The sequence below is a fragment of the Homo sapiens genome, chromosome 11 (assembly GCF_000001405.40).
Source record: "Homo sapiens chromosome 11, GRCh38.p14 Primary Assembly".
Taxonomy (NCBI): Eukaryota; Metazoa; Chordata; class Mammalia; order Primates; family Hominidae; genus Homo; species Homo sapiens.
This window is the reverse complement of record NC_000011.10, coordinates 48,457,345-48,529,433: the sequence shown is the minus strand read 5'-3', so window position 1 is coordinate 48,529,433 and position 72,089 is coordinate 48,457,345. Positions and strand designations below refer to the sequence as shown.

Genomic DNA, 72,089 nt, shown 5'->3' with positions numbered 1-72,089 from the left:
TTAAAGTTCATATGGAACCAAAAAAGAGCCCGCATTGCCAAGTCAATCCTAAGCCAAAAGAACAAAGCCGGAGGCATCACACTACCTGACTTCAAACTATACTACAAGGCTACAGTAACCAAAACAGCATGGTACAGGTACCAAAACAGAGATATAGATCAATGGAACAGAACAGAGCACCCAGAAATAATGCCGCATATCTACAACTATCTGATCTTTGACAAACCTGACAAAAACAAGCAATGGGGAAAGGATTCCCTATTTAATAAATGGTGTTGGGAAAACTGGCTAGCCATATGGAGAAAGCTGAAACTGGATCCCTTCCTTACACCTTATACAAAAATCAATTCAAGATGGATTAAAGACTTAAACATTAGACCTAAAACCATCAAAACCCTAGAAGAAAACCTAGGCATTACCATTGAGGACATAGGCATGGGCAAGGATTTCATGTCTGAAAACACCAAAAGCAATGGCAACAAAAGCCAAAATTGACAAATGGGATCTAATTAAACTAAAGAGCTTCTGCACAGCAAAAGAAACTACCCTCAGAGTGAACAGGCAACTTACAAAATGGGAGAACATTTTTGCAACCTACTCATCTGACAAAGGGCTAGTATCCAGAATCTACAATGAACTCAAACAAATTTACAAGAAAAATCAAACAACCCCATCAAAAAGTGGGTGAAGGATATGAACAGACACTTCTCAAAAGAAGACATTTTTGCAGCCAAAAGACACATGAAAAAATGCTCACCATCACTGGCCATCAGAGAAATGCAAATCAAAACCACAATGAGATACCATCTCACACCAGTTAGAATGGCGATCATTAAAAAGTCAAAAACAACAGGCGCTGGAGAGGATGTGGAGAAATAGGAACACTTTTACACTGTTGGTGGGACTGTAAACTAGTCCAACCATTGTGGAAGTCAGGGTGGCGATTCCTTAGGGATCTAGAACTAGAAATACCATTTGATTCAGCCATCCCATTACTGGGTATATACCCAAAGGACTATAAATCATGCTGCTATAAAGACACATGCACACATATGTTTATTGTGGCACTATTCACAATAGCAAAGACTTGGAACCAACCCAAATGTCCAACAACGATAGACTGGATTAAGAAAATGTGGCACATATACACCATGGAATACTATGCAGCCATAAAAAATGATGAGTTCATGTCCTTTGTAGGGACATGGATGAAACTGGAAGCCATCATTCTCAGCAAACTATCACAAGGAGAAAAAACCAAACACTGCATGTTCTCATTCATAGGTGAGAATTGAACAATGAGAACACAAGGACACAGGAAGGGGAACATCACACACTGGGGACTGTTGTGAGGTGGGGGGAGGGGGGAGGTATAGCATTAGGTGATATACCTAATGCTAAATGATGAGTTAATGGGTGCAACACACCAACATGGCGCATGCATACTTATGTAACAAACCTACACATTGTGCACATGTACCCTAAAACTTAAAGTATAATAAAAAAATTTAAAAAAAACAAAAACAAAACAAAAGAATGTACAGAATCTTAATAATTTCTATATTGAATACATATTGAAATCAAAATATTTAGGATATATTGGGTTAAATAAAATGTACTACTAAAATTAAAAAAAGAAGAAGAAAGAAAAGAAAACAGCCCAAACTTGCTGGTTCCAAAAATAAAACTGGTTTCCCTTTCCAGTCTCTCCAAAGATCTAAAGACTCTCAATGTTAATAATGTCACCTAGCTTCTAATATTAAAGACAATGCCACATGCTTTAAGTGTCTGAAAAAAAAAGTCATATCAAAGTTGTCAATGGAAGATTCTTTGAGAAGACTTCAGAAAGATTTTAAAGTGTGTTTCATAAACCCTACCAATGAAACAAAAATAATTCTAAGACTCCTATGGGAATTATCCCACTTCACACACACAGACTCTCAGCTCAAACCCAAGAAGAGTCAGTTCCAAAGATATTTGTGAGTGTGGCTCTTGTATAATGTTTTAAATGACAATTTAAAAAACACAGAAATATTACAGTGTTTTTAAGGAAATTGCATTGAAGGAAGCACCTTAGCATTTTCTTGTAAACAGTAGTGTCTATTTTTGGTTATTTATTCCTCTCTTCCTCCATTGTATGCTGAGAATGAGAAAGAAAAACCCTGTCTCTAGTTCATAGACCTGAAAATAGAGAACCAATATAAAAGAGCTGTGCATTGGAAATTGTACCCCAAGAGGTTTGTCCACACTCACTCTGGATATAGAATTTGACATCCTGGATGTCAAATTGAGCTCATGATGGGACAAGATGTTAACTGACCTGGGAGCTCCTGAATCCCGCTTTCCCAATCTAGGATCCCTGAATTGCCATTACAAGTCTAACAAACTCGCTGGAAAGGCTTTACCTACATAACCCTGTAACTACATGAAAATGTACACTCTTATTCTATCTAGAGTTAATATTTACACCAGAGGTTTTCTATAGCATTTTTCATCTCTCAGTTTCTCAATGTGTATATTAATGGATTCAACATGGGTGTGATAACTGTATAAAACACAGTAATTAATTTATTAATAGGAAAGTTTGAAACAGGTCTAACATACATGAAACTACAGGGAACAAAAAACAGGACAGTCACGGTAATGTGGGAGCTGCAGGTAGACAGGGCTTTATGCCTCCCTTCCTGACTATAAGTTTTAAGGGAGATTAGGATGACCCCATAGGAGATTAGTAGAAGGATGAACACGACCATACAGATTCCTCCACCATTGGCAACCTCAGTGAGGCCTATAAAGTAGGTGTCAGTGTGTGCCAGTTCCAATAATGGGTACATGTCACAGAAAAAGTGGTCAATGATATTGGGACCACAGAAAAGGAGACTGTACGCAACTAAAATTTGAAACACAGAATGCACAAAACCTGCAGTGACAGCCACCACCAACAGAAGGATGCAAACCTGTCAATTCATGATGGTGAAATAGTGCAGTGGCTTACAGATGGCTACATAGCGATTATAGGCCATCACCAACAGAAGGAAGACCTCAGCACCGCCAACTAAGTGGTCTATAAAATGGCTGACCCATGCAAGCTTGGAAGGAAACAGTCTTTTTATCATGGAGATAGCCTACAATCAATTTGGGAGAAATGGTGGTGGAATACACAGCATCTATAAATGACAAGCAGGCAAGGAAGAAGTACACTGGGGAGCCTAAGGTGGGGTTGGCAATAATAGTCACCACAATGAGCAGGTTCCCCACCATAGTCATAAAGTATGTGAGTAAACCGTATGACAAATAATGCATTTTACACATCAGGATCCTGAGTAAGGCCTAGGAGGACAAATGCTGTAACATTGATACTCAGTCTCATTTTCTATTCTCTGAGGCTTGTATCAGAGTAAAGAGCTCAGGAGAACAGGACCTGTAACGAAATACTGAACAGGAATATGAATACATCCATGATGTCACAGAGCACATCTTCATCATTGTATCTTCAATAGTGACTTACACACATGATAAACATTTTGTAAGTCTCTATTGAGTTCCTCATCTCCTCAAAGGTTTTCATTTCAGCCTACAGGTAACAGCTTCTGCCTCTCAGTTTTAGTGAATATTCTGTACAGAAGAAGAGTTAAAGTCCCAACAGCCATTCATATATTTCATAGCTCCTTATTTAAAATATATTTCTTGGCACAGAAGTCAGCTATGATGAATAGGCAACAGATTATTGGTGTCAATAATGTTACTTTCTCATGGTGGTAATAGACTCTAAATAAATAAATTCGTGTATATTCAGTGCTTTGAGTTTGTAGTTGTAGTATCTTTATGATCTGTGTAGCATCAAAAGTAATATCTTCTGAAATATCTCACTCAGTACTGTGGCCTTCCACAGTTACACATTCAGTCCTTCATGCCTTGAAAGATGTTCAGTCTTTATGAATACCTCATTAAATGTCAAGAGACTGGACATTAACCTGAATAAATAGTAAAATATTATTTATCACATTATTCCCTGCAGCAATTACTTGGTCTGACCCTCTGTTGCCTTATAAGGAGCTGCACATCTCTGCATCTTATTCATGCCTATTCCACAATTTTTTAATCATATTTACATACAGTATCCTGATTTTCACCAACAAATTTTGAACTCAAGAAAACTAACTGATGGCTATCACCAACTGCCACGTTAGATGTGAGTTTTTTTTCTGATTTCTTAGGGTGAACTACATAGTGAGAGAGGAGAAAACAGACACCTTACAAAAAGGTACAGAACAGAGGACACTGTTTTATTTTTAACACTATTTAGATACTGAGAGTATTCAAAAATAGAATCTTAGTGTCCTGATTCCAAAAAAGCATACTCAAAGAGAAATTCCAAGTTCACTGTAAGATGACATCAATTTGAGTCATTTTCTGAATGAATTTACATGTCTGTCTCAGTTTGCTCACTGGAAAACAATGTGATTGAATTAGATGAACTGAGAATCCTTTCCAGTCAACCACCTACAAAACCATTAGTGCACCCCTCCCTTATTATATTCTGCTGACTTTTTCATTTTTCATATATTTATAATTAAATAGCAATTTCCAAGCTCATAACTGTTACATGAATAACGGTAGTCAGTGGTAGATGTTTCATGATTACAGTGAGTAAATTATGACTACAAGTTTCCTACTCAATATGTGCCTATTTAAGATCCAAGAAATCCTTGGAAAGAAAGTGTAGCATGTGGTGAATAATGGGGACAAAGGAGCCACACTGCCTCAGCTACAAGCCCAGTTTCACCACTTACTATATGATTTTGGGCCACTTACTAAACTGCTCTATGTCTCATTTTCATTTGAAACCTCTAGAGTTCTTTTATTACAACAAAGTAAAGTTTCCTAGAACACTGGCTGGCACCTGGTAAAGGCCCAGTAAAAGACAGCTAATACTTGTGTTCCTGAATGCTTCACTGTGAACACTGGATCAAAACAAATCATGCTGCTATAAAGACACATACACACGTATGTTTATTGTGGCACTATTCACTATAGCAAAGATTTGGAACCAACCCAAATGTCCAACAATGATAGACTGGATTAAAAAAAATGTGGCACATATACACCATTGAATACTATGCAGCCATAAAAAATGATGAGTTCATGTCTTTTGTAGGGACATGGATGAAACTGGAAGCCATCATTCTCAGCAAACTATCGCAAGGACAAAAAACCAAACACTGCATGTTCTCACTCATAGGTGGGAATTGAACAATGAGAACACACGGACACAGGAAGGGGAACATCACACAGTGGGGCCTGTTGTGGGGTGGGGGGAGGGGGGAAGGATAGCATTAGGAGATATACCTAATGTTGAATGACAAGTTAATGGGTGTGGCACACCAACATGGCACATGTATACATATGTAACAAACCTGCACGTTGTGCACATGTACCCTAAAACTTAAAGTATAATTAAAAAAAACAAATCATCTGCATCTTTGTCAATTTGAAAAGATTTATAGACACAGTCCAGAGGAAAAAAAAATAGAAGACACATATAATTCAGGAAAAGCTTTTGGGGACACAATATAATTTTATCTCTTGTATGTCTTAGGTATTATCCATTTAATTATGTATGAGTAGTGATTTTATCTGTGGTGGAAAGTATCTTGACAATATCAGGCAGAATTATAGTAGAAAAGTTGGACCCATCATCAGACAGAGAGCTAAATGGTTAAAAAAAAATGAAAGAAAAAGGGATCAAATCAGAAAAGAGTAATTACAATAAATAACTTAATGTCCATGGGTAATAAGAAGATAAAGATTAATGTGATAACTGAGTCTAGTATTCTTCTAAAAATCTTCAGAGAGTGAGGAAATACTGGAAGCACAACCCGCTGTGGTCCCTGAGGAGACTCAGGAGGCTTCTTGGGGTAGCCAAACAAACACAGAGCAAATCCTAATAAACAACAAAAAGAAAAGAAAAGAAAACTCAGAAGAAAAACAAAACACATTGATTTATCAAAATCTCTCCATCTGATGGTTAAAGACAAACTTAAATTATAGAGAACAATGGGACAAGTTGAGATAAAAACCCAGACTTTGTGATTATTCACTGCTGAGGAAAACTGCAGAATTACTAAACCTCAAATGTAGACAGGATGATTCCATTTATATAAATCTGGCAGTGGAAGAGGACGTATGCAGAGACAGTCTGAGCTGTCTCTAGAAGCCAGCTGTGATGCACTTTCCACATGTCTCATTCATGTTACCACTTACAGCTGATAAAGAGTTCTGGCACTGTTGAAGCTATAGACTTATAGAGATGCACGTGCTGGAGAACACAAGAGAATAATGTAGCCTATAGCCAATTCCGTTATTTTTTTTACATCTTGCTTGCTGCAAAGTTTAGTGTGTTTTCCCCCTTTCATCATCAAAACTACATTCAACAAGAAAATTCTATTTGGGAATTTAAATGTTTACTTGTAAAACTAGGGTATAAAATTATCCTTTATAGTTTAAATAATTAAAAACATAATACTTTAAAAGCTGAAACATAGCATTACTAGGCTTTCAATGTAAACTGCTGTTAACAATTTTCTAGAAAAAAATGATTTAATATAGTTTCCTAAGTTCATGTCATTTTCAAAAGATAAAATTCTATAATAACACAAAAACATCTATAATAGTATGTTTCACAGTCACTGTTTTATAAATCTATTTAAATGACAGCTGACTAGGTACCTTCCTGACCGTACGTATCTATTAGTATGTTTGCTGAAATAATTTTTAGATTCATAAGTAAAATCCTGTATCATGTTTCCAGAACATAACAGGCATTTGTTCATTTACACTTCAACAAACTTGACATGATCCAGAATTTTAAATTCTCTAATCAATTATATCTGAAAGTAATTGTACACATTTATTAATATATCATATAAAATATAATATCCCAAACACTAAGATTACACATCTATTGATTCATTTATTATTAAGTGTAATATGGAACATGTTTTTCTTCTTATTTGACAAATGGAAAAAGACAATTAGGCTGTATATTAAAACCAAATATACATTGTATATGCTGATAAATTTCCATGTGTGCTAGCTTAATTTTTCCAATTAGAATTTATCAAATAAAACCATTGGTTTTTAAGATATTAGCTACATTTCAACATATCACAGGAATTTTTAATGAATTATCTCTTGTCAATGGTTTCAAATACTCACATCTTGGTCCAGAAAAGCAATGCTTCTTTCACTGAGGATTGCCATAGATACCTCATGCCTCTATGTGTCCTCATAAAACACAGGAATATACATGGCTGATCCATGGATATAGAACTAGTTCCTAGTGGCTACAGTTTCCACAGTTCCACACAGGCTTCTCATTATCTTAGTCTTTAGAGAAGTATAGCACTATCCAAAGCAGATGACCAAACTATAATAATGCTTTAAGATAACGACAATATTTACTGTGAAAGGTAATTGAATATTCTCACCTGCTGGAAAATGCCTTCGAAGAAAAACAGAGACCGTCTCTGCTTGACTATGTAAAAGTGGAACTAATTAGTGGAAATTAACCTGGAAAACACCCTTATTATATGACACAAGTAGCAACACTTAAATTTGTTACTTGAATATTTTCTCAATTATGGTGAAGCAACCATAAGTACTTTACTGTGATTGAGGATTTATAACATTCATGTGCCCAGCTATTAAGCTTGGTACCTAACAAGGACAATGCTGAGATTTAACTTCATGGAGAATCCAGTGACAGAGCTTTCCCACAGGCAGAAGCCAAACTCTTCAGTCTTTCAGTCTTTCAACTAGCATATCCCTAAGACCAATTCTTTCCTAAGTAAAAGCATGTCCTTATATCTCCCCAATCTCATCCCAGGAAATTGAGAACTTTCACTCATTTTTATAAGCAATGGTAGACATTTCAAGAAAATATTACACCTAGAGGACGAGATACCAACTGAAGACATACGCTACCTTGGGCAGAAATTTAACTTTTTTGATATCTCCTGGGCTGCTCTATCAGAAAAATAATTCTTCCATTTGTGTCTGTAGACACAGTCTATAACCTTTACATCAACAATATTTTAGAAAGAGAGAGTAACTTCACTATAGATTAGTTAATTAGAATATTTGGAACAACTTCAAATGAAAGAACCTCTCTGTATAATTTTTTCTTACAAAATCCCTAGAGGAAAAAGATTTGGTTCTTGCTAAGGAAGAGTAGGTAAATGACAAGTAATGTGAAATGCCTACAATATGAAAAGAATAATTTTAAAGTGAATTGAATAATAAGTTATGAGATGCATGTTATGAAATATTTAGGTAAGGCAAGTAATATTTCAGCCAGAATTAAAGGAGAACCAGCTCCAGGTTCTCTTTGCTAAAAATGCTCCCAGTAAGTAGGGCCTTACCCTTCCTGTTAGAAAGTCTGTGCCCAAGAAGCCCTGAGGCTCAGAGGCAGAGAGCCTAAGAACGGAAGTTGACATTCTGATTCATGGAAAAATAGGTAATCATAGTGCTGCAGTTTTAGTTAGAGTACAGGCTTTTGAGGCTTTTGATCAAGACCTGTATCTAAGTCAGATATAACCATAATGATCAGTAGTCCATTGATACGGTGTGGCTGTGTCCCCACCCAAATCTCAACTTGAATTGTATCTTCCTCATTTTTCTCTTGCCACTGCCATGTAAGAAGTGACTTGCACCTCCCAACATGACTCTGAGGCCTTTCAAGCCCTGTGGAACTGTAAGTCTAATTAAACCTCTATTTCTTCCCAGTCTTGGGCATGTCATTATCAGCAGTGTGAAAACGGACTAATACATCCATTAACTCAATATTTTAATTATATTCTAATATCAATCCAATAACTGTTTCTACAATAAAGAAATTTTTATTTCCAACAAGGAAGAAGTATTTAAGGGCTTCCACTGTTATTTCCATGACTTGGCTTACCATTGGATCTATTGAACACCTTCATCTCATCATACGTTGAGCTAAATGTTTGATCTTTGTGTCATAAGAGTCTTAAAGAGTCCCATAAATACCTATCTGAGATAGCTAAAGTCTTTATCACATAACAGGCTACACTAAAAGTTAGTCATTTTCAACTTAGCTAGTAAATGGATTAAACACATCACCCCAAATGTAATATGTATTACTGCTAAAATTCAAAGAGCACGTCTATATGTGCTGTGCTGTCTTACTGGTAAGTGCTAAAACATGCACACAAATATTTTTAATTCTGAAGAACTATCAGATATGATCAAGCATACTGTGGTCTAAATTATAATTCCAAGATGAAGAACTAACATAAAAATAGGACCTATATCCCAATACCAGAGTGGAAGTGGATCCTTCCTCAGCTAAGCTTTCATATGAGATGGTAGCCCCAACCATCATCTTGATTACAGTTTTTGTGAGAGACCTTGAAGCATGGGAACCTAAGCCATCCTTAGTATCCTGACCTACAGAAATTGAGAATGAGTACATATTGTTTGAATCACTAAATTTTGAAATAATTTCCTTTGTATAAATAAATAACTCATAAATATATCTAGAGTATGCTTCAAATATTAGGAAGCATGCCAATAAATATTTAGTGAACCTATGAATCAAAGAAAAAAGTATAATGTAAATAAGCAAATATTTAGAACTCAGCAATAACAAAAACATCAAAATGTTTGAGGTGTGATCAAAACAGTACTTAAAGTAACATGTATAGCTATAAAAGCTTACATTTAAAATAAATATTTACAAGCAGGCATCTGAGCCTTCACCTTAAGAAGCTAGAACAAGAACAGTAAATAAAAGCCAAGGTAAGTAAATGAAAGGACATAAATATAAGATCAAAAGCAATAAAATGGAAAACATAAAATAGAGAAAATGAAAATAGCCACAAGTTGGTACTTTCATAATGAAATTGATAAATTGCCAGGAAGAGTTATCAAAGGAAAGACAAATTCAAATTACCAATACCAGGAATCATAAAACAAATAATCACCCCATAGATTCTTTAGACTTAAAAGGTTAGAAAAGGATTGTTCTGAAATACATTATTTCAATTAGTTTGACAGCTTAGATGAATTAGGTAAAATGTAGGGAAAGAACAATCTTCCAAACATGACACAAAAAGAAACTGAAACACCCCATCTCTTTCCAAGTAATGAGCTATACTTACTTGCAGATAACATGATAGTGTTAGAGAAAACCCTAAAGAATAACTTTGTAGGAATAAGAAGTAAATTTACAAGTTTATAGGACTAAAATGTCAAATAAAAACTTCAATTTCCTTTACATACATACTAGCAACAATGACAAATGGATTTTTTAATTAAAAATCTGTGATGAAATCTGAAAACATAAATACTTATGAATAGATAAGGAAGATCCCTACATGAATAACAACTGCAAAACTCTTCAAAAATAAACATTTTAAATACCTAACAGATATACTGTATTCAGGAATTAGAAAACCCAATGTTGCTCAGATATTGTTAGTTCAAGATGATTTATGGATCTAACTTAAAATGAATAAAACTACAATATGCTCTTTTTGAGATGTGGACGATTTTCCTGCATGCTGATCTGCAAGGTGACTTTGAAACTTCCGCATCAAAGGTTATCTACTATTTCTGTAAAACCTCAAATCTGGGTGGTCATGTGATCACTACGACAAATAGAATATGATGCAAGTGACATTGTGTCAGTTCCGGACACAGCCCTTAGCTGGCTGGACCCATCCACTTTCTACCACTGGGATCTCTGAGCACGATGTAAAAACCTAGACTATTCTCTGGAGTGATCTTGTGTTCCTTCATCTAAAGGGATAGGAAGAGGACCCAATGCATCTCTTAATGTCATCCCTTACAATATGCTTTAAATGTGCATTAAGTTATCCGGCGTTTACATAAAACTCAATTATCAGCTGAATAAGACAGTGACTTCAGTCCTTGCCACACAAAACAGAAGAAACACCCAGCCAACAACTGCCTGAATTCCTGACTCACAAAATTTTGAGATAAAATAAAATGAAGGTTGTTTGAAATCATAAAAACTGTGGAGCTCTGCACCATACAAGAAGACAGGAGAATAATAAAAAGTGGCACCTTGGCCGGGCGCGGTGGCTCACGCCTGTAATCCCAGCACTTTGGGAGGCCGAGGCGGGCGGATCACGAGGTCAGGAGATCGAGACCATCCCGACTAAAACGGTGAAACCCCGTTTCTACTAAAAATACAAAAAATTAGCCGGGCGTAGTGGCGGGCGCCTGTAGTCCCAGCTACTTGGGAGGCTGAGGCAGGAGAATGGCCTGAACCCCAGAGGCGGAGCTTGCAGTGAGCCGAGATCCCGCCACTGCACTCCAGCCTGGGCGACAGAGCGAGACTCCGTCTCAAAAAAAAAAAAAAAAAAAAAAAAAAAGTGGCACCTTAAAGTGTGGTGTTTCCCCCATCTCACGTGCAGAGACACACATAGGCTCAAAATGAAAGGATGGAGGAAGATCTACCAAGCAAATGAAAAACAAAAAAAGGCAGGGGTTGCAATCCCAGTCTCTGATAAAACAGATTTTAAACCAACAAATATCATAAGAGACAAAGAAGGCCATTAAATAATGGTAAAGGGATCAATTCAACAAGAAGAGCTAACTATCCTAAATATATATGCACCCAATACAGGAGCACCCAGATTTATAAAGCAAGTCCTGAGTGACCTACAAAGAGACTTAGACTCCCACACATTAATAATGGGAGACTTTAACACCCGCTGTCAACATTAGACAGATCAACGAGACAGAAAGTCAAAAAGGATACCCAGGAATTGAACTCAGCTTTGCACCAAGCAGACCTAATAGACATCTACAGAACTCTCCACCCCAAATCAACAGAATATACATTTTTTTCAGCACCACACCACACCTATTCCAAAATTGACCACATAGTTGGAAGTAAAGCTCTCCTCAGCAAATGTAAAAGAACAGAAATTATAACAAACTATCTCTCAGACCACAGTGCAATCAAACTAGAACTCAGCATTAAGAATCTCACTCAAAACCGCTCAACTACATGTAAACTGAACAACCTGCTTCTGAATGACTACTGGGTACATAACTAAATGAAGGCAGAAATAAAGATGTTCTTTGAAACCAACGAGAACAAAGACACCCTAACATCACAATTAAAGGAACTAGAAAAGCAAGAGCAAACACATTCAAAAGCTAGCAGAAGGCAAGAAATAACTAAAATCAGAGCAGAACTGAAGTAAATAGAGACACAAAAAAACCTTCAAAAAATTAATGAATCCAGGAGCTGGTTTTTTGAAAGGATCAACAAAATTGATAGACTGCTAGCAAGACTAATAAAGAAAAAAAGAGAGAAGAATCAAATAGACGCAATAAAAAATGATAAAGGGGATATCACCACTGATCCTACAGAAATACAAACTACCATCAGAGAATACTACAAACACCTCTACGCAAATAAACTAGAAAATCTAGAAGAAATGGATAAATTTCTGGACACATACACTCTCCCAAGACTAAACCAGGAAGAAGTTGAATCTCTGAATAGACCAATAACACGATCTGAAATTGTGGCAATGATCAATAGCGTACCAACCAAAAAGAGTCCAGGACCAGATGGATACACAGCCGAATTCTACCAGAGGTACAAGGAGGAACTTGTACCATTCCTTCGGAAACTATTCCAATCAATAGAAAAAGAGGGAATCCTCCCTAACTCATTTTATGAGGCCAGCATCATCCTGATACCAAAGCCGGGCAGAGACACAACCAAAAAAGAGAATTTTAGACCAATATCTTTGATGAACATTGATGCAAAAATCCTCAATAAAATACTGGCAAACCGAATCCAGCAGCACATCAAAAAGCTTATCCACCATGATCAAGTGGGCTTCATCCCTGGGATGCAAGGCTTCTTCAATATATGCAAATCAATAAATGTAATCCAGCATATAAACAGAACCAAAGACAAAAACCACATGATTATCTCAATAGATGCAGAAAAGGCCTTTGACAAAATTCAACAACCTTCATGCTAAAAACTCTCCATAAATTAGGTATTGATGGAACGTATTTCAAAATAATAAGGACTATCTATGACAAAACCACAGCCAATATCATAATGAATGGGCAAAAACTGGAAGCATTCCCTTTGAAAACTGGCACAAGACAGGGATGCCCTCTCTCACCACTCCTATTCAACATAGTGTTGGAAGTTCTGGCCAGGGCAATTAGGCAGGAGAAGGAAATAAAGGGTATTCAATTAGGAAAACAGGAAGTCAAATTGTCCCTGTTTGCAGATGACATGATTGTATATCTAGAAAACCCCATTGCCTCAGCCCAAAATCTCCTTAAGCTGATAAGCAACTTCAGCAAAGTCTCAGGATACAAAATCAATGTACAAAAATCACAAGCATTCTTGTACACCAACAACAGACAAACAGAGAGCCAAATCATGAGAGAACTCCCATTCATAATTGCTTCAAAGAGAATAAAATACCTAGGAATCCAACTCACAAGGGATGTGAAGGACCTCTTCAAGGAGAACTACAAACCACTGCTCAATGAAATAAAAGAGTATACAAACAAATGGAATAACATTCCATGCTCATGGGTAGGAAGAATCAATATCATGAAAATGGCCATACTGACCAAGGTAATTTACAGATTCAATGCCATCCCCATCAAGCTACCAATGACTTTCTTCACAGAATTGGAAAAAACTACTTTAAAGTTCATATGGAACCAAAAAAGAGCCCTCATCGCCAAGTCAATCCTAAGCCAAAAGAACAAAGCTGGAGGCATCACACTACCAGTCTTCAAACTATGCCACAAGGCTACAGTAACCAAAACAGCATGGTACTGGTACCAAAACAGAGATATAGATCAATGGAACAGAACAGAGCCCTCAGAAATAATGCCGCATATCTACAACTATCTGATCTTTGACAAACCTGAGAAAAACAAGCAATGGGGAAAGGATTCCCTATTTAATAAATGGTGCTGGGAAAACTGGCTAGCTATATGCAGAAAGCTGAAACTGGATCCCTTCCTTACACCTTATACAAAAATCAATTCAAGATGGATTAAAGACTTAAACATTAGACCTAAAACCATCAAAACCCTAGAAGAAAACCTAGGCATTACCATTCAGGACATAGGCATGGGCAAGGACTTCATGTCTAAAACACCAAAAGCAATGGCAACAAAAGCCAAAATTGACAAATGGAATCTAATTAAACTAAAGAGCTTCTGCACAGCAAAAAAAACTACCCTCAGAATGAACAGGCAACCTACAAAATGGGAGAAAATTTTCACAACCTACTCATCGGACAAAGGGCTAATATCCAGAATCTACAATGAACTCAAACAAATTTACAAGAAAAAAAACAACCCCATCAAAAAGTGGGCGAAGGACATGAATAGACACTTCTCAAAAGAAGACATTTATGCAGCCAAAAAACACATGAAAAAATGCTCACCATCACTGGCCATCAGAGAAATGCTAATCAAAACCACAATGAGATACCATCTCACACCAGTTAGAATGGCGATCATTAAAAAGTCAGGAAACAACAGGTGCTAGAGAGGATGTGGAGAAATAGGAACACTTTTACACTGTTGGTGGGACTGTAAACTAGTTCAACCATTGTGGAAGTCAGTGTGGCGATTCCTCAGGGATCTAGAACTAGAAATACCATTTGACCCAGCCATCCCATTACTGATTATATACCCAAAGGACTATAAATCATGCTGCTATAAAGACACATGCACACATATGTTTATTGCAGCATTATTCACAATAGCAAAGACTTGGAACGAACCCAAATGTCCAATAATGATAGACTGGATTAAGGAAATGTGGCACATATACACCATGGAATACTATGCAGCCAGAAAAAATGATGAGTTCATGTCCTTTGTAGGGACATGGATGAAATTGGAAATCATCATTCTCAGTAAACTATCACAAGAACAAAAAACCAAACACCGCATATTCTCACTCATAGTTGGGAATTGAACAATGAGATCACATGGACACAGGGAGGGGAATATCACACTCTGGGGACTGTTGTGGGGTGGGGGAAGGGGGGAGGGATAGCATTGGGAGATATACCTAATGCTAGATGATGAGTTAGTGGGTGCAGTGCACCAGCATGGCACATGTATACATATGTAACTAACCTGCACATTGTGCCCATGTACCCTAAAACTTAAAGTATAATAATAATAAATAAATAAATTTTTTTTAAAAAGTGTGGTGTTTCCATAACAGCAATTTAAAGTGTTTGGCACTGGCTGTAGTATATAAAACCAAGGGCCTCCATGATATTGTAAGTAAAGGCTGAAAATACACATAACTGTTTAGTAATTCTGTCACCTATAAGAAGGTAGAAAATAAAAAATGTATTTAAATGAATAGGTGGATACAACTAAAATTTCCTAATAGAATATTGAAAGTTACAGCTGTTTATTATAGCATTGTATGTTATAATAAGTCAGATTTTTAAAATAATATTACTTAAAAGATTAACTGTTACATTTTCAGACAGAATTTACAAGAAACATAAAAGAGTCAGAACTTGTGGGTGTCAAAGATGAAAATGGTTTCCCTTTCCAGTCTCTGCAAAGAGCTAAGTACTCTAAAAGTAAGAGGGGTCATCCAAATAAAAGTCATTCCGAACTTGTGGATGTAAAGACACTATGAATAGACTTCAGACAAATTTAATGGTGGGTCACGTAAGTACCTTAAACTAGGCAAACATAATTCCAAGGTTCTTAAGAGTATTATCTGACTGCACATAGAGTTTCAGCTCAAGTCTGAGAAGGGGCAGTTTCAAAGATATTTGTGAATATGGTGCTTGTATATTCCACAAAGTCTTTAAATAAATTACACAGAAGGAAGCACCATAGCCTTCCCTTTTGAACAGGAGCATCTATTTTAATTACCTATTCCTTCCCTTCTCCACTCTGTGCTGGGAATACAGGAGAAATGTCCTGTCTCAGTAGATGTGTAATAGAGAAAATACATAATTTAAAACGTACACAATAGGACCTGCACCCAAGCAGCCCCATCTGCTCTCAGTTCTGGATATAGACGTTGAGATCTTGAACTTCAAACAGATGCCATGATGGGATGACTTCTTAATTGAGCTTGGAGCATCTAAATCCTGTCTTCCTACTTTGGTATCACAAGAGTTTTTCTATAGCATTTCTCATCTCTGAATTTCTCAACGTGTATATAAAAGGATTCAACATGGGTGTGATAACTGAATAAAACACAGTCAGGAATTTATCAATAGGAAAGTTTGAAACGGGTCTAACATATATGAAAATACAGGGAACAAAAAACAAGATAACCATGGCAATGTGGGAGCTGCAGGTAGACAGAGCTTTATGCCTCCCTTCCTGACTATAAGTTTTAAGGGAGTTTAGGATGACCCCATAGGAGATTAGTAGAAGGGTGAAGATGACCATACAGATTGCTCCACCATTGAAAACAACAGCAAGGCCTATAAAGTAGGTGTCAATGCACCCCAGTTCCAATAAAGGGTATAAGTCACAGAAAAAGTGGTCAATGACATTGGGGCCACAGAAAGGGAGACTGTACACAACTAAAATTTGAAACACAGAATACAGAAAACCTCCAGTCACAGCCACCACCAACAGAAGGATGTAAACCTGTCAATTCATGATGGTCAAATAGTGCAGTGGCTTACAGATGGCCATGTGGCAATCATAGGCCATCACCACCAGAAGGAAGACGTCAGTACCACCTAACAAGTGGTCTATAAATAGCTGACCCATGCAAGCTGGGAAGGAAATAGTCTTTTTATCACAGAGTAAGTATACAATCAATAAGGGAGGAATGGTGGTGGAATACACAGCATCTATAAATGACGGGCAGGCAAGGAAGAAGTACATTGGGGAGCCCAAAGAGGGACTGGCAATAATAGTCACCACAATGAGCAGGTTCCCCACCATAGTCACAATGTATATGAGTAAAAACATGACAAATAATGCATTTTGCACATCAGGATCCTGGAGAAGCCCAGGAGGACAATTTCTGTAATATTGTTATTCTGTCTCATTTACTCTTCTTTCAGGCTTGTATCAGAGGTGAGAGCTCAGGAGAACAAGACCTGTAATGAAATAGTGAACGGGAACATGATTACATCCATTGTGTCACAGAGCATATTTTCATTGTTGTATCCTCAATAGTGATTTACACACAATAAACATGCAGTAAGTCTCTATTGTGTTTCTCATCCAGAGTCCATCTTCCCTTGACAATTCTATTTCTCCACAAAGATTTTCATTTCTGCGACAGGTAAAGGCTTCTACCTCTAAGTTTTAGTGAATATTCTATACAGAAGAAGTGTTAAAGTCCCAAAAGCCATTCATACATTTTATAACTTCTTATTTAAAACATTTTTCTTGGCACAGAATTCAGCTATGATGAATAGGCGACAGGTTCTTGGTCTCAAATGACTTACTCTCTGATGGTGGTAACAAATTCTAAATAAATAATTGACATAGATATAGTCCTTTGTGTTTGTATGTGTGGTATCTTTATAATATGATCTGTGCAGCACCAAGAATAACATCTTCTGAAATATGTCACTCAGTACTCTGGCCTTCTACTATTAGACCTTCATTCCTTCATGCCTCAAAGTATGTTCAGTCTTTATTTGTCTTTCATTAAATGTCAGAAGACATGACTCTGAAATGTATAAATAGCTATATTATTTATCACATTGTTCCCTGTAGTGATTACTTGGTCTGACTCCTTGTCCAACTTATAAGGAGCTGTGATTCTCTCCATTTTATCCTTGCCTATACCCCAATTTTTTCAACACTTACATACAATATCTTAATTTTAATTAATTTGAACTCAAGTGAACTAACTCATGACTATCACCAAATATGCCATGTTTATTTTTTAATGAATTCTTGAGATGAGCTAGGTAGTGAGAGAGGAGAAAATAGACACTATAGAAAGAGGTACAGAACAGTAGGACATGGTTTTATTCATAACACTATTTAGATACCAAAAGAACTCAAAAATAGAATCTTAGCTACCAGATTCCAAGAAGAAGCATACTCTAAGAGAAATTCCAAATTCCATGTAAGAAGACAAGGATTTGAGTCACTTTTTGAATGCAATTACAAGTCTGTCTCAGTTTACTCACTGGAAAACAATGGGATTAAATTTGAGAAATTCAGAATCCTTTCTAGTGAACTATCTACAGAACTATTAGTGCATCTCTCGTTTATGGTATTCTGCTGACAATTTTCTTTTTTTATAAATATATAATTAAATAAAAATTTTCCAAGCTCATGACTGTTACATGAAAAATGGTAGTCTGCGGGACAATGGGTTTTATTATTACAGTGAGTAGTGACTCTAAGCTTCTCACTGAGTATGCACCTATTTAAGATCCAAGACATCCTCAAAGGGAAAGTGTAGCATGTTGTGAATAATGTGGACACTGGAGCCACATTTCTTCAGCTACAACCTCATGTTCACCATTTTTTATGAGACTTTGGGCCATTTACTAAAGCTCTCTGACCCTTACTTTCATCATTTGTAGAATGGGGATCCCAATAGTCATTAATTCTTAATTGCTTAATTTTCAGCAATTAATTTTGAACTCAAGTGAACTGTTGATTTATAAAAGAAAGTAAAGTGCCTAGAACACTGGCTGGCACCTAGTAAGGACTCAATAAATTACAGTTATTATCAATGTTCTTGAATGCTTCACTTTGAAGATAGAACAAATCATGTGAATCTTTGTCAACTTGAAAAGATTTATAGACATAGTCTAGGTTAAAAAGAATTAAACACTTATAATTCAGGAAAACCTTTTGGGGCACACAATAAAATTGTATGTCTTAGGAATTACGTATTTAATTATGTAGGAGTAGTGATCTTACCTGTAATGAAATGTACCTTAATGAGAAGCAAGCAGAATTGTAGTTAAAAAAAAAGTTGAACTGATCATCGGCAGGAGAGCTAAATGGTAGAAAATGAAAGAAAAAGGGGTCAAATCAGAAAAAAAGAGAAATTATAGTAAATACATTAATATTCACAGGAAATAAGATGATTAATTTCATAATTAAGTGAGACAAATTAGCTAGGCATGGTGGTACACACCTGCTATCCCAGCTACTCAAGATGCTGAGACATGAGAATCACTTGAACCCAGGAGGCAGAGGTTGCAGTGAGCCAGGATCATGCTACTGTACTGCAGCTTGGGTGACCGAGTGAGACTATCTCAAAAAAAAAAAAAAAGTGAGGCTAGTTTTCTGCTAAAAATTTTCTTCAGAAAAATTTATTTTAGTGAGGAAATACTGGAAGCACAACCTCCTGTGGGTCCCTGCGTGACTCAGGAGGCTTTGGTAATAGCCATAACAAATAGACATTGACCAGATCCCAGTTAAAAAAAAAAAAAGAAAAGAAAAGACAATTCAAAAAGAAAAATAAAAACAACATTGATCTCTTAGCGTTTCTAGATCTGACAGTTAAGGACAAACTTAAAGAAAAAAAAATGGGACAAGTAGAGATACAAACCCAAACTTTGTGATATTCACTGCTGAGGAAAACTACAGAATTACTAAATCTCAAACGTAGACAAGATGATTCCATTTACATAGATCTGACAGTGAAGGAGGATGTGTGCAGAGAGAGTTTGAGTTTCCTTAGAAGCCATTTGTGATAAACGTTCCACATGTCTCATTCACATTACCACTTCCAGCTTATTCTAGAGTTCTGTCACTGCTGAAGTTACAGACTAACAAACGCACATCTGTTGAAGAACACAAGGGTATAATAAAACCTATAGCCCATTCTCTTTTTTTCACAACTTACTTGCTGCAAGATTTAGTTCCTTTTCTCTCTTTAATCATCACTGATAAATTTCACCAGGATAAATCTTCTCTTGGGCAGTTTAGATGTTTACTTGTAAAAACCAGGATATGTAAACTATCCTCTTTAGCTTAAGTCATCAAAGATTTAATACTTTAAAAACTGAAAGATAATATTACTTGGCACTCAACAAAAATAACTAAGTTAACACTTTTCTAGACAAAAAAAACTTAACACAGCTTCCGAAGAACGTGACTTTTTCAAATGATAAAATCCCATAGTAATAAAAACAATCCCTTATAGATAAAATTTATAAAACAATATGGTTTTGTAAATCTCTCTAAAGAATAGTACTCAATACTTTCCTGAACTTGTATATGCTGAGATAATTTTTAGATTCACACATAAAAGACCATATCATGCTTCCAGAACATATTAGGCATTGATTTCTTTACACTCTAACACATTTGATATAGTCTGTAATTTTAAATTTTCCAATCAAATATATCTAAAAATAATTCTATACCTATGTTAATGTATCACATAATAAAATATTCTACATAATAGATTATAAATCTATTGGTTTACTTATTTTATGTGTAACATGGAACATGTTTCTCCTGTTACTTGGCAAATTAGAAAATAAACACTTATAAGGCTATATATGAAAACCAAATATACTTGTATACTCTGATTAATGTCTGTGTTTTGCTTCCTTAATTTTCCCAATTAAGATTCCTCCAATGAAAACATGTGAGATTTAAGACTTTAGCTATATTTCAAAACATTACAGGAAGTTTCAGTGAGTATCCCTTGTCAGTTGCTTCAAAAACTCACATCTTGGGTCTTGTCCTTGGTCCAGAAAAGCAAAGCTTCTTTCACTGAGGGTTACTGAAGATATCTCATGCATCTATTTGTGTTCTTAAAACACGTGAAAAATGTATGGCTGGTCCATGGATCTAGAAATATCTCCTAGTGGGACAATTTCCATATTTCCACAAAGGCTTTCTATTATCTCAATCTTTCAGAAAAGTATAAAGGTATACAGAGCAGAAGTCCAAAATATAAAGATACTTAAATATAATGTCAGAATCTACTGTACAAAGGTAGTTAAAATTTTACATCCCCTGGAAAATTTCTTCATAGAAAAACAGAGATAATTTCTTTGCATGACTATATAAATATTGACCTAATTAGTGGAAATTAACCTGGACATTCCCATTATCTGGTCACCCAAGTAAGCCAACAAAAAATTTGTCAACACCAAAATTTGTTTCTTGAATTTGTAACTTCTCTGTCAATAATGGTGAAGCAACCATGAATATTTTACTGTGATCAAGGATTTATAACATTCATGTGCCCAGCTATTTAGCTCTATAGCTAACAAGGAAATGCTGGGATTTAACTGTGAAAAAGTCAATGACAAACTTTCTTATGGGCAGAAGCAGAACTCTTCAGTCTTTCAGTCATTCAAATAGTATATTCCTAAGACCACTTCTTTTCTGATTAAAGGCATGTCTCTATATCTCCCCAATCTCATTCCAGGAAATTGAGATCTTCTACAAATTTTTACAAACAAAGGTGGATGAAATAAAACAACCCATCTAGAGGACTAGATACCAGTTGAAGACATACTGTAGCTTGGGCAGAAATTTTAATGTTTAACCTATCTATCTCATAGGTTATTCTATCAGGAAAAGAAATCTTCCATTTATATGTGTAGACATAGTCTATAACTTTTACATCATCAATATTTTTAATTAAAAAGACCGTAAGGCATTTATAGATTAATTATAATATTTGGAACAAATTCAAATGAACACTTTTCTTCTAGAGAACAATCCCTAGGGGAAAAATACTTGGTTCTTGCCAAGGAAAAAGACTTGGCTTTTGTCAAGAAAGAGTAACTGAATGCCAAGTAATGTGAAAATCTTGTAATGTGAAAAAAGAAATGCTAAAGTAAATTGAACAATAAATTATGTTTTACATTATGAAATACTGAGGTAAAGCCAGTAATATTTAAGCCAGAATAACGAGGAAACCAGCCCCAGATTCTCTTACCTAATCACTCCCTCAGCAAGGAGGACCTAACTTTGTTAATAGAAAGTCTGTGCCTAAGAAGCCTGAGACTTACAGGCAGAGAGCCTCAGAACTGAAGTTGAGATTCTAACACTTAGAAAAAGAGGTAATCATAGTTGTACAGTTTTAGGTTGGAGAAGAGGTTTTCAATCAAAACCTGAATCTGTGTCATATGCAACCATAATGATCATTAGTCCATTAATTCAATCCTCTACAGTATCAGTCCATTTTTACACTGCTATAAAGAACTGCCTGAGACTGGGTAATTTATAAAGGAAAGAGGTTTAATTGACTCACAATTCAGCATGTCTTGGGAGGCCTCAGGAAACTTACTATTATAGCCGAAGGCAAAGGGAAAGCAAGGCACCATCCTCACAGGGTGGCAGGAAGGATAAGTGCTGAACAAAGGGAAAAGAGCCCCTTTATAAAACCATCAGATCTCATGAAAACTCACTATCACGAGAACAGCATGGGGGAAACTACCCCCATGATTCAATTACCTCCACATTTTCTCTCCCTAGACATGTGGGGATTATGGGGATTACAATTCAAGATGAGATTTGGGTGGGGACACAAAGTCTAATCACATCATTCTACCCTGGGCCCCTCCCAAATCTCATGTCTCTTTCATATTTTAAAGAGACACTTATGCCTTCCTAATGGTCCCTCGATGTCTTAATTCATTCTGGCATTAGCCCAAACTCCAAGTCCAAAGTCTCATCTGAAAAGAGGCAAAAAATGTACTTCAAAGCATTTAAAAAACTAACAAGCAACAAAGAAGGATATGGTGACATGTTTCTCTGTCCTAGCTACTTGGAAGGCTGAGGTGGGAGTATCACTTCAGCCTAAGAGTTTGAGTTTAGCATGGGCAATATAGCAAGAGAGAAGAGAAGGGAAGGTAAAGGAGAAGGGAAGGGAGAAGGGAAGGGGGAAGGGAAGGGGGAAGGGAAGGGGAAGGGAAGGGGGAAGGGAAGGGGGAAGGGAAGGGGGAAGGGAAGGGGGAATTTAAGTCTTTAATCCATTTTAATTAGACTTTTCTATTTGGAGAAAAATAGAGATCTAGTTTCATTCTCCTACATAGGGACATCCAGTTTTCCCAGCACTATTTGTTGAAGAAACTTTTCCCCAGCATATGTCTTTTCCCCAGCATATGTTCTTGGCACATTTGTTGAAAATGAGTTCACTGTAGGTGTGTGGAAGGGAAGGGGGAAGGGGGAGAGGGAAGGGGGAAGGAAGGGGGAAGTGGAAGAGGGAAGGGAGGGGGAAGGGAGGGGAAAGGGAGGGGGAAGGGATGGGGAAGGGAGTGGGGAGGGGAGGGCAGGGGAGGTTTAATCAACACCATTAACAAATTTGACCAATTTACATAAGAGAACAATGTGCCCAAAAGCTGCAGAATATACATACTTTTTTAAAATTTTAATTTTTAATTTTTGTGGGTGCATAGTAGTTCTGTATATTTATGTGGTACATTACATGTTTGGATACAGGCATGCAATGCATAATAATCACATCATGAAAAATGGGGTATCCATCCCCTCAAGCATTTACCCTTTGCATTACAAACAATCCACTTATACTCTTTTAGTTATTTTTAAATGTACAATTAACATATTTTCGACCATAGTCACCCTTTTGTGCTATCAAGTAGTAAGTCTTATACACTCTTTCTGATTATTTTTGTACCCATTAACTATCCTTATCTCCCACCCTCTCACCTCCCCGCTACCCTTCCTAGCTTCTGGTAACCATCCTTCTATTCTCCACATCCATAAGTTCAATTGTTTTGAATTTTAGATCCCACAAATAAGTTAGATATCATGATGTTTGTCTTTCTTTGCCTGGATTGCTTCACATAATCTAATGACCTCTGGTCTTATCCATGTTGTTGCAAATGAGTGAATCTCATTCTTTTTAATGGCTGAATAGTACTCCATTATATATAAGTACCACATTTTCTTTATCTATTTATCTGTCAATGGACACATAAGTTGCTTCCAAATTTTGGCTATTGCGAATAGTGCTGAAAAAAACATGCGAAGGCCAATATCTCTTTGATATACTAATTTCCTTTCTTTTAGGTATACATTGAGCAAAGGGATTACTGGATCATATAGTTGCTCAATTTTTAGTTTTCTGAAAAATCTTCAAACTGTTTTCTATAGTAGGTGTACTAATGTACATTCCCATCAACAGTGTATTAGGATTCCCTAATATTTTGCTCATTTTTTCATTGGCTTATTAGATTTTTTTTTGAGATGGAGTTTCACTCCTGTTGCCTAGGCTGAAGTGCAATGGCATGATCTCAATCCACCACAACCTCCGCCTCCTGGGTTCAAGTGATTCTCCTGTCTCAGCCTCCCAAGTAGCAGGGATTACAGACATGCTCCACCACCCCTGGATAATTTTTATATTTTTAGTAGAGATGGGTTTTCACTATATTGGCCAAGCTGGTCTTGAACTCCTGGCCTCAGGTGATCCTCCCACCTTGGCCTCCCAAAGTGCCAGGATTACAGGTGTGAGCCACCATGCCCAGCCAGATGTTTTCCTATAGAGTTGTTTGAGCTCCTTCTACATTGTCATTATTAATTCTTTGTCAGATGGGCAGTTTGCAAATATCTTCACCCATTCTATGAGTTGTCTCTTCACTTTGTTGGTTGTATCCTTTGCTGTGTGGAAGCTTTTTAACTTGATGTGATCCCATTTGTCCATTTTTACTTGTGCCTTTCTGTGCTAGGGAAATATTGCTCAAGAAATCTTTGCACAGACCAATGTCCAAGAGAGTTTCCCCAATGTTATCTTGTAGTAGTTTCATATTTTCAGGTCTTAAATTTAACTATTTAATCCATTTTAATTAGATTTCTTGTATTTGGAGAAAAATAGAGATCTAGCTTCATTCTTCTACATGTGGACATCCAGTTTTCCCAGCATTATTTGTTGAAGAAACTGTCTTTTCCCCAGCATATGTTCTTGGCACCTTTGTTGAAAATGAGTTCACCGTAGGTGTGTGGATTTGTTTCTGGGTTCTCCATTCTGTTCCATTGGTCTATGTGTCTGTTTTCAGGCCAGTACTGTCCCATTTTGTTTACTATATCTCTGTAGCATAATATGAAGTCAGGTGACGTGATTCCTCCAATTTGGTTCTTTTGCTCAGGATAGCTTTGGCTAGTCTGCATCTTTAGTGATTCCATGTAAATTTTGGGATAGTTTTTTTCTATTTTTGTGAAGAACGTCACTGGTATTTTGATAGGGATTGTATTCAATCTGTAGGTTGCTTTGGGTAGTATGGACATTTTAACAAAATTGTTTCTTCCAATCCATGAACATCAAATATTTTCCCTTTTTTGTGTGTGTCTTCTTCAGTTTCCTTAATCAGTGTTTACAGTTTTCATTATAGAGATCTTCCACTTCTTTGGATAAATTAATTCCTAGGTATTTAATTTAATGTGTTGTTTTTTTAAATGGGATTATTTGTTCTTTTTCACATTGCTCACTGTTGGAATATAGACATTCTACTGACTTTTATATGTTGACTTGGTGTCCTGAAACTATGGAATTTATTATTTCTAATAGTTTTGTTGTGGTTATTCCAAATATAAGATCATATCATCAGCAAACGAAGATAATTTGACTTCTTCCTTTCCAATTTGCATTCCCTTTATATCTTTCTTTTGTCTAATTGCTCTAGCTAGGACTTCCAGTACTGTGCTGAATAACAGTGTGGACAGTGGGCATCTTCGTGTTCCAGATCTGAGAAGAAAGGTTTTCCACGTTTCACCATTCACTATGAGACTAGCTGTGGATCTCCCATATATAGCTTTTATTATGTTGAGGTATTTTCCTTCTACCCCCAGCTTTTTCAGGGCTTTATCATGAAGGGATGTTGAATTTTATCAAATACTTTTTCAGCATCAGTTGAAATGATCATATGGTTTTTACCCTTCACTCTGCTGATATGATGTATCACACTGATTGATTTACATATGTTGAAATCCCAGGGATAAATCCCACTTGGTCATGATGAATGATGAATTGTTGAATTCAGTTTGCTAGTATTTTGTTGAGGGTTTTTGCTTCAATATTCATCAGAGATATTGGCCTGTAGTTTTGTTTGTTGTTGTTGTTGTTGATATATCCTTGTCTGGTTTCAGTATCAGGGTCATAGTGGCCTCAGAATAAGTTTGAAAATATTCCTTACTCCTCTATTCTTCAGAATAGTTTGAGTAGGATTGGTATTAATTCTTTTTTAAATGTTTAGTAGAATTCAGATGTGAAGCTATCAGCTCCTGGGCTTTTCTTTACTTGGAGGCTGCTCAGGTTTTGGATTTCTTCCTCATTCAATCTTGGTAGGTTATTTGCATCTAGGAATTTGTCCATTTCTTATAGATTTTCCAATTTATTGGTATATAATTGTTCATAGTAACCACTAATGATCCTTCGAATTTATGCAGTATCAATTTTAATGTCTCCTTTTTCATTTCTGATTTTATTCATTTGGATCTTTTTCCTCAGTTACTCTGGTTAAGTTCTATCAATTTTGTTTAACTTTAAAAAAAAACCTTTTGTTTCATTGATATTTTGTATTTTTATTTATTTATTTCTGCTGTGATCCTTATCATTTCTTTTCTTCTAGTTTTTGGCTTTATTTCCTCTTGCTTTTCTACTCCTTTAAGATGCTTTGTTCACTTGTTTATTTGAAGGGGTTTTTTTGGTGTAAGCACTTATAGCTATAAACTTCCATCTGAGTAATGCTTTCTCTGTATTTGATAGATTTTGGTATACTTGTTTCCATTATTTGTTTCAAGAAATTTATCAGTTTTCTTCTTTTTTTAAGTCAGTATAATTTATTTTTATAGTAGTCTACGTTCACGAGAATGCAGTAAGATTTTGCATTGATATATTTCTGCTGAGAGGTAATTGATATAAATCTAGAAAACCATTTGAAAGTAGGAACTGTCTTTCAAATGCCCCTCCTTTTAAAAAGACAAAGGAAATACCACAAAATTAATTTCTTCATGGACCCCACTGATTATTCAGGAGCATTTTGTTTAATTTCCATGTACTAGTATGGTTTCCAAAATTTCTCATTATTAATTTCTAGTTTTATTTCATTGTTGTCAGAGAAAATAATTGATATTATTTCAAATTTTTTGAATGTTTTTGGACTTGTTTTGTAACCTAACATATGATCTATCCTTGAGAATGATTTGTGTGCTAAGGAAAAGAAAATGTTTCCTGCAGCCACTGGATGAAATGTTCTGTAAATACTTATTATATCCATTTAGTCTTTATTGCAGATTAAGTCTGAAGTTTCTTTGTTAATATTCTATCTGAAACACCTTGGATACAAAAGAAATTGATAAATTGAACTTCATCAAAATAAAAACTTTGGCTCATAAAAACTGTTAATGATATGAAAAAGCGAGCCATACATTGTGAGTATGCTTACAATACATATGTCTGAATAAGAACTTGTATCTAGAATGTATTAAGAAGTTTTACAAGTCAAGACAAGCCATATGATTTTTTTTAATGTTCAACAGACCAGCCAAGAATTATATGCTCAACATCTTTAGTCATCCAGGAAATGCACATTAAAACCAATCCAACTGTTACTGAGGATGCGGAATAACTGGAACTCTCATATGTCCCTTGTGGAAGTATATAATTTTACAGCTGTGTTGAAAAACTTTTTGATAGTTATAAAATTTAGTCTTTACCCTCCCTCCTAACAAGCATATATCTATAATACTACAACCCATGTGTCTTGGATAAAGACCTGTTAATGGCCCGAAATAAATCCCTGTATGGGCAGATATAAACACACGTGTGGTCCAGTGCAGCTCAGTGTATGGCAAGATATAGCCCCCTGTGTAGACAGACACAGAACTGGGTGATATCATATGCAAAACTTATACAAATGCAATCATAAAAGTAATCAAATACTGACCTTTGTGTTTTCACATACAAACCTGTCTGTTCATATATAGACTTTGTGTTCAGTTAGATACAGACCCAGGTATCACTGGATACACACCTATATATGGTCATAGAGACATACATGCTGCTGGATACAGATCCAAGTGCACAGTCAAATACAGACTCCTATATAATGACTTTCAAACCTGTATATGGTGAGATACAAGCCTACGTGTGTCTGAATACAGACCTATGCCCGTGGCTTTAAAGATTGTGCCAGGAAATGCCAGGAAAAGACACTGAGTCCTCTCTTGTCAGCCCATTGAAAATATTAATCAAATGAAAATAAGAGAATTCCCTTTTTAAATGAAAAAGTCAAAAGGCAAGGCATATATAGACTGTGAAGATGTTTACAACTTTTTGTAATCTTTAAGTTCAGTGGTACATGTGAAGGTTTGTTATGGGGGTGTCATGGAGGTGTGTCATTTTAGAAGTCTGACATAGGGGTTTGGTGTATGGATTATTTCCTCACCTAGGTATTAAGCCTAGTACCCATCAGTATTTCTGTGATCTTCTCACACCTCCCACCCTCCATCATGTCTGTTGTTCCTCTCTATGTGTTCGTGTGTTCTCATAATTTAGCTCCCACTTAGAAGTGAGAACATGTGGTGTTTGGTTTTCCATTCCTGTGCTAGTTTGCTAAGGATAATGGCCTCTGGCTCCATCCATGTTTCTGCAAAGGACATGGTCTTATTCTTTTTTATGGCTGAATAGTATTCCATGCTGTGTATGTACCACATTTTCTTTATCCAATCTACCAATGATGGGTCGTTATGTTGGTTTCGTGTCTTTGCAATTAATAGTGCTGCAATGGGCATGTGCATGCATGTGCCTTTACGTTAGAATGATTTATATTCTTTTGGGTATATAACCAGTAATGGGGTTGCTGGGTCAAATAGTAGCTCCATTTTTAGGTCTTTGAGGAATCGTCACATGGTTTTCCACAATGGTTGAACTAATTTACACCCCAATCAACACTGTGTAAACATTCCTTTTTCTCTGCAACCTCGCCAGCACCTGTAATTTTTTTACTTTTTAATAATAGCCATTCTGACTGGTGTGAGATGGTATCTCACTGTGGTTTTGATTTGCATTTCTCTAATGATCACTAATATTGACCTTTTTTCATATGCTTGTTGACAGCATGTATGTCTTGTTTTGAAAAGTGTCTGTGCATGTCTTTTGCCCACTTTTTGATTGAGATTTATCAGTCAAGACTTCACAATAAGTGTCTTATTCTAGGTAGGAAAATGAGACATTATAATACACCATTTTGCTCAAAATAAACAAGTAGGGTCATGAAACCCTAAATATAATTTTATGAAAAGTATTCAAGCTTTACAAAACAGTCCTAAGTTTTGTTAGGAAAAATAAATATTTAGAAATTGCAAGAGAGCTGAAAAAGATTAGTAATTAGGGGAGACTATTTCTATTAAGTATAAATAAATATTTAAAATCCTTGACCACTGGGATAGTGTGTTGGTGAAAAAAAAAACAAAAAAACAAGAAAAGAAGAAACAGAAGAAGTGTCCTGAGATTGAACCTTCTAGATGTAAAGAATTTGACATACTAAAAGGATAAATTCCAAATTACTATTGAAAATAATTAATGGATTAGATTGGCAGATTATTTTACCTGCTTAGGAAAACTAGACTTCAATATTTTCTTATGATAAAGAAAAATAAATTTTCAGTTGGCTGGAAAACAAATGTTTTTGTAAAGTAATTTTTTTAATGGGGACGACTGGAGGCAGGAAAGAGGGAGGTGGGCAAGGGCTCAAAAACTACCTGCTGGGTACCATGCTCACTACCTGGGCGTGGGTGCAATCATACTTCAAACCTCAGCATCATGCAACATACCTTTGTAACAAACCTGCACATGTGCCTCCTGATTCTAAAACAAAATCTGAAAAGAAAAATAAATAAATAAGGTGTTAAAATGCATAAAGTCACTAGAGGGAAATGGAATTTACTGAGGTGTGATATGACAGAAAAAATAAGAAGTAAAAAAGTTAAGATAAAACATTTCTATATAAAAACATCCATAATTGTAGCATCAACAACATAGTAAGTTAAATATTTATAGCAAATATCAAAGAATGGTATGAACATATATGCAACTTTGATATGGAAAAAGTTTATCAGAATGTATCAGTAAAATTTCTGACTCCAATAGATTAAGAATAAAAGGAAACAAGTAATTAACAAAGTTTATGGAGTGGGCTCTATGTGTCAGACATTGTGCAAGGAACAGAGAGCACAAAGAGAAGTAACTTTCCCTGACTTCAGGGAACTTTCAGACCAATAAATGTAAACAGACAATTAACCAAGATTTTTTTATTTCATCACTCAGTAGAACCATACAAATTAGAAAATTAATTACATGTCCAAAAATGCAGGACCTAGTTATATAAACTCTGGTACTACCAAATGCTCAATACTATTTGGAGAATGGTGCTATGTTTTGGAAGAGCTTGGATGATATAAGAAATCTCCAAGTAATAATAATAAGGATAAAAATAATAATACAAAGTGAACTCATATAGTGTGATTTATCAGGGAAATTGACTTATGTTTTTCCCTAGCCTTAGTCCCTCATGAATCCAGACTACAGAGGAGAAGCAGGAACAATGAGTTTTTTTGATTACATGTTTTCTACCTGTAGTCAGGGGCAGATAAAATTTTATTTCAAGCCTGATTCAAAAGAAATTTTCACACAGATTTTTATGAATGAAGTGTCTTTCCAACGAAACAATATGTTTTAGTCCTGTTTTTTACCTAATAATCTGCATTCTATCAATAAAGAAAGTAAGAATGGAAGCATCACATATTGCCAGCATCTTTCTTTTCTTTTTCTTTCTTTTCTTTTCTCAGTGTTGCTCTGTCACCCATGTTAGAGCGCAGTAGCATGATCACAGTTCACTGCAGTCTTGACCTCCTGGGCTCAAAAAATCCTCCAACCTCAGCCTCCTGAGCAGCTGGAACCATAGACATGCACCACCACACCTGTCTATCTTCCTTGACAATGGTGTATTCCAAAATATTTACTATCAGGCTCTGCATTGCATATTTGAACTTCATAGATTATGGATTATGCTAATTTTACATATGAAAAGCAGAGCCTGGCTGTTTTTTAGAAGGCCATGAGAAGGGGGTATTGAAAATAGCAGAGGTATTATCAGATATTCTAAACATCTGGGAAGATCAATGGATCATTTTTTTTAATTTTTTTATTATTATTATACTTTAAGTTTTAGGGTACATGTGCACAATGTGCAGGTTAGTTACATATGTATACATGTGACATGCTGGTGCGCTGCACACACTAACTCATCATCTAGCATTAGGTATATCTCCCAGTGCTATCCCTCCCCCCTTCCCCCACCCCACAACAGTCCCCAGAGTGTGATGTTCCCCTTCCTGTGTCCATGTGTTCTCATTGTTCAACTCCCACCTATGAGTGAGAATATGCGGTGTTTGGATTTTTGTTCTTGCGATAGTTTACTGAGAATGATGATTTCCAATTTCATCCATGTCCCTGGATCATTTTTACATAAATACAGCACCAAATCAAGCTGCTTCGCCTGAGGACTTAATATGATTTCTCAATTGGAGAAATAAGTAAGATTTAGTTATTTTTCTGCATGTCTCCCTTTTTCATTCAGATTCTTTTAGTATACTCAGTCTCCTTATGAATAATACTGAAGGAAGCATTATTCCTCTTCAACCTTAATACACTAGCAATACTAACAAAATGATATATAAATAGTATCTTACAAATACAAAAATAAAATATATACTTCAAATACTAATGTGGTCTGTATTTGTGTGAGGAGGAGTAAATGAAATTTTTATGTCTTATTTCTTAATTCATTCTTCTGAAATCTGTAATGAGCACTATTAATTCTGAAAAAGGATTAACTTTATTTAAAAGAAAAACATGAGAAAAACTTTCATAAACTTAAATAAATTTATAGTATTAATAACATAAATTTATCATCTCGAGAGCCATTCTACAGACAAAAAGTGAACATATATTTTTCCAATAAATTATTAAAATCTTCTAAATATATTTTGATTATTGCAAGTATTCATGTAATAAATGATTTTCCCTGCATGCTAGTTATTAAACCTGAGGAAAATTTCATGGCAATTAAATAATCACAAATGGCTTTCCTGGAGGGAGCAACTCTTCACTGAAAATAGATGATACATTTGTCTGTCACCTCATTTTCTTTTTCTGGTCCAGAGCTTCTTCATAGCATTTTTCATCTCTGCATTTCTTAAAGTATAGATTAGAGGGTTCAACATAGGGGTGATAACAGTGTAAAACACAGTCAAGGATTTATCAATGGGTAAGGTCGAAGGAGGTCTCACATACATCAAAATACAAGGGACAAAGAAGAGGATCACCCCAGTGATGTGGGAGCCACAGGTGGATAAGGCTTTGGGCCTCCCTTCCTCACTAAGATTCTTCAGGGAGTGCAGAATGACCCTATAGGAGATGAGTAAGAGCATAAAGATGACCACACAGATTGCCCCATCATTGGCAACCACAGTGAGGCCAATAACGTAGGTGTCAGTGCAGGCAAGTTTTAATAAAGGGTACATGTCACAGATGAAATGCTCAATGACATTGGGGCCACAGAAGGGAAAGTTGTAAACAAAAAGAAGTTGAACTACAGCATGCAGGAAACCTCCAGCCCAGGCCAACAGCAGCAGTAGAATGCACACCCGTTGGTTCATGATGGTCAAATAATGCAGGGGTTTGCAGATGGCCACGTAGCCTTCATAGGCCATGACAACCAGGAGTAAAATCTCAGCACCCCCAAATGGGTGTCCTATAAAAAGCTGGGTCATGCAAGCTTGGAACGAAATGGTTTTCTTCTCATAGAGTAAGTATATAATCATATTTGGGGTAACTGTAGTAGAATGAACAGCATCCATAAATGATAAGTAGACAAGGAAGAAGTACATGGGGCATCCAAAGTTGGGCTGACCACCACAGTCACAACAATGAATATGTTGCCTACCATTGTCACAATGTAGATGAGCAAGAACACAACAAATAATATTTTCTGTCCCTGGGGGCTCTGAGTGAGCCCCACAAGGACAAACTCAGTCACATTGTTCCTTTGCTCCGTACGTCTTTCTGTATGTCCTTATTCCAGTGTTCAGGACAAAATTACCTAAAAATATAATTATTACTAGTAACTTCATGAAATTTTAGGATAATTTGTTTATTCATTCAACAAACAGGTAAAACATGGTCCCCAACCTCAGCAATCTTACAAATTAATGGAGAGAGAAATAAGTAATTTGGGATGTATATGGGAAAAGGACAGTTTATTAAATAAAAGAGTTTGCCAAAACTAGTTTTACATCTGGAAGATCATAAAATTATACATATAGCTAATACCATAAACAAAAATAAATACAAATGAATTAAAGATTTAATATAAAACTAAAGCTAGATTTACTTTATATTTACTTTCCAGTTAATAAAGGAGATGACTTTCTACATTCTCTGGATGGGAGAATCTTAATAATTGAAATCCAAAATAAACATATTTGACAATTTCAAAATTGTTTAAGAATTTGGGAAAAGATACCATTTAAAAATATTTATAATTTTGAGGACACAGAGTTAATATTTAAAATAGAGTGCTCTAAGCAATTAATAATAAGAGACAAACCAATAGCAAACTGGGCAAATGATAGAAACCAGCAATTTAAAAAAAACAGTACATTAAAGTGGCCAAATATAATAGGGTGCTGAAGTTCACCTATAAATAGAAAAATACAAAATAAAAAACAAATATCATCTTATATTCATGAAACTGACAAAAACATTTTAAAAGTGATAGTAGCTATAGCTAGCAAAAATAAAAAAGGGTATTTTCTTACACTGATAGGGAAAATATGGATTTTATAATATTTTTGGAACAAAAGTTAGCAATCTCTAATGAAAGTAAAAATATCTTTCAACACAACTGCTCCCTTCAAAAGCTATCCCATAGAAATTAGAGCCCTAGAACATAAGGACAGATGCATGGCAGGTTTTTGTGACATTATTTATAATAGCACTAAACAAACAAAAAATGTGGAATACAGATATTTAAAACAATTAATTGCAGCCATTTCAGTATAATAGTATGATTCAGCAAACAAAATAAAAATACTGTACATGTATCCATTTATAAGTGTTTGTGTATGATTATATGAGCATGGGAAAATAATGAAGGATATACGTTTTTTGTTGTAAGCAGGGTTTACATTTGCATTGGTGATGTGGGGGAGAGGAGAGAAGTTGTGTGTGAAAGAATAAAACTAACGAAGAGGAGAAGAAGGAAGGAAGGAAGATGGAGGAAGATGGAATAAAAGAGGGAGGGAAAGAAATAGGGGAGAAGGGAGGCACGGAGGGAGGGAAGAGAAAGTTAGAGAAAAAGAAGGCTTCACACACACACAAAAAAAAACTATATCATAAGTAGTGACAATATTCACTAGCCCAGCTATCTCCTAAAATAATCCTAGTAATGACAACTAGTCACTAAGTCTCTGTTGACATTACTTCAATCTAACCTCATAAATGATGTCCCATCTGCTCTTCAAATACACAGATTGTCTGTGTTGCTAACTATGGCCAACCTCTCTAGAGTTGCACTAGATTGCGTGCTCTTTACCACTCTTAAGAACAGTGTTCCTTCAATTTTCTCCATTTCGAACATCAACAATTTTCCTCCCTATATTGCATCCTTCTTCCAGCATATTTGTATGATCTATCCCCACGTTTAAAAATATATTTATACCCTTGGACCGCAGATTTCTTTCAAGCAACCACCCCATCTTGATTCTCTGCTATTCTTTCTAAATAACACTTTCACTTTACTAAATCCAGTGGTCAATTTCAATACTCTTCTTACTTGACCTATCATTCCTATGAATTGAGGAAACACCTTGCTTACTTAAGTCTTACCTTGGGTTCTTGAAAGTCACTCATTCCACTTCTACAGATGCTACATCATCTAATTTTTAGCATATTAATCAATGCATAGAGAACGCACTGCTTGATCCTATAAAGAGATTTACAAATACCTGCCCATTAAAATATCCCCCAAATGGTTACATTTGAAATTAGTTTCTAAGAACACTGATGTAGAGAAAGTAAATTTATTCTGTTATTTAATGATAAAATATCCAAAAAAGTATTACAGAATTGAGGCAATTCACATATAGTTTAGCAATCATGAAGAACCACTAATGTGGCTTATTATCAGAATCACTTACACAACTATTAAAAGACAGAATTCCCACATCATCAGTGTTACTGCATAATGTAAAGCCTAGTTCAGAATCTCACACATAAATACCTTCCTGGGTATCTGCATAAGAAGACAGTAATTCATTCCGAGTTCTGATGATGGTACCTTCCCTCTTGTCCTAAAAAAAAAAACAGCTGTGTACACTGACACCATCTGTGTGAACACAGAGAGCAAAATAACACATGAATCATCACTGGACCTTGAAATGCTTCCATGTGATCAACGTTTTCCATGCTTGTAGAAAGTCTGATTTATCTCAGTCTTTCAGGGGGAAAAAAGGTTACCTTTTAACTTACTGAGATTTTCAAAATGAATATCAAGAATGTTCTGTAACCTAAAGAAGCCTCAATCTTGATTGTGAACTGAGACCCAAAATATTCACTGTTGGCAAAATTTGTCCTAATAACAAACACATGTTATATAAATACTTTTTTATTTTTTATTTTAATGGATACACTATAATTGTATATGTTTATGGGGTATAAATGATATTTTGACAAAAGCACACAACATGTAATGATCATATCTGGGTAATTTGGATATCCATCACCTCAAACATTTATCATTTCTTTATGTTGAGAAAATTCTAAATTTTCTCTTCTAACTGTTTTGAAATACAGTCAACTATAAACTATAGTTGCCCTATCATGATCTTATTCTTCCTACCTAACTGTATTTCTGTATATATTAATCAACTCCTCTTCATCCCCTCTCCTCACTACCCTTCCCATCCTCCGATTACCACCATTCTATTCACTACCATCATGAGGTCAATTTTTTATCTCCCACATGAGTGAACACCTGCAATATTTGCCTTTCTGTGCCTGCCTCATTTTATTTAATATAATATCCTCCAGTTCCATCCACATTGCTGCAAATGGCAGAATTTTATCCTTTTTATTACGTTATCTCACCCCAGTTAAAATGGCTATTATGAAAATAACAGAAAATAAATGCTGATGAGGATGCAGAGAAAGGGGAATGATCATAATATGTTGGTAGGAATGTAAATTAATACAGCCACTATGGAAAACAGTATGGAGGTTCCTCAGAAAATTAAAAATAGAACTAGCATATATCTAGCAATCCCACTGGTAGTTATATATCCAAAAGAAATGAAATCGGTATATCAAAGAGATACCTACATTCCCATAATTTGTGGAGCACTATTCACAATAGCCAAGATACGGAATCAACCCAAGTGTTCATCAAAAGATGAATAGGTTAAATAAGCATTTTGAAGTTAAGAAAAAACTCGAATTTGTGGGAGAGAGAATTGTGACTTTTTACTATAAATATTTGTATTTTATACAAATAAAAGTAAAATAATGAAATAGCCTTTACAACATATTGCTCTTCGATCAGTTATATGAACCTGTATTCATGCCACGTAGTTGAACCTTGGGTAATAGGAAGGATGGAGAATAATTTTCATCCTTATTTTATCATGTTTGAGTCTATCATTTTAATTCCTAAAAAATCAGTCATGTGAATACTGCTATAGACAAATACTCTTCGAAATAAGGGCAGAAGTCTGTGGATACTTTATCCACATTTGAACTACAGCACATATTGTTGAGTCATTCAACTGGTGCATCTCCAAAGGTGATTCTTCTCTAATTAAATTCATTGGGACCTTCATCATAATTCTGAGGGTAGGCTCTGTATCTCCAGAGACGCCACAGGGATAATAACTATGTATAACAAGATTTATAGAACCATGTCCTCTAGGGAAAAAATTACAAAAGAATAACAAAGTCAAATCACCAAAAGGAAACAGTCCAGTCTGAATGTAAATGAAATATATAAAACCTAGTATTTAAATCATGACCTGCAAAATAGGCAAATCTGTTGAGTGTATAGTCACAGACAAGCTTCATTAAGGGGTCCATGTTACAGACAAAATGACCAATGACATTGGGGTCATAAGATGGGAGCCCATGAATAAGGTCAAGTTGTATTACTGTGTGCAAAAATCCTCCAGCCCAGAGCACAACCAGCAGCACAACACACAGCCATTGCTTCATGACAACCAAATACTGCAAGGACTTTCAGATGGCCCTATAAGTGGTCTAGGCCATCACCAACAGAAGGAACACCTGAGATCCACCAAGAAAAAAGTGTGCTGTGAAGAGCTGGGTACTGGGTCATACAACATTTGAGAGAGAAATGCATGTTTGAGTACGGAGTGGTTGTGCATAGTCTTATAGTCCATGAAAAGGCCAATTAGCTTTAGTGTAAATTTCGTTAATCATATACCTTACTTTATACCAGTCAATTTATCTCAGCATTTCTAAGTGACTGCAAGACCTTTTATGTGGGAAAAAAATGGTAAAAATTAAAATAAAAGGAGAACATGCAGAGACAAAGTGGAGATCAATGCTGTTGAATACATCAGAAAGTTCACCAACTGCCAGGAGGCACGCACAAGGTGTTTTGAAAAAAGATGATGGCCTAAATATGTATGTTTAATTTTGTATCATCCTTATTTTAATTAGAGCTGAATTAATTATAGTAGGTTAAGTTTGCTAAAATATGTTTGTGTGTGTGTGTATGTATCATGTTTATTTTATTTTTAATAAAATGTGTAGTTTTCAATCAAGGAGAGATGTTATTGATACTCATCCAGGTCAGATAAAATTCCCCTTTCCACAAACAGAAACTCCTCTCCAGTGAGTTTACTTATTCATGTCCTTTCAGTTTATTGTCTCTTGTCCCTGGAAGTGGTTATGTAAACAGTTAATACGTGCTCTTGGGTCTCCTTTGAACACTCCTAACCCCCTACCTTTTGAGTAGCTCTCTATCACATCATTTGTTTCATGTTTTACACCTTTCCACTCTGTTATATTTTATCTTTTTATGTATATGCTTACTTGTTTATTGTCTCTCTCCCCCTATAACAGAAAATATTTCTTGGGATGGGCATAATGGCTCACACCCGTAATCCCAGTCCCTCCTGCAGGAACACTGAATTTCAACAACTAATTGCACACACACAAAAGCACAAGCATAACAACAGAAAACCAGGTGAGCAATCCAAGTACCTGGTTTTAACTTCACATCACTGAATGAAACACACTTAAGAGGTTAGGAAAGACTGTCTTAAATCGCTCCTCGATTCCACAGCAGTGGCTGCATGGTGCAAAGAGATAATCTGTGCACTTGAGGAAAAAAGAGTATAGACACGGGGTTTGGCATTGAACTCAGTGCTACCTTGTCACAGCAGAGAGCAAAGCCATGCTGAGCTCAACTGGCACCCACCCATGGAGACTGCATTTGGACCAGCTCTAGACAGAGGGGAATCACTCATCCCAGAAGTCAAAACTAGAATTTCTTGGCAAGTCTCACCACTGTGGGCTAAAGTGCTCTGGGGTCTTAGGTAAACTTCAAAGGCAGCCTAGGACACAAGGCCTGCAATTCCTAGGCAAGTCCTAGTGCTGGGTTGGACTTAGAGCCAGTGCAATAGGGGAGCACATGACCTACGGAGACACCAGCCAGGGCTGCCAAGGGAGTGCTTCTGCCACCCCTCCCCTGACCCCAGGCAGTGCAGCTTGCAGCAACAAAAGTGACTCCTTCCTTCTGCTTGAGGAGAGGAGAGTGAATTGTGAAGAGTAAAGAGGGCTTTGTCTTGCATCCTGGATGCAACTAACTGACCACAGTAGGATAGGGGACTGGGAAGAGTTATGAGGCCCACATCCTAGGCCCTAGCTCCCTTCTATGTGAAGTAGCAAGCTTCTGTACATAGAGAAAATCACACACATATATTTAAATATATTTACATTTAAAGATTATTACCTGAAACATCTTAAGAAATGGATAATAGTGACTTTCTCTGTTGAAGAGAACTAGGAGACTGCACTCAGACATGGACAAGAGATTTATTTCTCATTTTATATTATTTTGTACAGTTTCCATTTTTACTATTTATGATTATCCATTTGGCTTTCAATTCTTCTTTTAAAAGGTAGAAATATTACATTAAAAATCTGTATACAGTACAAGTTCAATTGGATGAAAAGGACTGCATTGATATAAAATATACCATTAACTATTTTAAATAGTATAAGAAGAACAATGAACTTAAGGACAAGAATCTAACTAAAAATGAAATTAAGTCTCAGAAAGAAAGGCAAAAACATACAGGCATAACTTGATTAAAAATCAATGTAACTCTAAAATTTCTTAACTAATTCACTACATATTATTGCCTCCTTGCTTTATGCATTACACCTTTACAGATAAAATGGAAAACAAGACATTATAGATCTTACATTCTAGCAGAGAGATCAACTGTTATTAATAACACAATCATACTGTTCATTCTTTAATAATAATTGTAAATTCTTTGAAGAAAGGGAAGATGGCATCAGATTTAAAAAAACTCCTGGGTCCCAAGGAGAAAGGCTGTAAAGTCAAATGACTCTCTTCCTGGTGGGTAACTCACTTATGTACTACTTGATATGAGGTCTCTTCTCCAGAGCTTCTTCATAGCACTTGTCATCTCAGAATTTCTCAGAGTGTAGATTAAGGGGTTCAGCATTGGGGTTATGACTGTATAAAACACACTCACTGATTTGTCAATGGGGAAGGTCCTAGCAGGTCTAGCATACATAAAAATACAAGGAACAAAGAAGAAGACAACCACAGTCATGTGGGAACTGCAGGTTGAGAGGGCTTTTTGCCTCCCTTTCTGACTAAGGTTCTTTAAAGAGTGCAAGATGACACCATAAGAGATGAGTAAGAGCAGAAACACAATAGTGCAAGCCAGTCCTCCATTGGCCACCACTAAGAGGCCAATAGCATGGGTGTCAGTGCAGACCAGTTTCAATAAGGGATACATGTCACAGAAAAAATGATCAATGACATTGGGGCCACAGAATGGGAGCCCATAAATAATGCTAAGTTGAAATACTGAGTGCAGAAATCCTCCAACCCAGGACACTACCAGCAGCACAACACACACCCATTGTCTCATGATAACCAAATAATGCAAGGGCTTACAGATGGCCACATAGCAGTCATAGGCCATCACCAACAGGAGAAAGACCTCTGACCCACCGAAAATGTGCTCGATAAAGAGCTGGGCCATGCAAGATTGGAAGGATATGGAATTATTCCCAAAGAACAAGCCTGAAATCAATCTGGGGGAAATGGATGAAGAATAAATGATATCTATAAATGATAAGCCAGCAAGAAAGAAGTACATTGGTGAGCCCAGGGTCTCACTGACAGTTACGGTCACTACAATGAGCAGGTTGCCCACCATGGTCAAAATGTAGAAGAGCAAGAACATAACAAAAAGTACTTTCTGCTCCTTTGGATTCTGTGTGAAGCCCAAGAGGACAAAGTCAGTCACATTTTTCCTTGGCTCCATGTATTCTTTACAGCTGCTTACTTCAGATCATATAAGCAGTTTACCTATAAAACAAGGGGGGAAATCTTTAAATGCATTATGATTTTAATATTGTATTTACTCATTCAATTAAAAATGTGTATGCAGCATCTATGTCAAATCTGTCATAGACTTTGGAATTGCCAAGTTGAAAAAGACACAATTTTGTACTCTCAGTGATTTGGTAAATAAAATACCAAAGGGAATAAATTAAATACCAATTAAATAGGTGTCATAATAAATATATTGACATTATTGTAAGGGTTCACAGTGCTAAAACACTAAATCAAACTAGGATCAGGAAAGACTTTTCAGAGAAAGCAATGTCTTAGCTGAGATATAAAGGAAAGGTGATAATTAACTACAAGAGAGGATGGGAAGGGAATTCCACATAAAGATGCATCCTGTATAAATTCACAGATGTATAATACTCGAGAAACCACTTAAGGTAACTTACATTTTCAAACTGGGAAGAGCTAATTATGAATGGATCTTTGTATGTGACTACCAACTGACATGTTCAATTGATACCAATTTTTAATTTTCCCGATCAACCCATTTCTTCCTTATTTTCATTTCATTAAATGTTGCTACCTACCACGTTATTGTTTAAACTAAAAATTTTACAATCTATTTCACTTCTCTATTTCTTTCATATTATTTATCAGTATATTTTTTTCAAACCCTGTTAACTCTTCCTTCAAAATATCCCAATTGGATCCTTCTCACTACCATCTTGTTACCCCCTGGCCTACTCTAATAGCCCCCTGCAAAGTCTCTCCACTCATCTTCTGGCCTCTAATAATGTTCCTTCATGAAGTAGCCCAAATGATCTTTCGAAAATCTTATTAATATCATACCACTCCTCTACTCAAAAACCCCATGGTGGATTTCTATTCTGCACTCAATAAAATGCAATCTTTCTACCTTGGCCTACAAGACCCTAGATGACCTGGATCCAGGCTACCTCCCCAAATCCATCCCTTACAATTGTCCACATTTATCCTGCTCCAGACAGTTTTGATATTCACCAAATATACAATGTGCTTTTCCATATCCTTAATTTAATCTATTTTTTGTGGACACTTATTTCAGAGATTAGAAGCCACTTACTTCTAAAATAATGGTCAATATTGTGGAAATGTGTATTGTAAGTATAATCTTTTATTTATTCATTCAATTGAAAAATGTTTATATGACACCTACATTGTGTTATGCCTCTCAAATAAAGTAGACTCCCAGCCATCAGAGAATGTTCACAAACTCATTCAGGGTTAGGGTTTAGGCCAGAAGTGATTATCAGAGGAGAAATATTAGTGCTAACCAAGGAATCTTCTTTTCACCATTAGTCACCTACTTTTCCAAACAGAATTATACCTCCTGAGGTGAAAAGATACATAATAACTCTATTTTAATCTATTAATGATAAATAGTATATAAATACTGGCCAAGAACTTTCTAATTTTCTTCTCAATGATACTGAACTTTCCCTGAGGAAGTCTCCATTGAGCTAGTTGACTTATCTCTAATCAACAGCCTTATTTTAGATGCTGTGAAAACCAAAAGCCTTATTTACTGGGCTTTTACATAAACCATATGTTTAATATGCATGTAGAAAATGCTTCATTTTTCTCAAAGTGTCTATAACACTCTGGTTTTAGAAAATAATTTAGGTAGAAAGTGATAGATGATGATGAAGAAGATAGATAATAGATAGACAACTATTTTATGAGAAATATCTAAACCAGTAAATAAATTTTTCTAACACTTGCTGTAAGATATCAAATGCTAATCAGTACTCTGTGTCATATTTTGTAAATGAAATCATCATATAAGTTTATTGAGTTTTTTTGAGTACCTAATGAGTTAATAAAAAAATATGGGAGCATATGTAGTACCATGCTTGTATCAATATGGATAAAGTATCTGGAAGTCTTTGCTGAGCATCTTTTGGTGCTGCTGAGATTATTCCACTGATGGGGATGGTCCATGGCTGTTATGTGACCATCTGCACTACATGACCATCATGAATCAATATAGGTGTAGCCATCTCACTGGAATGGCATGTACTGGAAGCTTTATCCAGGCACAGTTTAGATCCTCTCCCCAGTCTGACTTCCTTTCTATGATCCCAATGTCATAGCTCATTCATGTGTGACTTAAACACTTTGTTGAAACTCCTCTGCATGGGTACTACTAATACACTTGGTTTCTTTGTTGCTGCCAATGGTGGGTTCAACTACCTATTAAACATCATTTTCTTGATGGTTTCTTAAGTGGCCATCCTATGTACTTTGAAAACTCACAGCTTGGAGGAAAGATGCTAAAGCCCTCTCTACCTGCATCTCTCACACCACCGTGGTCATCTTATCTTTGGGTTCTGTATATCTGTGTATCTGTGCCCAGTGACCCTTCCCCAATCAATAAAGCAGTGGCTGTGTTTTATACCATGATAAATCCTATGTTAAAACCTTTAGTCTAACCCTCAGAAATGCAGAGGTGAAAAGTGCTTTGAGAAAGCTCTGGGTCAAAAGATGAACTGAAGAGAGAAATAATCCAAACATAAGATGATTTTACCCTTTCAGTGGTGAAGAGAAAATAATCTAATATCTAAGACTAAGGGCCAAGTAAATATCATATGTCAGAGATGATTCTGGCATATAAGCCATTTGAGCAAAGGTCCGTATAGAAAACTATTTATCATTACAAAAATACCCTTTAGAGTTATTTATTGTCAATTTGGTTGTTAATCTTCAGTGTACTGTCAGAATTCCACAATAAAGTGGTCAGACAAAAACCAATTTAGCAAGTGTGATTATAAATAATTTACATTGTGCTATGGCTACACAGCCTTGGAACTTCTAAATCCAACTGTGCTCTGGGTAGATTTCTCAGCGGAAGTGATACTTTAATGAGTTTAAAGAAGTGAGGAAAAGGATGGAAAAGGGAATTCCATGAAAAGATGTGCCATGTATAAACTCACTGAAGTATCACACTGAAGATGCACTTAATATATATATATTCATAGTGGGTAGAATGCATTTTGTGTGCAAGGCTATAGACCAAATTTCTTTGTATTATTTACTAGGGCTGCCACCTTATAACAATGACGCTTTTCCTCCACTTTCCAATAACATGTTCCTAATTTCCATTTTTGACCTTAACTACAAGGACCTTGACATTCAGATTTCTAGAAGCATTCAGTTCATGATGAAATATGTATTCTCTAAGATAATAGATGTTTTCTCCTCAGCTCCCCTCTTTCCTTTCTGAGCCTTCACCAGAATCACTGTTCAATGTCCATATTCCTACTCACAGTAACTTGAAGGATATCCAAGCTCTTTCTATAATGCACCCTCAAACTCTGGAGGTATCTGCCCATTACCCAGTTGCAAAGCCACTTCCACATTTGAGGTATTCATTGCAGCAGTACCCCACTCCCAGAACTGAAAGCTGTATTATTTTGCTAGAACAGGTACAATAAAGTAGAACAAACTGAGTGCTTTAAACGACAGAAATTTATTGTCTCATAGTTCTAGATCTTAGAAATTCAAAATTAACATATTAACAGTGTTGGTTCCTATGGAAGACTATAAGGGAAGGAGATGTTCCAAGCCTCTGCCCTTGGCTTATAAATGACCAACTATAGGTTCCTACAGAATACTCTTTGTATACATGTCTGTATCCAAATTTTCCTATCTATTAAGGACATCAGTCATATTGGATTAGGGTCCACCTCAATCATCTTATTTTAACTTGCATACCTCTGCAAAGACTCACCTCAAATAAGGTTATGTTCTGAAGTACTAAGAGTTAGGGCCCCAAAATATGAATTTGTTGGGGGGACATAATGAAACAATAATTGTCATAACACGCAATGTATGGTCCATAACTGTCACAGTACCAGATATCTTACCGACCCACTGAAACTTTCTTCTTAGTGTCTTTACTTGAATATTGCTCGTTTTCCTAACTTGTAAATTCTGAAGCAGTCTAAAATTGTATGTCTTTACTCCATTTCTCCCCTAATTTTCAAACTCATATCTGCAGCTATCTAATTGATGCCTCCAAACAGACTTCAATTTATGATTTATAAAAGCAAACTTTTAATTTTTCATAATATATCTATTCCTACCTAGGATTTTTTTTATCAAATTAATAAAATGGTACTCCTTTTGTGTTATTGTTCAGAACAAATTTTATCAGTGTCCTTCCTTCACCCTTTATTCTATACTTAATAAGGCCTGTGAATATTCTATTCACATTGTTTATTTCTATACTTAATAAGGCCTGTTCACTTTTCCTCTCTAATACATTACAAACTTGATCATTCTCACTACACCCCATTCGTTCCTGGTCTACTGCAATAGCCAGGTCTACCTACTTTCCTTTCGGCATTTGACAATCTGTGTTCCTGAAGCAGCCCAAATGATCTTTTTTTTGTTCTTATATTATTCAGATTCTATTACTCCTTTGATCTCAACCCCTACAAGATATTCCTATTATATGCTTAATAAAATCCAATATCCCTACCTTGGCCTGTATACTCAATAAAATCCAATATCCCTATCTTGGCCTACAAGATCTTAGATGACTGGGATCTAGGAAACCTATTCAGCTAATTTCCTGCAATTCTCTATGTTTACCTGCTCAAGGTTTTTACCAGTCCTCAAATATTCAAACTGCTTTTGCATCTTTTTAGTTCTATCTATTCTTTTGCAGATGCCAATCTTAGTAATCATAAGCAGTTTACCTCTAAATTAATGCTAAATATTGTAGAAAGGTGTATTATAAGTTCAGTCTTTCATTTATTCATTCAACCACCAAGTGTTAATTGAACACATATATTGTGTCACACCAATCAAATAAGATAGGCTCCCAGGCATCACCGAGCATCTACTACTCAATTCATCTCAGGATCTATACAAGGGGTCATTTTATCAGAGGACCAAAGTCTTGATGCTGTCTGAGAAATCACGTTTTCACCATGAGTCTCCTACTTCTCTAGGTGGAGTTATAACTTTTTAGGATATATCATGGTTGCTGACTTAACTTTTCTATTTTGTAAATATACTCATGACAAGTATCATATAAAACCTAACCAGCAACTTTGCACCAGCAAAATTTTTCAACATTTCAATTCTTATAAAATCAAATGATATAATTTCCTATGTAGTAAAAAATTCACACATCTGCAAAGCTTGGTTTCACTAACACCTGTTAAAATCTTACCTTTGGGAAGCTTATCTATGATTTGAAAAACACTTTACCTCACTCAAAAGGAGCTGGAAGTCTCTCTTCAATCCAATATGCACACAGAAGACAAAAAGCTGTATCATTCCTTGATGATATATTTGAAATCATATGGCCACGTCTGTCCATTGTCTTCAGAGTTTCTAAGTATTTCAGAAAATTATGACTTGCACTGTAGAACTATTTTAAAGAAATTCCATGGTGCAAAAAGAAAAATTAAAACTTTTCATGTTAGGATAATTTATTAAAAATACAAACAAATCCTATGTCTACATAAGAAGATAGTAACTAGCCTTTTTAAGAGGGAAATTTTTCTCTCATAACTTCTTTTCTAGTAATTTCAATAAAGAATAACTGCCGTTCCAACGTTTAGCCCATCTCACTCTCTTGTCTTCTTACGGCCAAGCATTCATGCTTGAAATTTGGAGAGGAAATTCTTGTCCCTTTTTTATGTCATGTGGTAAGCCTAATAAAACATCTTCTGAAATAATTAGCCCTTAAAAGGATAGTAACTTCTACCTGACAGAGGCAAATATTATTGAAGAGTTTGTACCTTATAAGCACACTAATCATGGAGTCCTGGAACTGGATTCTGTCCAAGACTGATTTTTGCTTAATTAAGTTCACAGGGATTTTCCACATATTTTTAAAGAACATTTGCATGTAGAGATATTGTCAGATCAATCACATAACTAGGGTCAGAAAGATGTAACAAGGGAGAAAAAAACAACCATTATAGTAGGATTGCCAATCAAGAATAAAATATCAGCCCAGCCGCTTCTCGCCAAGAAGATGAATTTATCACATTTTCCCCACTTTGCGATAGCAGCTTTTTTCCTTTTATCTAATTCTCCATTTTTTCTGCCTACAAGTGTAGGTTTGGATATGTTTTTAAAATATTTTATTTAGTTGTAATAACTATTTATCTATGTATTTATTATTCTAAAAAATTGTTATGAGCATCCTTTTCATGCCAAGTTCTATGCCATAAGCTTAAGATACAATAGTTAATGAAACAGAAAAAAAAAAAGCATAAAAGTCCTGCCTACATTAACTTTATATCTTCTAAGAAAGTCAGGAGAACAATTTAATAAATTACCATCTATGATCAGTATTTAAAATACTGAGTATTGTGATGAAAAATAAGAGTGAGATATTACTGTAAAGAAGGTAATCAGAGGTTTTTTTAAATGGTGATACTTAGCTGAGGTCCAAAGGACGAAACATTGCTCCACGGGAAGTATTGTTACATGTGGAAAGCTCCAATATTTAAAGAGCTGAGCAAGTGCAAGTCAACGGAACGTCTTAGTACCTGAAAGGAAATGGAAAAGAGAAAGGACAGAACAAACTGAGGTTGAAGAGATGGACAGAAGCCAAGCCCTGCAGGGCAGTATAGATCTTGGTAAGGAATTTGTATTTCATTGAAAGTTCTTTTTAAAGAAAAGTAAGGGGAACTTCTAATCTAGCATGTAAAGAACTTAGAAGTCACCACTGTAATCTAACAACAAGAAAAAAAGCTGAACAAAATAAATACCAACAATTCATCTTAAATCCAACAAAGAAGTGAGCTCACAACGCAAACCGCTGCCCTCAAAATTGCAGAGATAGACAGGCAGATAGAGAGAATCCCACCTTCCCTGAGCAAAAACCCACAAGCAGAAACCCCACAGGAGCCAATGCCAAGGAGGGTAGATGTAGGTCGGAAAACCCTGAACTTAATTGATGAACTTCTTAATGTGGAGAAGCCTGAAAGAGATGCCTGAAAGATAAAAACTCTAGGGGAGCCAGTCAAGGTGGGGCAGGGCAGGGGGTCTCTCACACTTTTGTGAGTTTTAACTTCATTATCCCTACCTGACACTCACAGAAGATGTTAGAAAAAGTCCTGTCCGTACGTTAAACAAAATTTTTAAAAAATATATCCAAACCCACACTAATGGGAAAAAAATCAAGTATTAGATAAAAAGAAAATAATTGCTATGGCAAAGTAGGGAAATAAGTGATAAATTCATCTTCCTGGAGATGGGGAAAAACATTTTTAAATATCCACAGTATTCTGTTCTTCTTAACAAGGCCTGCCCTCAGAAGAACCTACTGTTAGCCACACCCTAACTTGCTAGGGTTTTATTACAGCCTAACCTATTTGAAGTAAATGAAATACCCAATCATAGCCTTCTCTAAGGGCCTCTTATAAGGGCACTAATCCCATTTATCAGGGCTCTACCCTGATGGCCTAGTCTCCTCTCAGAGGCTCCACCTCCTAATACCATTACATAGGGGGTTAGAATTTTAATACATGAACTTCAGGGTGACACAAACATTAAATCCATAGCACCTTAAAAAACAGAAAGTACCAGGTCAGACAGGTTCACTGGTAAATTCTACCAAATATTTAAGGATTATATTATACCAGTTCTCTAAATCTCTTTTAGAAAATAGAAGAGGAAAGACTTCCTAACTCATTCAATGAAGCCCACCATACCCTATTCCCAAGAACAAAGACATTACAACAAAAGAAAACTTCAGACTAATATCTCTTTTTAACATATATGCAAAAATCCTCAACAAAATATTAGCAGATTAAATTCAACAATATATAAAGATAATTGTACACCAGGATCAACTGAGATTTAGTCCAGGTATTTCTGAATGTTGATTCCACCCTGCATACCTGGACTAAATCTCAGTAGATCCTGGTGTACAATTTAGTCCAGGTATGCAGGGTGAGATCAACATTCAAAAATCAATTAACATAATCCATTGTGTGAAATGTTAAAGGGAAAAAATCAAATTACCATATTAATAGATGCAGAAAAAGCATTTGAAAAAAATCTAACACCTATTTATGATTCTTAAAAAAAAATCCGTAAAGTAAGAATCTACAGCCAGCATCACACTTAATGGTGAGAAACTTGAAGCTTTCCTACTAAGACTAGGAAAAAGGCAAGAATGTCTCTTCTCATCACTTCTTGTCAACATTGTCCTGGAAGTCCTAGCTAATGTAATAAGACAAGAAAAAGAATAAAAAATATACTGATAGGAAGAAATAAAACTGTCAATGTCTGTAGATGACATGATCATCTATGTAGAAATTTTTTTAAATAAACAAAAAAATACTGGAACTAATAATTAGAGCAGAGTGGCAGGATCAAGGTTAATGTACAAAAGTCAATCACTTTTCTATATACCAGCAATGAACAAGTATAATCTAAAATTCAAAACACAATATCATTTACTTTAGCATTCCAAAAAAATGAAATACTCAGGTATAAATCTAACAAAATGTGTACAAGTGAGAAAAACTACAAAGCTCTAATTAACAAATCAAGGCAGGGCACAGTGGCTCAGGCCATTAATCCCAGCACTTTGGGAGGCTGAGGCAGGCAGATCACCTGAGGTCAGGAGTTCGAGACCAGCCTGAGCAACATGCAGAAACCCCGTCTCTACTAAGAAAAAATACAAAATTAGCCAGGCGTGGTGGCACATGCCTGTAATCCCAGCTACTTGGGAGGCTGAGACAGGGGAATCAATTGAACCTGGGAGGCGCAGGTTGCGGTGAGCTGAGATCACACCATTGCACTCCAGCCTGGACAACAAGAGTGAAACTCCATCTCAAAACAAAAAAGAAAAATGAAAAAGAAAAAACAAATAAAAAAACTAAATAAATGAAGAAATATTTCATATTCATGGATAGGAAGACTCAATATTGTCAAGATGTCTATTCTTCCCAACTTAATCTATGCATTCATTTTAATCCCAGTCAAAATTCCAGCAGGGTATTTTGTAAATATTGACAAACTAATTGTAAAGCTTATATGGAAAGGCAAAAGACCAAGAATAGCTAATGTGATACTGAGGGAAAGAACAAAGTTGGAGAACTGATACTACCCAACTTCAAGACTTGCTATAGAGGTACAGCAATCAAGACAATGTAGTATTGGTGAAGAAATAGATCATACAATAGACAAATCATGTCAGATACTTTGGAAGACAGTTTGGCAATTTCTTATAAAACTAAACATACTGTTATCATACAATCAAGCAAATGGGATTTTTGATATTTACTCAAGATGAAAATTTATGCCCACACAAAAACTCACACACAAATGTTTCTAGCAGCTTTATTCATAATTGCCAAAACTTAGAGGCCATGAAGATGCTCTTTATTAGGTAAGTGGATAAACAAATGTGTGCATCCAGACTATGAAATATTATTCAGTACTAAAAAGAAATGAACTACCAAGCCATGAAAACACATGGAGAAAACAAAATGCATATCACTGAGTGAAAATGCCTATTCGAATAGGTTATACATTGTACATTTCCAACTATATGGCATTCTGGAAAAGGCTAAACTATGGAGACAGCAAAAATATCAGTGGACATTAGGGTTTATGGAAGAAGGAGGGATAAATAAGTGGAGCACAGAGGCTTTTTATTTTTAGTTTTACTTTAAGTTCTGGGATACATGTGCAGAACATGCAGGTTTGTTACATAGGTATACACGTGCTATGGTGTTTTGCTGCACCCATCAAACCGTCATCTAGGTTTTAAGCCCCATATGCATTAGGTATTTGTCCTAATGCTCTCCCTTCCCTTGCCACCCATGGCCTGAAAGGCCCCAGTGTGTGATGTTCCCCTCCTTGGGTTCCTGTTTTCTCATTGTTGAACTCTCACTTACGAGTGAGAACATGTGGTGTTTGGTTTTCTGTTCCTCTGTTAGTTTGCTCAGAATGATGGCTTCCAGTTTCATCCATGTCCCTGAAAAGGACATGAACTCATGCTTTTTTATGGCTGCTTAGTATTCCATGGTGTATATGTGCCACAGTTTCTTTATCCAGTCTATCATTGATGGGCATTTGGGTTGGTTCCAAGTCTTGAGCACAGAGGATTTTTATGTCAGTTACTCTATTCTACATGATACTGTAACAGTAGATACATGTCATTATATATTTGTCCAAGCTCATAGAACATACAATACCAAGAGCAAATCCTAGTGTAAACTAAGAACTTTGAGTTAGATAGGTGTATCAATAGAGGTTTATTGTTGTAAAAGTGTACCACTGTGGTGTGTGGAATGTTGATAGTAGAGGATACTATGCATGTGTAGGTACAGAGGTTATATAGGAACTCTTTGTACTACCTGCTCAAATTCTGTGACACTAAAAAATAAAATATGTGTTTAAAACAATAACAACCCGACAAGCAATCAGGGAAAGGAAGCTCATACCTGCCTGAGGATAAGTTGTTCTGGAGCCCACATTTGGAGCAAAGGTCCAGATAGAGAGATGAGACAATATGAAATGATTTTACCATTTTGGACATAGATGACTATGGATTTTAAATAGGAATTTAAGCTGGAGACAGATTATCAGAGTTAGCCTTCTTACTTACAATGTTATAACTTTAAAAAGTTATTTTGAACATCTACAAGTCTCATTGTTTCCCTAAAATGAAGAGAATAATATGTAATTCATGACGTTATGATGACAATATGATATAAGGCGTGTAAAGTGCTTACGCAGTGCCTAATACACAATAGTGAACAATATATTTTTTGGTTTATTTAAAAAACGAGAGTACTAATTAGGCTCAACCTAGCTTTCCTTCTGAGATCAGATATTGAGCTTCTTCAGGATGGTAGGCCATAGACAAATGAACCACATGTTCATGGATAGAAAAAAATCAATATTGTTAAAATGTCCATGCCATCCAAAGTGATATACAAATTCAATGTAACCTGTACCATTGTAATCATGTAAAAATTCCAGTGACATTTTTTAAAGTTTAGACTTTTTTAATAAATAAATAAAATTCAAATGGAACTACAGAAGACCTCAAGTAGCCAAAGCAATCTTGAGGGGAAAAAAAAGTTGGAGGCATCACAATTCCTGATTAAAAATTATGTGACAAAGTGGTTGGGTGTGGTGCACACCTATAATCCAAGCACTTTGGAAGTCTGAGGCAGGTGTATCACTTGAAGCCAAGAGTCTGAGACCAGACTGGCTAGTATGGTAAAACCTCTTCTCTACTAAAAATACAAAAATTAGCCAGGTGTGGTGGTGCACATCTGTAATCCTAGCTACTTGGGAGGCTGAGACATGAGAATCTCTTGAACCTGGGAGGTGCAGGCTGCAGTCAGCCATGATTACATCACTGCACTCCAGCCTAGGTGACAGAGCAAGACTCTGTTTCAAATAAAATAAAATAAAATAAAATAAAATAAAATAAAAATAAAAATTATGTCACAAAGCTATTATCATCAAATCAGTATGGTTGTAAAAACAGTATTGACATAAAAACAGACACATAGACCAAAGGAACAGAATAGAAAGCCAAGAAATAAGCCCATGCATATACATTTTTCTTCTTCTTTTTTTTTTTTAAGACAGAGTCTCGCTCTGTCACCCAGGCTGGAGTGCAGTGGGAAATCTCAGCTCACTGCTACCTCCACCTCCCAGGTTCAAGCAATTCTCCAGCCTCAGCCTCCGAAGTAGCTGGGATTACAGTTGCCCACCACCATACCTAGCTAATTTTTGTATTTTTAGTAGAGACGGGGGTTTCACCATGTTGGCCAGGCTGGTCTTGAACTCCCGACCTCAGGTGATCTACCCACCTTGGCCTCTCAATGTGCTGGGATTACAGGTGTGAGCCACTGCACCTGGCCCCAGGCATATACTATTAATTAATCTTTGACAAAAGTACCAAGAATAAAACATAAAGAAAAGTTACTCTCTTCAATTAGTGGTGTTAAGAAAACTGGATATCCACATGCAAAAGAATAAAACTGGACCCTTATACTATACCATAAAGAAAAATCAAATCAAAATGGATTAAAGAACTAAATACAAGACTATAAACTATAAAACTCCTAGGAGAAAACATCTTGGAAAAGCTGCATGACATTGGTCTTGCCAATAATTTTTTGGATAGGACACCCAAGGCACAAGAAATAAAAGCAAAAACTAAACAAGTGGGAGTACATCAAGCCAAAAACTTTGGCATATCAAAGAAAACAACAAAAGTAAAAGACAGCCTAGAAATTGGGAGAAAATATTTGTAACCCATAAATCCGTTAAGGAGTTAATATCCAAAATATATAAGGAATTTACATAACTCAACAGCAAAAAAATTAATAATCCAATTAAATATTACCAAAGAACCTGAATGGATATTTCTCCAAACGAAACAAAAACCTGGCCAATAGATAAAAGAAAAGATGCCCAATATTACTAATCTTCAGGTAAATGCAAATTAAAATTACAATGAGACATCACCTCACACTTCTTAGGATGGCTTTATCAAAAAGATGAGATCATAAGTGTTGGCAAGGACGTGGAGAAAAGAGAACACTGGTATACTGGTGGTGGAAATGTAAATTGGAACAGCCATTAGGGGACAGAGCATGAGGCTCATTGAAAAATTAAAAATAGAACTACCATGTGGGTCAGCAATCCCTCTTCTGGATATACACCCATAGGAAATGAAAGTAGTACTTGTAGATATATCTGCACTCACATGTTCATTGCAGCGTTATTCACAATAACCACCATATGGAAACAAAACCCAAATGTTTCTCAACAGATGACTAGATTTTTTTAAAAGCATAATAAAATATGAATGTGATTATTATTAAAATATATTATTATGAATTATATTAACATAGTATATTATTACTATATTGATAATGTAATATGTGTATTATATTACTTTAATATAATATATAATATACATAATTTATATATACATGTACATGGTGAAACTATTACTACAGATATGCACTTTAACATATCCATCATCTCACATGGTTATCTTTTTGCATATATATATAATATAATATATAGTATTCATATACATGAATATTATTTCAATTTTAAAAACAAGGAGATCCTGCCATTTGCAATAATATGAATGAACCTGGAAGACATGTTTAGTGAAATAAGCCAGACTCAGAAAGAAAAATATTGCACAATTTCTCCTATATGTGGAATACAAAAAAATAAAAATAAATAGCTGAATATGTAGAAACAGAGAATAGAACAACAGTGGTTACCAGAGGCAGAGGGTGGGAAAAATGGGAAGATATGTAGGATGAATAAATCTAAAGATCTAAATAAAGTGTAGTATAAAAACTATAGTTAATAATATTGCATTGTATCACTGCAAATTTTCTAACAGGGTAGGCTTTGGGTCCTCTAACCAAAAAAAAAAAAATTTAAGATGCAAAAAGATAACCATGTGAGATGATGGATATGTTAAACTGTGATATACATGTACATAGTTTCACCATGTACATGTATATCAAAACATTAAGTTGTATAACTTAAATGTATACAATAAAAAATAGAAATGTGAAAATGAAAGTAAAGTAAGAGAAACATTTTTTCAATCGAGGGACTCTTCCATTAATAAGCATCTCAAATTAAGTTAGAAGAGCTGCTTGAGATTTGCTACCAAATCATATGCTATACAATGTTAGTCCCAGAAGGTTAGTCACATGACTTGGGAGATACGAACCAGGAGCCTCCGTGCAAGTCTTTGAGTTGGAAATTAGTTATCTGAGGCTGGGTTCTGACGATGTCAACAAAAGCGAAGTGGTTCTGCGGTCAGAGAAGCAGCAGCACCTGTGGAGATGTGGCAACATAACCATGGTGTCAGAGGGACAGCGGCTCCTTTGGAGCACCTGTCCCAACAGATGTGCTTCTAAAAGTTATTCCTGGTCATTCAGGTCAGACTCTGCCATTCTAACCCTTCCAAAGGTTCTTTAAACAACTTAATTGCATATAATAAATCCCTTCTACTTAAACTAGCTACAGATAATTCTGTGTCATCACCTAAGAACCATGGCTGATATACTAAACTGATCTAAAATTCTTTATTTCAATTTGTCACCAAGAATGGAAAGCCATCAATTGCAGAAGCATTCTGGTTAGCAAGGGTCCCTTTGAAAACTGCATTTATTCATAACAGCCCATTCTTGGCACAGAATAGGCTTGACGTAGAATAAACGTGTGGGCATTTCTTGTGCTGCAAATGCCATAGTGAACAAAACAGCCAATACCTCTACTTTCATGGATTTTAACTCTAACTGGAAAAAATGGACAAAAAAAAAAAAAAACAATTACATCTGACAATCACGTGGTGAAAATGTTGACAACAAAATGTAGCAAAGTAATGTGATAGAAAATAACTCAAAGAGATAGAGAATGGCTTTACATGGATGGCTCAAGAAGACCTCTAAGGAGGAGAAATTGAACTGCAGACTGAGTAATGACAAGGACCTAGCCATATGAAGATCTAAAAGATGAGCATTCGGGGAATAAAGAAGAGCTAGTACAATGGCCCGAGGGCAAGAATGAGGTCACTGCAGCTGGATCACAGTGAACAAGGGAGAGAGTGGTGCTGGATGAGATCAAACAGATACATGTTTGAGTGGGGAACAATTGTACAGACTCTGACAGGATATGAAAACATCAATTACAATTGGTTAAATAGTTTTCCTTTTACAAATCAACCTAGCTCAACTTCACTAAGTGAATTTTTTACATGGGGAAAACAGATAGAAATTAATTTTAAAACAATAGTCACGCAGAAGCAAAGTGGAGATCAATGTCGTTGACTACACCAAAAAGTCCATCAGAAACAGCAACTGCCAGAGGCACACACAAAGACTTCTGGGGAAAGGTGGTTGCTTGGATGCATATGCTTTTTTTTGCTTCATCCTGATTTTAGTTAGAGATGAATTAATTATAATATGATAAATTTAGTTGGTGATAGGGTCAAAAGAGAAGAGAGAAATTAAAAACAAGAGTTGTATCAGGTCAGATAATATTCCTCCTCCACATACATAAATTTCTCTCTACTGTTTTACTTATGACTTTCAGCTCATTGTTCCTCACCCTGGATAGGTTAAACACTAAATTCTTGCACTTAAATCTTTTTCAACACCCAATCTGAAGTAACCCCACCCTGCCTTCTGAGTTGCTCTCTATCACATCACAGGTTTCTCCTTTTTAAGTCCTTTTCACTCTGAATTTATCCTTTCTTAAAAAGGTTTATTTATTGCGCATTTCCCTGACTAGAATTTTTCTTTATTCAAATGTGTGTCATTTTTCTGGTATATACCATAGTGCCTAAAAGTGTAAGTTCCAAAGAAAAACTACATGAGCTCAAATCCTACCTCAGGTATTCGCTACCTCTGTGACTAAAGTAATTTATTTAAATTTTCCAGGCTTCATCCAATTGTGTTGGAAATCAAGAAAAACAGTATCTATTTCATAAGGCTCTTGTGCAGATTAACAAGACAATGACTTTCTAGCATGAACCACGTTGTAGTAAATACTAATAAACTTTACTAGAAGTATTATTATACTATAACTTTCTTATTTGTCATAAGGATTCTATTAAATTTTATGTCTTCTTTAGACTGATTTTGATTTTGGAGACATTCAGACTTTTTTTTTCATACTTTAAGTTCTAGGGCACATGTGCACAACGTGCAGGTTTGTTACATAGGTATACATGCGCCATGTTGGTTTGCTGCACCCATCAATTTGTCATTTACATTAGGTATTTCTCCTAATGCTATCCCTCCCCCGACCCCCCACCCCACGACAGGCCCTGGGGTGTGATGTTCCCTGTCCTGTGTCCAAGTGTTCTCATTGTTCAATTCCCACATGTGAGTGAGAACATGCGGTGTTTAGTTTTCTGTCCTTGTGATAGTTGGCTCAGAATGATGGTTTCCAGCTTCATCCATGTCCCTCCAAAGGACAGGAACTCATCCTTTTTTATGGCTGCATAGTATTCCATGATGTATATGTGCCGCATTTTCTTAATCCAGTCTATCATTGATGGACATTGACTACCTAGATCTTGGACTTCCCAGTTTTTAGTTCTGTGAGACATAAATTTCTATTTTTTATAAATTAGTTTGTGGTATTTTGTTACAGCAGCATGAATGAAGTAAGACAAAGACCAAAATAAACAGAAGCCCATCTACTCTTCATAGATGGAAGACTTAATATAATTAAGGTGACAATAATAGTAGTCAAGAACATTCAGTAGAAAATGAATTATCTCTTCAGCAAATGATACTGGGACAACTGGATACCCAAATACAAAGGAATAAATTTGGAACCCTTTGTCTTGCCATATACAAAAATTAATCCCAAATGGATCAAAGATCCAGTGTAAAATCTAAAACGATATAAGTATTAGAGGAAAACAGAGGGGTAAATCTTCATGATCTTGGGATTAGACAATGGTTTCTTAAATACAGCAATAAACAGGCAACAGATGAAAAATAGACAAATTGAACTTTATCAAAACTTAAACTTTTGTGCCTCAAAGGGAACTATCTAGAAAGTCAAAATCAGTTCACAAAATGGGAGAAAATATTTCCAAATCATATATTTGATAAGGATCTTGTATAAAAATATGTAAAGAACTCTTTACATCTCAAAAATAAAAAGACAACTCAATTAAAAATGCACGAAGGGGCCAGGCGCAGTGGCTCATGCCTGTAATCCCAGCACTTTTGGAGGCCAAGGCGGGTGGATCACAAGGTCAGGAGATCGAGACCATCCTGGCTAACACAGTGAAACCCCGTCTCTACTAAAAATACAGAAAAATTAGCTGGGCATGGTGGCGGGCGCCTGTAGTCCCAGCTACTCAGGAGGCTGAGGCAGGAGAATGGCATGAACCCAGAAGGCAGAGCTTGCAGTGAGTTGTGATCGGGCCACTGCATTCCAGCCTGGGCAACAGAGCGAGACTCCGTCTTAAAAAAAAAAATGCACAAAGATAGTGATGTCAAAAGATAGAATACGAGGTTCCACATCACATTCCCTCACAGAAACACCAATATAAATATCCATCCGCACATGAAAATACCTTCACAAGAGTTCTAGATCACAGGTGAGAACTTACAGTACCCAAGTGGAAGACACAATCAGGAAAAGATGCACTGAATGGGGGAAGAACAGCTTTACTTTACCCAAGTCACCCCTTCCCCAAGCCCATGCAGCACAAGGCTAAGAGAGACCCTCTCTGTCCCAGGGCTCTCCTATGTGGAAAAGAAAAGTGAAGTGAGAATTGACTTCATTGCAGACGCCTATTCAGGCCTGCACCAACAGTCTCAAGCACCAGGCTGATTCGCATGAACTTAAGCACCAGGCTCACCCCAGAGCCAGGCAGGTCCCCACAGACCCAGGCTTCTAAACCACCCCAGCACTAGGCCAGCTCTCTTAGACCAAGTCACAAAACCAGTCCTAGTACCAATGAGGTCCTCACTAACTCAAAGCCAGGCTGGCACAAGTAGTTAGGTCACCAGGGCTGCACCACCCCTTCACACACTAAAGCTTCAGGCCAGCACCTTTGCAAGGCCAGCTCATGTAGATACAGGAACCAGACCCACCCCACTGCCAGACTGGCCCCAGTTTCAGGCCTATTCTATGGTTAGACTGCTACGTGGATCTAGGTTCTAGGCCTGCCTCAGTACCAGGCCAGTCCCCATGAAAACAGGCTATCAGCCCACCTCAGCACCAGGCCAGGAATGCAAACCAGGCACTAGACCAACCCCTATGGATTCAACCTACATGTCTGCCCCAGTGAGCGTCTGTGGAAGGCCAGTACCCATGGACCCTGGCACTAGGCTTAACACAGGTACAGCTCCGCTATGGAGGACTCAGTTTCCACCCTACCCCAGTTCCAGGCCGTCCCTCAAAAATGCAGACTCAAGGTCTGCTCCAGTGCCAGGCCAGCCCACATAAACCCAGGTTGTAAACTCACCCTGGTGGACCCAGGCTCCAGGCTCACAACTGCAGACCCATGTGTCAGGTCTGTTCCCACTGGACTGTAATGCAAGGCCAACCCTGTGGAAACAGATAGCAAGGTTATCTGCCTGGAGACCTCTACAGTCAAACTGCCTATAGTCTCTTCAACTGTTGGCTCACACAGGAATTCTAGACAAGCTGACTGGTGAAGGACTTTCCCAGCAGAAGACAGACTGTAAAGGCTACAAGAGATGATAACTTCTTCAAATGCAAAGACACAAAAGCAAGTTTATAAGAATCATGAAGGATCAGAAAAACATGATACCACCAAAGGAAATAAATAAATCAACAGTAATTGACCCTAAAGAAATGGAGATATATGAACTGTCTGACAAGGAATTCAAAATAATTGTCTTCAAGACTTCATGGGAATACATAACACAGATAAACAACTTTAAAAATTAGGAAAACAATGCATGAACAAAATTAGAAGTTCAATAAAAATATATAAACCATAAAAAGGAATCAAACAGAAATTCAAGAGAGGAACACAGTGACCTGAAAAATTCCATAAAGAGAGCTGCAAAGCAGACTCAACCAAGCAGGAGAAAGAATCAGCAAGCTTGAAGACAGATCGCTTGAAACTTGTCTCACTCAGAGGGAAAAAAAGGAAAAATAAAGTTAAAAAAGCCTTTGGTATTTCTGGAACACCATCCTGTATGTCAATGTATGTATTATGGGCTACCCAGAAGGAACAGAGAAAGAAAGAGAATCTAAAAGTATGCTTAAAGAAATGATAATAAAGAAAAGTGTCCCCAAATGTAGGAAGGAATATAAACATCCAGACCCATGAAGCCCAAAGATCTACAAAAGTTAGGACATAAGGATGTCTTCACCAAAACACAGTAGAATCAAATTGCCAAAATTAAGGATAAAGAGAGAAGTTTGAAAGCACTAAGGAAAAAGTGACTTATCACATACAAAGGAATAAAACTATTAGCAGATTTGTCAGCAGAAACCTTGCAGGCCAGGAGAGGGTGAGATAATATATTCAAAGTGCTGAAAGAAAAAGAAAGAGAACTATCAACACAAAATACTCAGAAAAACTGTTCAGAAATGAAAAAGAGATAAAACTTTCCCAGACAAACATAATCTGAGTGAGTTCATCACCACTGGACCTGCCTTAAAGGGAATACTAAAGGAAATTCTTCATGCTTGAAACAAAAGTGAGCTGAAATGAAAGGACACTAACTTACAACATGAAAACATATGAAAGCATAAACTCATTGGTAAAGATAGACTATTCTAATACTATAGTAGCCTAGAAATAAACCCACATATCTATTAACTCATCTTTGACAAAGGTGTCAAGAACTCACATTAGGAGGAAGAAGAGTCTCTTCAATACATGGTGTTAGAAAAACTGAATATTCACAAATGGAAGAATGAAATTGGACCCTTATCTCACACCATATACAAAAAGCAAATGAAAGTGGATTGACAACTTAAATGCAATACCTGAAACTATAAGGTTAGTAGAAGAAAACAGGGGAAAGAAAATCTTGATTTTGGTCTGGACAATATTTTAATCTGATACCAAAAGCACAGGTCACAAAAGCAAAAATAAATGAGTAGTATTGCATCAAATGAAAAGCTTCTTCACAGCAAAGGAAACAATCAACAAAGTGAAAAGGCAATCTATGGAATGAGAGAAAATATTTGCAAGCCATGTATATGATTAGGAGTTAATATCCAAAATATAAAAGGAACACATAAAACTCAATAGCAAAAAAATTTAAAAATGGACAAAGAATGAGAATAATCATTTCTCAAAAGAAAATATATTAACGTCCAACCAGTATTTGAAAAGATACTCAATATCACTTATTATTATAGTAATGCAAATCAAAATCACAATGAAATATCACCTCACACATGTAGGATAACTATATCAGAAAAAAGATAAATGTTAGTGAAGAAGTGGAGGAAAGAAAACCCTTGTGCACAGTTGGTGAGAATGTAAGTTGATACAGTCATTGGGAACACCGTATAGAGGTTCCCCCCAAAATTAGAAAGCTTCTGATCCAGCAATCTCACTTCTGGTTGTATATCCAAAGAAAATGAAATCAGTATCTTGAAAAGATACCTGTATTCCATGTTTATTGGAGTATTATTCACAATACAAGGATATAGCAACAATCTAATTGCCTGTTGGTAACTTAATGGATTAGAAAAGTGATTTTATATATACATAAATATTATTCAGCCTTAAAAGAAAAGAAATTCTTCCATTTGCAAAAACATGGATAAGTCTGCAGGACATTATGCTAAACAAAATAAGCCAGGCACAAAAAGACAAATATTGCATGTCCTCACTTATATGTAAAAGCTAAAATAATAAAACTCATAGAAACAGTGAATAGTATGGTGGTTGTGAGGGGCTAGAGCAGGGAGAAATGGAAATGCTGGTCAAGGTGCATAAAGTTGCACTTATGTAAAATAGGTTGTAGAGCTAAGGTACAGCAAAGTGACTATAGTTATTACTACAGTTTTGTATACATTACAGTAGATTTAAGAAGGTAGAGCTTAAGTTTCTCACCATACCAATAAAAGTGATTAACTATGTAAGGTGATGAGCATATTAATTATGTTGATTATGGTGATTACTGCCCAATGTATACACATATAAATCATCAATATGATTTATAAAAATTTCTTGAATATAAAATTGAATATAAAAATTTCTTGTCAAATATACCTCAATAAAGTAGGAGGAGGGAAAGAAAAACAGCATTTCAAGTCTTTTAAAATGGCTGCCATTAATTTCATGCCCTCAGTGCTCTAGATCTCAAGAAATCAATAACATTTTTCCAAAAAAGGTTTCATATTAGGTGAAAAAATAGCAGCTCTTTCTGTAGCATGAGTCTACAGGGAAACTACATGGGGTGCCCACTCTGGAATTATGCCACCTTGCCATTTACGTGGCATTCAGCTTTCTTAGAAACCTGGGTTCAGATAGGAAAAAGGGACTCTCACAGGCTTAAGTTTTAAATACGGAGAATTCAATTCCCCATTCAGGATGGGTATTTTTCAAACATGTCTCTCCAGAATATCTGCTTCTAAGACAAAGTCTTTCCATCAAAAGAGATAATTAATTCCTGGGAGAGAAAGCAATAGCTAAAAGACAAGGTCTCTGAATCTTTGTAGAAACCTCTTTAAATATACATGCAGTACAAGATAAAAATGTTTTTTGTTGTTGTTGTTGTTCACATCTCCAAAGCAAGATTCATCATGAATTGAGTGACTCATTTACATGTATTTCCTCCACACTTTCTTCATCTTACCCTGAGGGGACCAGAGCCATGTAAGATCATTTTTTTGTGAAAATGTTCAGAGGCTTTAGGCTAGAATAAAATATTTAGACTTACAAGCAGACTTTCTTAACAACTGTTGATTTGATATTGAATCACCTGAATAAACTCTTTTGAAGTGTGAAATATCTTTCACATTGAAACTTACTTATCCCAAGAAAAGATAATCTCAAATAAGATTGTGTCTGAGCACCCCTAAACATCATTAAGATCATCAAAGACAACAAAGGTAAGTTTTTCAATAGGGCTGAAGCTTATCAAAGATTGTTACTTTCTATATATAGTAATCAGTATTTTTCAACACTTTTCAACAGAGTAATAGAGTCTTGCATTCTCACTCCAATTATTCAAAAGGTAGTTGGTAAATATCATTAGCCTAATTTGACAGTTGAAATATTTGAGGCTTATAGAGATTAAGCAATTTGTGGAACCCATCTCTCTGATATTGGGTACCATGTTTTTGCCATGAGACACCTCCTTAGTGAATGAGACAAGGTATGAGGACTAAAACAAAATTTAAATACACTTCACACACACAAAAGACATAAATATGAATATTAAATGGCAAATCATCATCTCATTAGTCCAAGCACAAACATGGAGAAGCTTTCCTGGGATCACTTGCTCTGAATAATATAAAGCCCTGTAAAAGGAAAATTGGAGAACTTTCTTTGTGAGCTTAATGCATGGTCAAATGTTTCTCTGTATTATATTGATCACACTGTCAATTTATCCTGTCTCGTAGGCTTATACAGCCATAAAAATAAATGAAAGTCCTGTGTATGTCCCTAACAGTAAGGTAGATATATTCATATATGTTCTCCCAATTAATTATCGTAACAGTATGTGAGGTGAATAGTACTATCATTTTCTGGATGATAAGATTAAGATGGAAGGTGCCAAGAAATATACCCCAGGTAAAAGAAGTTATAGGTGGAAAAACGAGGATTCTGATCTGGTCTTTCTGATTCTCAAACTAACACACTTAACTATTGTGATAATGGTTTTTTAACACTTTGCAGAAGATTCTGGCTAGGGTCCCGTGCTTTGGAAGGGGATTGAGAAGGAATGGATAGGGCTGAGGGAGACGCTAAGCAAAAACAGCCCTTCAGTGAATGTAATACCACATTTTTCTTAATATTTAGGAGTTTCAATATATCATCATGTGTGTGTGTGTCTGTCTGATGATGAAGTTACTTCATATAAACTTGTCTCTGAAGTAGTATTAAAGTAATTATAAAAATTATGGCCATATCAAGGGGAAATTACAAGTTCAACATTGTTTATTATAACAATATAAGGCATGAGTTAAGACTTCGGAGGGAAAAAATTAACAAGCATAATCTGAAACTTAATATTGGGTCCAGCCTTGATTATCTGCTCGATCTTGGGAGGAACCTTAATTTCTATGTGCTTCTATTTCCTAATGTGTAAAATAAGTGTAAAAAGACAATAGTAACTAATACATAGGTTTTCAGTGAGGATTCAATAAGCAAATGTCTGTAAAAGCACTTGAAAAATGCTGTGTTCAGTAAATATTAGTTAATATTAACACTATAACTATTAATATTAGTCACTGAGATTGTGTCCTCATCTGTAAAATTGATAAAATGAGATCATGTGTGCAAAGCACATTCTATAATGTCATGCTTATAGCAGTTATTCAAAGGTGTATATTATTAGCCATTATAAAGTTAATAGGACTTAGACAATAGATTGTGAATTCTTTTATAGTAGCTCTTATATTCTTTCTTTACATTTTCATCACAAATTCACCACAAATTCACTGTTATTCTTATGTCAACTACTCTAAATAGTCTGCTAACTAAGTTTCATTATCTGGCTTCCAGCTCCTTACTGGATCTCAGCCCATGTCATAAAAAACACACAAAGACCTTCACTAGAGAAATATCCCAAGAATCCCCCTTCTTCAGATTCCTCTTTATCATTTCACTTATATTGTGCATAACATTTCATGTTTCATTATTTTCTTTAAAAAAAAAAAGAGAGAGAGAGAGACAGAGAACAAATTTTGAGTTTTGCATTCATGTGCTTTACATCTATATTCTATAGTCTTTTCAGGCTTAGTTGCCACTATGTGTGAATCATTCAACTTTTAGTTGTTACAGATGATAAAGTGTTCACAGATGGTCTCCTCCCTGCGTGCTACAAAAGTTTCTCATGTCAAAACTCTTAGCACAGTCTTCACCAGGGAGGCAATTTGAGTAAACCTCCAAAACCCAAAATTTTTTCCTGTCTCAGAAAAAATCATCATATCACAACCCAGTAGAATCCAAGAATTTATTATATTACATATTACAATGGAGAAGTTTAAACAAATTTAAAGATGTATCAATAAAAATTGTTTTCTTTTCAGGTATTGTAATTAACCACCATTTGAAATACATGGTGAATAGAAACAATGTGACAGAGTTTATTCTACTGGGGCTTATAGAGAATCCAAAAATGCAGAAAATCATATTTGTTGTGTTTTGTCATCTACATCACCACCATGATAGGAAATGTGCTCATTGTGGTCACCGTCACTGCCAGCCCATCATTGAGGTCCCCCATGTACTTTTACCTGGCCTATCTGTCCTTTATTGATGCCTGCTATTCCTCCGTCAATGCCCCTAAGCTGATCACAGATTCACTCTATGAAAACAAGACTATCTTACTCAATGGATGTATGACTCAAGTCTTTGGAGAACATTTTTTCGGAGGTGTTGAGGTCATCCTACTTACTGTAATGGCCTATGACCGCTACGTGGTCATCTGCAAGCCCTTGCACTATACCACCATCATGAAGCAGCATGTTTGTAGCCTGCTAGTGGGAGTGTCATGGGTAGGAGGCTTTCTTCATGCAACCGTACAGATCCTCTTCATCTTCCAATTACCTTTCTGTGGTCCTAATGTCATAGATCACTTTATGTGGGATCTCAACCCTTTGCTCAATCTTGTCTGCACTAATACCCACACTCTAGGACTCTTCGTTGCTGCCAACAGTGGGTTCATATGCCTGTTAAACTTTCTCTTGCTCCTGGTCTCCTATATGGTCATACTGTACTCCTTAAGGACCCACAGCTTAGAGGCAAGGTGCAAAGCCCTCTCCACCTGTGTCTCCCACATCACAGTTGTCATCTTATTCTTTATACCCTGCATATTTGTGTACATGAGACCTCCAGCTACTTTACCCATTGATAAAGCAGTTGCTGTATTCTACACTATGATAGCTCCTATGTTAAACCCCTTAATCTACACCTTGAGGAATGCTCAGATGAAAAATGCCATTAGGAAATTGTGTAGTAGGAAAGCTATTTCAAGTGTCAAATAAATGTGACTGGAGCCCAACATGATTCAACTGAGGCAAGGGTCAAAAGGACATTTTGGGTAATGTCAGCAAGGAATACTTATTGGATAAATAAAATAATTAACCACTGTGATCCATAGATGATGCCTTGAGGGGAGTCAAAATGGGTTCAAGAAAAAGGAGAAAACCTAACCGTGTATCATTCTCACAAACAGGGAAAATTCTACCGATTTGGGGCTTAGTTTCACTAGCTTCATCCATATATATGAAACTCATAGGTCTTCCTTCTAATAAATGTAAAATAAGTAATAAAATAAATATATCTATATTAAGTAATAATGTCCATAACAAACTGAGGGAGGCATTATTCTTATCCCCATTTACCAAAGAGGAAACTGAGAGAAGGGGACAGTGTCAAAATAGAAATATAAAATAGACAGTAATCAGAATCTCACTGATTTCCCAAACCATATGCTTAACTACCATGATACCCTTCCAGAAAGATCAGATCATTATAACAGCTATCATTTATTGAGACAAGGACTATGCTGGACACATTGTATATGTTAGTTCATTAAAAATTTAACTTTTTCATTAATAATTCTTTTGTTTCTATATATCAAAATTAATGGCCTTTGTTTTCTGAAATATTATGCTATCTAACTACTTCAGGGCTATAAAAGCAAAGAACTATTTAGCATCTGATGGGTAAACAATGAAGTTTATACCATGATTCCAAATGTCCTTGTAGGCTTCAGAACCATTTTGTATTACTCATGTTACCCTTTTTATACTGATAATCGACCAGAAAGAGTGATGGTTCAAATAAAGAAGATGTTTTGATATCAAGGAGAAATTTCTATTTATTAAATATACAGTTATACTCCATAAAGTACTTGCCCAATAGATAACAATAGATCCTACAAGGTACCATGTCTGGTATACCATAAACAGAATCAATGAATAAAAGGATTAATGAAAATGAATAAATTCAATAAAATATAAAGTAAAAGTAGTAGTGGAGGCTAGGAAAGTATTTTCTACCTTCAGACTAAGAATTCTGGTTGGACTTCATAGGGAAACCACATTTTTTCACTCTTATTGAAACAATGAGAAAGAAATTGAAACTGCATTCTCAGCATATGAACATGTAGTTTATCTTGATATTTTTCCTACCCCCAGTAAAATTTTATTATCTTATGTATATGGGCTGTTTATATTTTTCTATCAATCAGTTTGCTTTTTGGTAACATTTTCATATTAAAAGCTGTTTTGTTTGTATTTTGTTTTTGAGACGGAGTCTCTCTCTGTTGCCAGGCTGGAGTACAGTGGCGCGATCTTGGCTCACTGCAACCTCTGCCTCCCAGGTTCAAGTGATTCTCCTGTCTCAGCCTCCCAAGTAGCTAGGACTACAGGCACCTGCCACTATGCCTGGCTGGTAGAGATGGGATTTCACCATGTTGGCCAGGATGGTCTCGATCTCCTGACCGCGTGATCTGCCCACCTCAGCCTCCCAAAGTGCTGGATTGTAGGTGTGAGCCACCACACCCAGTCTAAAAGCCGTTTTTCAAATTATATAGCTACACACAAAGCAATTTCAGGATAACTGTATTCCACTTATTCCTTGCATTCTTTATTCCTTAATCAACAAATACTTTTCATCTCCAGGAATGTATCAGGCACATTGATAGTTCCTGGGGCTTAGTGGTGAATAAAGAGAAACCAGGGTCCTCTTTTCACAAAAGTTAGAATTACAACATAATACTATAAATAGTAAGATCATGGAATTACAGAGTGCTGTGAAAGCATGTTAGAAGGACACACAACAAAGACCTAGGAGATCTAAAAAGGATGCCTAGATGAAAAGACATCAAAAACAGAAGCTGACCAGGCACAGTGGCTCATGCCTGTAATCGCAGCACTTTGGGAGGCCAAGGAGGGTGGATTACTTGAGGTCAGGAGTTCAAGATCAGCCTGGCCAACATGGTGAAACCCTGTCTCTACTAAAAATACAAAAATTAGCTGGGCGTGGTGGCGCATGTCTGTAGTCCCAACTACTTGGGAGGCTGAGACAGAAGAATCACTTGAACCCAGGAGGCAGAGGTTGCAGTGAACCAAGATCTAGCCACTGCACTCCAGCCTGGCTGATGGAGCAAGACTCTGTCTCAAAAACGAAAAAAAAAAAAAACAGAAGCCAAAGGCAGAAAAGGGGTCAGCAGAATAAGTAGGCATAAGGTTGAGCTAAGAGTGCATCTATGAGATGGAATAGGTAACAAAGGCCAGAAGATGAGAAAGAGGCAGCAGGAAACCCAAACAATTCATTATGACTGTAATTATCAATTTATCTATTCATTCAACAATTATTTATTGAACCCGCACTGTGCACTGGTGTAGGACACTGAGATTGTAAAAGGGAAAATACAAGACATGAAGCTGGAAAGTAGGATATTGGTAAGATCAAAAAGGGTCTCATAATTGTGTTAAAACTAAATGCTAAGTACCATGGAGAAAATAGTGAAAGTACTTTTAAACTAGCAAGAAATGTAGCTGGATTTGTTTTGGGAATGATAACTCTAGCTACAGTATGGAAAATGGATTGAAGGGTCAAGCCTCCCAAGAGAAGAGCAGCTAGGAGGTAATTATAATGATTTAGGTGTGAATAAATGGGAGTCTGAACTTTGGTGACTCCCAAGAGACACCGAGTTTTAGGGACACTGTTGCATCCAGCTCAAATGCCCTTTGCCTGGTAAGTGAACTCATGCCCCACCTGCTGTGTCTGGGCTGCTAACAGCTCACAGCCCCACCCTTCCCTGGATAATTACACTACAGAAAATAGGAGGTGCCACACCCAGAAGATTATGCCCACCGTCAGGGCCCAGCAGTGGTCAATGACTAACAGACATGAAAGTTTAAAAGGTTGTTGTATAATACAATGTATCCTCCAGAGCTTCAACGGCTCCAGACTCAATTGAGGCAGACTTCAGTTGAGACCATATCTGAAGCCAGACTCCAGTTGAGATCATGTCCTTTCTTCCCTCTACCACAGTTAGCTTCCCTTAACCCCTTCTCCTTATAAGTCACTTTTGTAAAAATTCTCAATTTCAGATATGTATCTAAGAAACCCAAACTAACACACAGTAATAGAGACAGTTTAAGATACATTAATGAATTTTGAGGAAAATAACTTTATATAGGATGAAGATTAGAGAGAAAAGAGTCATGGATGAAACTATGTTTCTGCTTCAGAAGGAGGATACTGAGAAGATGGAACAGAGAAAAGATAAGCCTGCTTTGCCAGCTGAAGAGGCCTCCCCACCTCGAGTAGAACCTTTCCTTCACCCTTAGCAGAAGAAACTTCTTCACCCCTATGGAAGGTTTAACCTTGCGTTGCCTGAGGAAATTATATGTCCTTCCCTGAAGCAGTTTCCCAGCAAAACAATGTTGATTTCCCTCAAGACCCATCTTCATCATCCCTCTTTGCTTCTAGACCTGTAACTAGACTCGAGTTTAAACTCAAATGTGAAAGGTTAAGCTGTGGTGTTGCAGATGGCATCTGAACTCACTCCCAGAAGACGATAAACGTTAACTTCAGAACAAATCAAGAAAACTTGATTTGAATGCAAATAAAGCAATGTTCTTCCCTAAAAAGTCTTGAGTTTATCACACAGTTTCAGTCAGGCTAGCTGAAGGTGTGTTAGTAAGGGAGTGGAGAAAGAGAAAACAAATGTAGGATTATTCTGTTTATCTCTAAGTGCTCATGGAATGTACACCACAATAGAAAATACACTGGGCCACGGTACAAGATGCAATACATTTCAAAGGACTAAACCATACAGAACACATATCTCATAATAGTAGGCTTCAACTAAAAATTTATAACAAAAATATAACTAAACATCCCCCAATTATTTATAAATCAAGCAACACAATTCTAAATTATTCATATATTAAAGAAGTGCCAATGAAAAATTTTTAATGAATTTTAACTGAAAGACAGTAAAAACAAAAAAAACTAGATGCAGCTAAAGAATTGCTCAGAGAGAAATATATAACTTTAAATGCAAGTATTAGAAAATAAAAAAGATTAAAGGAAATGAACTAAGCTTTCATCTCCAGAAGCTAGAAATAGTAGAGCAAAATAAATGCACAAAACATGGTATAATATGAATAGTAAGTAGAAGACAGATATACTTGAGATAAAATTAATTTAAAAATAGGGAAAATACATAAGGACAAGGGTTGGTTTTGTGTAAAAATTAATAAAACTAATGTCCTTAGAAAAATTGGTTTTAAAATATAAGGAAAAAAACAAATTATGAGAATCAGCAATGAAAAGGCTATGCTGTAGATTCTACAGATCTTAACAAGATAATAAAAAGACATTACAAATGAATTTTGCTAATGTCCTTGCCAGTTAAAAAGAAATGGACCTCTGCTTTGAAAAACACACCTTTCTATTTTTTGTCATTCAAAAATGTCTGTAAAAACAATATTTCGATTGAATAAAGAAAATGTATGCATCCTCCATATGCAAAGAGTATTACAAGTTAATTAGAAATCATTCAGCTACAAAATGGGCAAAGGACAAGAACAATTTCCAAAAGAAGAAGAATGAATGGTCATTCTTGAAAAACTTTCAACTTCGTTAGTATGAAAAATCTTTCAACTTCATTAGTAACCAGAGAAATGCAAATTTAAAATATTTGTACTAAGCAACTTTTAATTTTTATTGAAAAATAATAATTGTACATATTTATGGGGTAAATAGTGACATTTTGATACACATAATGTATAGTGATTAATTCAGGGTAATTAGCATATCCATTATCTCAGACATTTATCATTTCTTTGGAAAAACACAACTTTCTAAACACACATGCACACACAGACAAGCAAAACCTGAATAAGATACATGTGCTAAATTCGCTCTTGAAAAATTTTCCCCTGACTTCTCCCAAAAATATCAAGATTACATCCCATGTAGCTTTATCAGTGAATTCTACATATCACTTTTAAAAAATACTACCAATTTTATATCAACATTTTCAGGGATTAGAGAAAATGAAAAAGGGCATTACAAGAAAAAATATCAGATAAATATCTCTCATTAACACAGACACAAAAATTCTAAACCCAATATTTAGCAAATAAAATACAGCCATATATAAAAATAATAATGTATCATGAGCAAGTAAGTTTTGTCCCAGGAATGAAAATGTTGATTTCACATTCAAAATCAATTCATGGCCACATGCGATTGCTCACACTGTAATCCCAGTACTTTGGGAGGCTGAGGTGGGCAGATCGCTTGATCTCAGGAGTTCAAGACCAGCTGGGGCAAAATATTGAGACCACCATCTATACAAAAAAAAATTTTTAATTAGCCAGGTGTGGTGGCATGTACCATAGTTCCAGCTACTTGGTAGGCTGAGGTGGGAGGATCGCTTGAGCCCAGGAAGTTAAGGCTGCAGTGATTGGTGATTGTGTCACTGCACTCCAGCCTGGGCAACTGAGTGAGACCCTGTCTCAAAAAAAAAATCAATTCATGTAATTCACTGCATGAACAAAATTAAGTAGAAAAAATATATGATCAATTCAATAAATAGAGAAAAAGCTTGATAAGATTTAACATACATTCATGTTTTTTAAAATGTTTAAGAAAACTAGGAATAGAACTTCCTCAGTAGGATAAAGCGTATTAACAAACACCATACAGCCAACATTTACTTAATGAGGAAATACTAAAAACTTTCTCATGGGAGTCAGAAACAATGCAAAACTATCCATTATAATTACATCTGTTCCACATTGTGCTGGAGAATCTAACCAGTGCAATAAGGCAAAGAAAAGAAATAAGTGGCATTTATAAAAATGACTAGGAAAAATTTTAAACTGTCATTATTTGCATACAATAATTTTGTGTGTGTAGCAAATCAAAATTTATAAACTATTAAAACTAATACATTTATGAGATGCTACATTGTATTAAAAATTTACAATTAAAAAAATGCAACTACAAGATGACTGACTAGATTCGGCTGGGGTACACCTCTTCCACAGAAAGGAACCAAAATATCAAGTGGATATTCACACTTTAAACAGATTGTCTGAGAAACAGCACTGGAATTCAACAAAGAGGCAACAGGAGACACTGAGGGTGAAGGAAGGAGATATGAGGCTACCTGTTTGGGGTTGCTAGGAGCCAAGAGCTGCCCCAGACCCAAAGAAGGGGTAAGTGAAGGAACCCCAGAGCTCCATATTTCTGCTGCAGACTTCCATAATCCTAGCTGTAGGAGAGTCCCTCAACCCCATAGGCCTCCAGACTGGCATAGAGAGCTGCCTGGACATCATGCACAGGTGCTTCTCAGACTTACATGGAGTCTCACAAGCTTCCAAGCACTGGACAGCTGCAGCATGGTGCCATTCTGGGAGCCCATTCCCCAAGGATCTCTGTCCTGCCCTGAGGCTGCTACTGCCACTGCTGGCTGCTGGGCCAGGTAGTGAAAGGGGAGGCCAGGTGCTCTCACATGCCTCAAGGAGAGGTTCCACTGCTTCTGCTGTGGGACTGAGGTCATTTGGACCACATGCCCCATGTCTGCCAGTCTCTCCCAAAGCCGCCTGCCTAGCCATTCCTATGGAGAGAGGACCACCCTTCCAAGCAGCAGGCCCACAGTGCAGCCACTGTTGCCCTACGTGAGTGTTCCTCCAGTGGCCAGGGACCAGCTTGCC

At 36.1% G+C, this 72,089-nt stretch overlaps 1 protein-coding gene and 6 pseudogenes across 1 annotated transcript; 2 read left to right on the top strand and 5 right to left on the bottom strand.

The window, feature by feature from the left end:
• Positions 2,459-3,369, bottom strand: OR4A43P (olfactory receptor family 4 subfamily A member 43 pseudogene; annotated as a pseudogene).
• On the bottom strand, positions 16,170-17,113 carry OR4A40P (olfactory receptor family 4 subfamily A member 40 pseudogene; annotated as a pseudogene).
• OR4A46P (olfactory receptor family 4 subfamily A member 46 pseudogene) lies at positions 32,175-33,115 on the bottom strand (annotated as a pseudogene).
• On the bottom strand, positions 36,939-37,712 carry OR4A48P (olfactory receptor family 4 subfamily A member 48 pseudogene; annotated as a pseudogene).
• Positions 39,712-40,641, bottom strand: OR4A47 (olfactory receptor family 4 subfamily A member 47). The gene has a single exon (NM_001005512.2). The coding sequence runs from the start codon at positions 40,639-40,641 to the stop codon at positions 39,712-39,714; it is 930 nt and encodes a 309-aa protein (NP_001005512.2).
• OR4R1P (olfactory receptor family 4 subfamily R member 1 pseudogene) lies at positions 42,402-43,247 on the top strand (annotated as a pseudogene).
• On the top strand, positions 64,457-65,381 carry OR4C9P (olfactory receptor family 4 subfamily C member 9 pseudogene; annotated as a pseudogene).

Bases quoted from the DNA above. Each gene is read 5' to 3' on its own strand.
- OR4A47 (NM_001005512.2), bottom strand. From the start codon at position 40,641: ATGGAGCCAAGGAAAAATGTGACTGACTTTGTCCTCTTGGGCTTCACA.